The sequence below is a fragment of the Podarcis liolepis genome, assembly GCF_965112155.1.
Source record: "Podarcis liolepis genome assembly, chromosome: 4".
Taxonomy (NCBI): Eukaryota; Metazoa; Chordata; class Lepidosauria; order Squamata; family Lacertidae; genus Podarcis; species Podarcis liolepis.
The window spans coordinates 85392626-85453573 of record NC_139558.1 but is presented as its reverse complement, the minus strand read 5'-3'; the positions used below and the strand labels follow the sequence as shown (position 1 = coordinate 85453573).

Below are 60948 nucleotides of genomic sequence, written 5' to 3'. Positions count from 1 at the left end.
TTCTGCAACTTATAAAAACACACAGAGAGAGACTCAGTCTTAGGGGAAGGAAGATGGGTTGGTTGTCAGTCAATCAGCAATATGAGCAGCCAGATTTTGCTGGAAATTGAGAACTAGCTTCCCCAGTCCCCAATCCAGGAAGGGAAATTGCACATCTAAACAACATGCACTTATGCAATGGATTTACTACTCACTTTGTGTACATCTGCATGCACCGTTTTTGTGTTCTATTTGTAACAGTTTTCCCGTCTTCTCACCAGCAAATCCGTAGCTTAAGGAAAGGCTGTGCTATGTCTCTCAACACAAAATGTAGGTGCCACCTAATTCTCTTATTCGATTATTGGGGTAGTATGAATGCCCTCTGCCCTTCCAATCCCGGCCACCTGGTCTAGCAGAAAAAGAGCATGGGTTGAAGGGGATCCATGCCTTTCTTTCTTTTCCCTTTGTGCAACCCAAGGAAGAACTGTGCTGTTAATAAATCCTGCATTGGGCTAGTAATATCCCTGCAAGAATATTGGAGTATGAATAATGAACTCTGATGCCCAATTCAGGATCTCCCCACCCTTCCGTTTGAAGAATATAGAGCCAAGTTTCTTAGGAGACCCACATGGTTTTACATTCCCAATGCTAATTCTCCAAGACAACTAACAGCAAGTTCAGTCCTTACATCCAAGCCAAACCCCCAGCTATTTCTGCATGTTGTTGTTGGTACATCTCGTAATGTCCAAATGAAAAGACTTGTGCAGACTGTAGGTCTTCATGCTGTTTGTGAAACCTTCTGCAGGATGGAATGCTACGTTCCAGAATGCCGAAATGACAACACATTCAGCTAGCAGTACTTCTTAGAAGCACCCAAAATTACTCCAAATTCTGTCATCCCAAGACATAAAGAAACATGCAGCAGTTCTAACAAGGGACACTGAAAAACAAAACTTTGGGGCTGTGAAAAACTTTTAAAGGTGTAAGATTCCACCTCTCCAAGACCACCTCTCCCTTTGCTTGCATGGATAGTTGTCTGGAGGCAGAGCTACACCCTTACACCAAGCCAGGTTGGTCAGAGGGGTGGGCCTCATTGAAGAAAAAAGCAGTTTGGGAAACAGATATGGAGAGCAGCATGATAGGCGGCACTACACAGTACAGGAGTGGAAGAACTTGATACAGGCGTGCCATTTTCGGGCTCCACGTAATAACCAACTGTTTTGGTAGCATCATTAATATATTTTTATTCAGATCACAAGATTGCAATGTCACACGAGCAAAGTCCATAGCAAGCCATCTTACAGACACAAAACTTTAGAAATTATGGTTATGATGTATTTCCATAATGGCAGTCCATTCAGGTAATTAGTTTTATTTTTACTCAACAAAATGTGAGTTCTCTCTCTCTCTCTCTCTCCGCCGCCCGCCCCCCCCCTCCCCGTGGAAACCCATTCTGGAAAACATTTGTGGATGACAATAGTTCTTTCATGTTTTATTGTAAAGATGTATGAGAGTAACAAATGAGCCAGACCTTCTGCTGCTCTCAGCACAAACGCAGTGCCTCAAATGTTGTGGTATTAGCCCTCTAAGGCCACTGCTTGCAACATCTGAAAAAGCAAAACAGGACATGCTCTTATCAAAGTCTTTGGGTCAGAGAAACACTCCTCAAATCCATGCAGCTGCTGGTATGCACACATCAACAACTTTGGAATTAAAAACTGCTTCTGATGCTGCTATTTTGTGTTTCTGTACAGTGCTGCAAATTTATAACAAAAGTTGTTTCCATTTTGAGCTAAATCTTCCTCACCTTCTTTACACTGAAGGGTGAAAGGATATGCTATGAGATTCCTTGGAAAATGGGACTTTTCCATACTTTCTGCATTTGCATACTGCATTTGCAGTATAGGTCAAACATACAGTTGCTACCACTCTAGCTACTATTTGATTTTGATATAATATTAATAGTGTTCTAAAACCTCCCTGCAGAGCAGTCAAGTCCTTGTTTAGGAGACTTACAATCTGCATTAGACTGAAAAGAGATAGCAGTAGTTAGGGAATTACAAGTGCCAGGAAATATATTGCATGTACCACAGATATACTGTCCAAACTGGGGTAAAACTCTGTGGCAAATCCTTCTTTCCTGGTATAATAGTTGGGATCCTTTACCACTAGACGATCTGGGTCCATCAGTCGTTCCAGTTTGGTCCATGAGGCCTTTTTTTTTCCACCTGTCAATCAGCTGAGGTTACTACAATGAATGGGTGCTGTCAGCTGATGGGCTAAATTCAATTCTGTGTGGGCTGTGGATGCAGCCAAGGCAACAGGATTTAATCCCCCTCCACCCAGAAGGTTAAACCCTGCTCAGCTCAGCAAGAGTCAATACGAAACCTTTCCTAAATCAGAAAGCCCGTGACGCCAAAGGTTTCACCACCCGTGCCTTATTCCATAGAGCAATTTATGGGATGTGAAATCTGTGGTCCTCCAAATGTTGCTGCACTACAACTCCCATCAGCACCACCCAGCATGTCCTGTAGTCCGGAATGATGGGAATTATAGTCCAGAAGCATAATCCCTGTTTAAAACCAGCTGCACTGGTTGCCAGTTGGTTTCTGGTTTAATTCAAGGTCCTCACCTTACTGCTTATAGCCCTAAGCAGCAGAGGACACCCTCTTAGTAGTTCCACCTCCCTAAGAAGTTCAGGAGCAGCATCCCTCTGTTAGAAGATGCAATGCGTAGCCTGGGTCCTGGGCATGGTACAAAATAAGAGATATTATATAGTGGAGATGTGGGGAAGATGAAAGAGAGTGACTCAACACAAGTGGATGAGGAAAAGATTGGGGAGGACTTGGGGGTAGATCTGGAGACACGCAGAGAACATCATGTCAAACATCACAAGATGCTTGTAGTTTGTCCAGCTTGTTTTATTTTCATTTTTCATTTGCTTTATTTGTATATATAATTTTGTGTATCTGTGCATTATAATATTTGTAACATACGTGTTCTGTCAAGCAATATGTATATATGGGGGATGTGATTTTGGGGTGGGTGGGGAGGAGCAGGAACAAGGCAGTCATTTCATTTCACTGCAGCAACATCCCTCCCCACAAAAGAAATGTGCAGTTTAACATATTTCAGGTTCTTATGCCACTACCTAGTTAATGACACAGACAGTGGCATGAAGTGGAGAACGCTCCATGTCAGGATGTCAGGAACAACGCCAAACTGAACGACACATAATTTCCTCAAATTGCATGCTAGATTTAAACTTTTGGATAAATCCAAGCAGAGCCTGATAGGGAAAGGCTGCAAAGGCTGTTTCGAGCCACTCTGGACAAGAGCTCTGTTCAGCTCAAAAGCCTGCTAGTTTAACACTACCGAGACAAGTGCTTATAATAAATAAGGTAAAAAAAGTAAAGGTAAAGGACCCCTGGATGGTTAAGTCCAGTCAAAGGCAACTATGGGGTGTGGCACTCACCTCGCTTTTCAGGCCGAGGGAGCCGATGTTTGTCCACAGACAGCTTTCCAGGTCATGTGGCCAGCATGACTAAACCACTTCTGGTGCAATGGAACACCATGACGGAAACCAGAGCACACAGAAACACCATTTACCTTCCTGCCACAGCGGTACCTATTTATCTACTTGCACTGGTAGGCTTTGAACTGTTAGGTTGGCAGGAGTGGGACAGAGCAACGGGAGCTCACCTTGTCGGGGGGTTCTAATTGCCAACCTTACAATTGGCAAGCCCAACAGGCTGTAGTTTAGACCACAGTGCCACCCACATCCGCTAAATACAATAAATATAAAAAATACCACCATAGTGACATATTTGTATACAGACTTCTAGGGGGCCAGCAAGACAAGGACTGCTGTGTATGCTGCCCAGAGTTGAATGAATTTGGTTTTGGGGTTGAGGAAGTTTGCATTAGAGCAGAAGTGGACACATACCTGTTCATTGCCAATTGTCACGCTAAGGGGGAAACTGGTGAGAAGCAACATTTACCCAGGGAAAAACATTTCCTAAAACTGGGAACGGCTGTGAGGAGCTGGGATTTGCATCTGTTTAAAGTATGAACATTTTACATAGCAGTTCTTGCTTTAGAGAAATTCAGTTCCCCTAAAGGCTCTGGGATAAGTTAACCGATTATGAAGGTACTGCATCAATTGGGCCTACTTTGTACTCACACAACGTTCACATCACACACTGCACATATACTGTGGGGTTGCCGTGTGTGCTACTGTATTTTTGGTTCATAAATGCATGAACTCTTTCCATCCTACCCAGCGTGAGTGGGTGTGCTAAATCAATATGCTGGATTCATAACTCGCTCAGGTGTAAATATCGTATTACATAGTCCTGCTCCAGATTGACATGGGTGCTTGAGATGTGAGTTTCTCCCACATTTCCTTAGACTTGAAAGGAAGCAGGCTGTCAGAATGCTGCAGACAAAATGCCTCTGCTGTCAGCTATTCAAAGTCTGCTCTGTGAATAAATAGAGTAGTTCAGGCTCCAGGGCAATCTAAGACATCAGCATTCATTAGCAGCAAATATTAAAATGTAAAGACTTCTAAGATTGGCTCTCCAAGGTGATTTATTTTTCACCAAGATGAAAGGGCTTTGAAAGGGTTGATGTTTTCAGCAGGATTATAGACACCCGAGTTTTAAAACAAAAATATAGCATAGCGCATATCAGTTCAGCTCTTGGGCCCAATGTATGAAGCAAAATATTATCGGTGGTAAATTACCTCACTAAGGAGCTATTCTGACACACAGTAGTTCCATTATGTGGATGATCATCTGATGTGCTTCTAGCAGATAGTGTTTTGCAACAATAAATACTGGAGGTGATGTGCATGCATTGTTTATATTTTTGTCCAATCCACTGGGGTTCAGGGGCTCGGGGTAGTGCAGATTTGCCACCCACCACCATTTTCTCTTCACATCCAAGAGATGAGGTCAAGAGATAGCGACTAGTCCAAGTTCACAAATAGAGATTTATGTTTCATGTTTCTGTTAGTAATAGGTGGGCTCCCATGTTGCAGAATGGCTCAGAGTAAACCAAGCTATTCCCCACCTCAAAAAATGGGGAAACAGCTCAACATAAGCCTATACAATCTAAATCAATTTGGACCCTGCCAAGCCAACAGACCCCACAGTCTGATGGACTTCAACTTCTTCTGACTCGTTCTTTTTCCCTCCCACCCTCTTGCTTTGCTATTGTTCTGGTAGCAAACAGGAGAAAGGAAAGAAGGAAAGTTGTTTCTCAGTTGGGCACCTGCAAGGTACAGAGAACTCCCTCCTTTCACATACTATGTCGGAGCATCAATCTTGGGATATGGGTGTCTGGATGGTGGATGTCAGGAATTGTGTGATGAGTATATTAGAGAGAGAAAGAACTGCATTTTTCTCCAGCTTGGAGTCAGAGAATAATCAATGTTCACCTGTTTAAATGGTAAAAGTCCCTGAAATCAAAATTTCTGAGCCGCAAAACACAAGTCTCAGTGGCATCTCTGCCTTCACTCTACCCATTACACCACACTGGCTTCCATTGATAACTGGTGGCATATAATTGCCAGTGTCTATATATGAAAATATTTGGGCATCACTGAATATCCCATCCACCATGGTAGTTATAACTACTATTAGCAAATTATTACTCATATAAGGCCTTAGTTCTTCATGGGCTTGAACCCTGTTTGCCTTTAAGTCATTGCTGGGTTTATCATGCCCTGGGAAATCCACCGCTTAATAATTTGCCTAGGGTAATAAGAGAAAACAAGTTGCAGAGATCCATCCATCCATGCCTAGAGACAGATGTTTCCATCATTCTACTGGTAAGGATATATCCCGTTAACATAGAAATTATGATGTAAACTCACCCCGTACCACTCATTTGAAAACCAAGTACAGTGGTACCTCGGGTTACATACGCTTCAGGTTACAGACTCCGCTAACTCAAAAATATTACCTTGGGTTAAGAACTTTGCTTCAGGATGAGAACAGAAATCGTGCTCCGGCGACATGGCGGCAGCAGGAGGCCCCATTAGCTAAAGTGGTGCTTCAGTTTAAGAACAGTTTCAGGTTAAGAACGGACCGCCGGAACGAATTAAGTACTTAACCCGAGGTACCACTGTAATGGCAATCAGCAGGCTCCAATGTAAACATCAGTGGAAATGCCCAAACTACTACAAAGGACCAGAAGCCTATGCACAAGCCTCACTGAATGGCCACTTCATGGCCAGATTATTTATCTGAACCACCACTCCAAATGGGAGACTGTTGCAATCAGGTTGAAAGTGTATGATGATCCCCAGCTAGGATTATATGGCTTTTTTGTGACAGAATGAATTGTGTTTCTATTAAATATGGATTTTCATTTGTGAAAATGATCACCTAACAGCACTCTTAACTAGAACTTTAAAACAGCTAAATTAACTTTTAGAGTGTGAAACTCTGGTAGTTCTTATTCCCTTAATCTTATTATCCAGCAGATAACTATCCCACTGAAAAGCAGTGTTCAAACTCCTAAACAGAAGAGTCAAATTAAAATTGTACTCTTTCCCCATCTCATTCTAGCTCTTCTGCTTTCCTTGATGGTGCTATCCATCAAGAGCAAGCTATCTCAGGATGGATCATAAGCCTTGTGTAATGTAATTACAGACTTTAAAGCATTGCATTACACAGCATGAAATGAATTGGCAACTCTACGCCTTATGATCCAACTGACTAATGATTGAGTAGTACAATTATAGGGTGGGGTGGGGAATGGAAACCAGGCACAGTATACCCCAGCCCAGTTACTCAAGGAATTAAAGAGAGTTCAATGAGTAGCAAAGGCACTCAAGACAACAGTGGTAGTTCATGGAGGAGTGGTGTAATACGCTGTCACACCAAGTAACAACCGAGGGGCAGAGGAACCCTTTCACTATACCCCTATTCCAGCATGCATTGCTGGAAGGCAGGGTAGCACCATCTCAGTGCACAAGTGGTGAAATGTTGCCTGTGTGTGCAGCTTGTCATTCACCAATTGTGCGCCATGCCAGCAATCTTCATCTTGTAAGGGTATGGGCACATCTTTCTCGTTGCTCAGTGACAGCAGCGAAGTACTACATTCCTTTAACACCACCCTGTTACCAGTGAGCAGTCATGGTTTTTTTGTTTGGATATAAACTTACCCAAAATAAACTAATGTTGGTTGCACCTACCAGAGCTCCCACCAACACAGATCTAAGCTGCCTCAGAAAAAAAAGAGCCCATCATCTTAAGGTTTTGAAGAGGATTGCTAAACCAACGGAATTTGTAGCCACTTGGAAAACTTCAGTTACATATGGGAACACTAGGATAAGTGGCTTCATATACTGAAGTATGACTTTATTTGGTAATACCTATGACATACAACTTTGACTGATTAGTCCAATTCTTGTTGCCTTCACCTGGGACCCACTTTTAACCCAAATGTCTATTTGAAGACCCATTTCTGAATCTCTTGACATGATGACAGTGCACCTGCTGTGACCCACCTTGAATCAGTGGTTTCTGACTCATCAGCTGAAGGCCAGGAATACAGATGGCAGAAGCAACAGTGAAAAGCACACTGCCTCTGTGCCACTCCTCATCCAGCTGTCACACCAACTACGCAGGTTTGCTTGTGTTTTGGTACTGGCCAAGCACCAGCCAGATGAAGTGGATGAACTTACCAATATTACCAAGACTCAAAGCCTTGGTTCTTTAAAATGATTTGATTAACAGGGAATAGATTAATCTGCAACACACCCAATTGTCTTCCCACTGTAGAGTCACACGCTTATTTCAGTAAGAAAAAATAACACTTTATTTGCAAAATAAAAGTAATTACATAGTGATATAAATAAACTGACATGTACAAATAACCTATGTAAATCCCACAAGATATATTTCTGCTCAAACACTTCAATGTCAAAGTGGGCCACCAAAGCTATCTACAGAAGCCAGAGGTTCTAAAGTCTGGCTTGGAAATAAATGGTGAAATCTGTGTTTTCATACATGAAGCTTCATTTATTCTTTTTTCTACTAACAAACATAGTTGAGTAGGAAAACTACTGAGAGCCTCAAAGTCTGACCTTTCAACATTTCTCTAGAGAAGAGCACACCTCATTTTAAAGGCATTACTTTCATGGTTAACACTATGTAAAGCATAAGGCCTACTTTTAATCTCATTCCTTTAGATCAAATGCAAATTTGTGTTGAAAGCTCCTATGGATTTAGAATAACACTCTTAAGAAGGACAGGATACAGCTAAGCCTTGATGCTTAATGTGGAGGCAAATCTATACAACAGAGAATGCAAGAGGACATTTAACACTTCTCTTACACTGAAATGCAATTTCACACATAAGCTCCATTTACACAGGCACACTGACTTACTGAGCACTATTCCTTAGCTTCTTTTAAACTTGAACACATTAATGTTCAACTCTGGCAACAGAAAAAGAAGTACTGTCAAGATGTAAGCATCACAGTATCAAAGCAATGGAAAGCAGGATTCTCTTGGATGGTGAAATGCTTTGACAACCAGACTATCCAACACTTTTACTGAAACCAAGCTACCCTTTCAAAAAGAAAAAAGGGGGTAAGAACAAACAAAGCACAGCATTGTTAATCATGGTTTCTCCAAGTTCATTGCAGGTGCCCTTCCCTCTGAATTCGAAGGCGCTCCTTCTCCACTTGCAAACGTTCTTTTTCGATTTGCAATTTCTCTGATTCAAACTTCAAGAACTGCAGCCTCTCCTTCTCGAGCTGTAAGCGCTCCTTTTCAATTTTTAGTTTTTCAGTTTCTAGATCCAGAGGTTGCAAGGCAGGTTTTTCTGACTGGATGGGGTCATTTTCCAGCACAGGTTTCTCAGCATGCAAAGCCTCAAGCCTCAGTTTCTCTCGCTCTATTTGTAATCTCTCCTTTTCCAGTTGAAGCCTCTCATGCTCCAGGTCAATGTGTCGTAACCGCTCTTTTTCGATCTGCAGGCGCTCCTTCTCCACTTGCAGGCGTTCTGCTTCGATATCCAGTCGCTGTTTCTCTAACTCCAGCTTCTGTTTTTCAAGGCTAATCAGCAGATGAGAATCTTCATAGGCCAGCCTAGCTTGAGCAGAGCTTAGATTGCCAAACTCTTCGATGTGAGTGAAATCAGGAAGGTCACTTTCCTTTTTAGAATCTGGCAACACTGAGGACAGAATCTCCTCTTCTTCCTCAATAGGAAACTAAGAAAATCAATTAGAAATTAATGATATTCTGCACTAGGTAAAGATACACCTATCAGCTGTAGGAAAGGCAAGACAGAAACTTTATATAGCTTCTGAGAGAGGCCCTCAGACTAAGCTTTTTGTGAGCCTTTGGAAGAGCACATTAAGATCTCACTTACATGTTTGTTATCCAAACTTTGTGCAGACTGAGCAATGGACAGAGCAATTCTATCTTGGGGTGGGTCGTTGTGGTGTTCTACTACTTCCTAAACTTGCTGGCCCTTTTTAGGGACAGGTCTAAGGGACAAGAGGTCTGAAGATATTGCAGCTCTTTAGCTACCCTGGCTTGCCCTCTTGTGGTCTCACCACTGGCATAAGACTGTTGGCATAACGTCTATGCCTGCAGAGCTTTCCTCATGGGGGCTCCAACGCCATAAATGCCATCCTGCCAGCAGGCCTTTGAGTGACACACTGCTTGCAATGACCCATCAGTGGGCCTTCAGTCAGCTTTTAGTATAAGATTACCAGATTTTTTTCAATGAATCCAGGGACACTTTTCAACTTCAATGGATTTTGTATGGGGACTGATTTGTAAATCCAGGGACTGTCCCTGGGAACAGGGACGTCTGGTAACCTTATTTTAGTATTGCTCTGTAAAGGTGATTTCGCTTCAAATCTAGGAGACAACAGAGTGAGTTGTCACTAAGGATTGGAAATTATACAGTAGCTGAGCTAGGAAATTTTACAGAAGGAAAGCATACAAATAAAATATACTTACCATGCAGGAACTACTTACTTCAAAACTCTGTGGATCCTCCTCCTCTTCTTCTTTTATTTCTGTTAATGATCCACCTGCTTCTCTGAAATCTGTAATATTCTGCCATTCAAAACCAGCTTCAATTGGAAACCCAATTTTCTCATCAATATCTTCGTTGAGAGAATCATCCAAATCAGATGATGGAAGGTGAAAGCCAGCACCCACAAGCTTTATGTTGGTATTAAGTCGCTTCCGTTTCATAAGGGCCCTCCAATCGAGGTATCGCCTTTTGACTTCTGTCCCTGTCCTTTGCTCTCCTTCACCAACAGCATTAACACATTCTGCTATTTCCTCCCAAGCCTTCCGCTTCATCTCATTAATGGTTGTATTTAATTGTTTAGAAAAAAGCACTTCTCTCCTTATTCGGATTTCTTTAAGTAGCGTTTGAGTTTCCTGAACACTAAAATTGCTTTTCCTTTTCCTTTTTAGCTGTTTCATCTTCTTCAGCTTTCAATGTACTTCTTCCTGTAGCAGACAAGAGATTAGTGATTTGCTATGTTCCTTAACAATCACCCCGCAATTCAGCTTGTTCCTGCAGTGAGATCTTGTTTCAGTAGTTCAGCTTTTCCTCTTATCTTTCATAAATGCAAAGAGCCAAGAAAGAAAATGCCATCAAGAAATATGCAAAGACTGAATTTTAACCAATGAACTAAAATCAGCTCAATTAAATAAAAATAAAAGCATCCAATAAAGGAACAAAAGGGGCGGAAACCTCAGAGGTTTAGACAAGACAACCAATTGCTTAATAATATTTATTGAGATAGCATGGAAGATACTATTGGTTGCTCTTCGAAATAAGTGTTAGTGGGTGCTATTCATAAAGAAGAGATAGTACTTGAAAGACATCAGGCAATCAATTGTCTAATATGAATCTTTGAGGTATCCAGTTTTTATTTATAGAACGCAAAAGCCACCAGGTTTCACAAGATGTGGCAATGCACACTGGCCTAGATGCCTTTAAAGGGGGATTAGTTAATATCAATGATAGGTTTATCAATGGCTTATTTACCACAACAGCTAAGGGAAACTTCCAGGTAGCTTACTTCTAAATACCATTTGCTGTGGTATATAAACACCTGGTTTTGGGACAGTAGGGAAAGTCCATTGCCTTCATTACCTAGTTTTGGGCTTCCCAAAAGCACTTGGTGAAACACTGTAGAAAACAGGATGCTGGACTACATAGTTCTTTGGCTTTACCCTGAAAGGTTCTTCTGCTGTTCTTAACTTCCATATGCCAGTTGCAAACGTGGCAATAGCCTGCTCTGAAATGTGTACATTTGTGTGACTGTACAATTCAAGTTTGCTTCTCAAAAGCTCTTTCCCATTTTAACAATCACTGAGGAGAAAAATCTGTTTAAAAGCTAAGGACCAAATGATCTATGGGAAAAGCTTTTATTTTTAAATTTATAAAACCTTTCTCCTGGTATTGTTATGCTTTCTCTCCCCCCCCCCCCCAAAAAATACCCATGCTTTTGATTTTTAGAAATTAAGAGAGGTTATTTCAGAAGCAGAGACAGATGCTGCATATATAGAGATGAGCTATTTCCACATCCTGTTGAAGCTTCTTAGAATTCCACACACACACACACACACACACCCCGCCCAAATGCAGCTCCTTGTATTCCATTTTCTATCATGAATTTTCTATCACAAGACCTTGGTGTCATAGTGGATAGTTCGAAGATGTTGACCAATTGTGCAGCCGCTGTGAAAAAGACAAATTCCATGCTAGGGATCATTAGGAAAGGAACTGAAAATAAAACTGCCAATGTAATGCTGTTATACAAATCTCTTGCACAAATGCATTTAGAATACTGTGCAGAGTTTTGGCTGCCTCAATCTTTTTTCTATCCATTCATGTTCTTCAGTCTATCCTCTCTTTAATTGCAAAACTAAAGACTGACTTCACAGCCTTTCCTCAAAACCAAAAAGTACCTTTTCTAGATCTACAACAGCCCATGAAAACTGAAAACTCTGTACACACATTATGTAAAAGCTTTACATCTTTCCAAGGAGCTGTCCACAGCAATTCCAGCACCTCTCTCTTGGGTAGCAACAGCTAATACAGAACACAATGTTCTGTAAATATATCTGGTGTTCCTTTTCTAGTATATTCCACCTGTCAATATTGAATGTCATCAACAAATTTTATTTCCAACTTGTTTATGCTGCAAGATCCAACCATAATCTTCACAGTTTACCTTTTTCCCACTACCAATAGTCTATTGATCAGTGTGCAAATACCAATAATTTATCCTGTGCCCTCTGAACACTTACAGAGGGATGCATCACAGAAACCTGAGAATAAACTGATGATGTCAATGAAGTCTGGCAATCCCAGATTTTAACCTTGGGTTTAGGGAGAGTGTAATTCATGGATCCATTTTGGATTGCATCTGAGATTGCCCTGGTCAAATCGTAAATTGAACTGGAGGATGATTTATTATTTTTTCCAGAGGGATCAGCAGCCTGTACCTCTTAGCCTCATTTAATATAGCTGTCAAGAAAGTGGTAAATGGGGCTAACAATGAAAGAGAAGTGTGGTACCTTGCCTACTTTGGGCTCCAGCTCTATCCTCTACCCACATATAAACCACTCAGCAAATTACCCCAAAGGAATGTAGCCCTGAAGGTCATCAGCTGCAGGAGATTGCCTGACTGAGCAGGAGAATCTAGTGGTTCCATATGATTTCAGGAGTGTATTGTGGCAAAGGACTACACCTTGTCCATGCACCTTCAGTGTTAACTACATCACACAGACTTCTTTGTAAACAGAACCAGGCAGGCTTTTCTTCTCTATGAGTTAATTTACTCTCCAAATGATTGAAGAGGCAGTAAGGGCTGCAGCTGATACTGTTGTGAAGAACACTGACTAACAACTGACCAGCAATACTATCCTGTGTTGTGAATATGATCAGACAAATGGGGAAAGCACATGATATATATTTAATGTGTCTGAGGGGGAAGAGAAAGCACAACAACCATCCTGTACGAACTACCCTTCTTCACCATACAACGCCTGGGCTTTGATCAGCATATGTTCATATCATGTCCAGCACAATCCTAACTCCACTCAAGAAGTCCCACTGAGATCAACACTGCCTGTTTCCTATGTTAGCTGACTGCATCACACTTATAAAGTGGCTTTTTTTCTATATAAAAAAAGAGATGTTGGAACTTGACCACCTTTTTTTAGGGGAAGCACCCAGCCAAAGTTGTTGAGCGACAGAGAGAATTTGTATGATTGGAACAGGGTGCCCAGAGGAGGATGTTTTGAAAATAACTCTGGGTGCCGTTGATCAGGAAGTTGCCACCTCAGCATAGCCCTAATGGCCAACTTTCTCCATAAACTTGTGATGTAACCACTAAGTTTCAATCTACTTTTAAAGGACACCCTTTTAAAAAAACCCACCTCATTGTAAGGAGAAAACAAGCACTGTGGGTGAGAGTTTGGCCCAGAACCTATTGTGCAATTTCCCATCTTGCAGCAGTTTACAAACAGGTATGTGGGAATAATTCGAAAAAAGGAATATGGGGGAGGAACAGGAAGATGAAAGAAGCAGATAAGGTATCAGAGGGCAACCCTCCCCAGTTGCCCTAGGAAATGAACTCTTGCTCTCCAGCGGGGCTGTTGCTTTGGCTTTCGAGTAGGCAGTCCTTGGTGCAGCCACTGTGTTTTATACACGTCGCACACCACTCCAACGGCTCTGGTAGGAAGAATGGGGATTTAAATCCAACAAAACAGCAAAATCACAACGACAATAGCGACGGCAGCATCCCTCACCAGGAGCGGCGCGGCCCATTCTACCACCTCGGGGCTCCTTCGGGGGGCGAGGGAAATGAGGGGCCGCCGCGGTTCACCTTCACACAAGACACACACACCCCGCTTTGAATTTGAACGTGTGGAGATGTTACGAAGCGTCGTCGTCGGTGAATATTCTCCTCGGTAAAGCGGGTGGGGCGCGGGGAGGCTGCGCCCCTGGCGCCCCCCGGCCACGCCACGCGATGGCGGAAGAGGGGAAGGAAGCCCGTGAGGGAAACAGCGGCGGCGCGTGAACGGAGGCAGGGGTGGGAGAAGGCGGAGGAAAAGGGCTGAGCTTCCCCCCCACATACACACACACCATAGGCAGGGAACTGGGATCTACCCCGGCGCTCCCTCACAGGCCGACGCGGCTCCTCCCCTTCCTTCCTCTCTCCCTCCTTCCCTCAGCAGCGCAAGATCGACTCACCTGCGCGCACGGCTCCCCCTTCCGAACAGCCGGCCTTTTGACCCACCCCCACCCGCCTGCCGCGGCCGCCGGCGAGGCCGCCTGTCACTCACCCATCCACGCGGCGCTCCGATTGGACGGCGCCGCGCGCTCGCCACCCGCTCGCGCTCCCCAACGGTTCCAACCGCCTCCTTTCCCCAACTCGCGCAACTTTGCCCGCCACGCCCCTAGCGCCACGCCCCCACCCGCTCGCTCGCTCGCTCTCGCGTTCTGACCCGTCTCCCGCCTATTGGTCGCGGCGGCAGCTTGTCAACGAGCATGGCTTCCGTCATTGGTGGAGGAGACGAAAAGAGGCGGTTCTTTTCGCGGCGCCTTCCGAAGAGAGGGAGAAAGGGCGGGTGAGGGGTTGCAGGCGAGGCGGCGGGTTGAGGAGGAGGGAGGGAAGTCGGCGGGCCTTTCCTAGGTACGGGCGCAGAGGTTGGTTCCAGATTATGAAGGGTCGGAGAGAAGGAATCGGTCTTCGCCCGTGTCACTCCTCACCGAGACGGAAAGGGGCGGGCAAAGGGCGGTGGATCCCGTTTGCGATTTTTGGGATACCGCTGTGGACAGGATTGGATCACCTCAGAGCGCGCGCAAGTTGCGCACCCCTGCCCGCTGCGTTGCCGCCTACCTGAGCGGCGCAGCCGGGAGGGTTGGGTGCGATCCCCAATTCTGCAGCTCCAAAGAGCTTTATAAATTATAAACATGCTTTATAAATTAACAGCATTTAAAAAATAAAAAAGCTTCAGGATGACTTATTGGGTGCAAATATTTGTGTACACTACATTCGTAGTTTGCAAAGTAACCAGTTGTTGCTGGTGTTTGCATTTCCTTGCGCACATCTGCTTCCATTGCAGCATGCACACCCCATCCCGTACTGGCTGATTGCATTTGCCTCCTACGATCCTCGGCAATGGAGAAGTCCCAAACCTTTGCAGCATGCGCCGTGTTTGGATGTTCAGTTTGCTCGTGTGTAAACGATCACTCAGTTCGGGAGAGTAGTGGCAGGGGCATGGAGGAGACAGGAAAGAGCATCTGTCTTGCAATGCAGGAGGTCCCAAGTTCAATCCCAGGTAGAATCTGGAGGGCTTTCTTCTTGAAACTCTGGAGAGCTGTTGACCGTGGGCCAAAGGTGTGACTTGGCAGCTTTCCGATGTGGTGGCTACGAGCTGGGAAGACAACATCATCTTGCAGTCCCCCACCCTTACTGTGGGCAAAGTAGTAGCAGCAGGCCCAGGGTTCTGCAAGTCACATCCTCCAGAAAAAACACCAGAAAGAGGGAGGATGAACAAGTGCAGAATTCTCTGTAAAGAGCAGCCACAATTCCCTCTATTTCATCCTGCCCCAGCCCTCCTTACCCTGACAGCAACCTTGTGCAAAGAGAAGGCAAGCAAGGGGTTGGTAGACCCACCCCCTCAGAGGGAGGAGGCAGGAAAGTCTGATTTTAACAGTATACCAAGGATTGAAAATGGGATGCGGGTGGCGCTGTGGTCTAAACCACAGAGCCTTGGGCTTACCGATCAGAAGGTTGGTAGTTCGAATCCCCGCAACGGGGTGAGCTCCCATTGCTTGGTCCTTGCTCCTGCCAGCCTAGCAGTTTGAAAGCACGTCAAAGTGCAAGTAGATAAATAGGTACCGCTCCAGGCGGGAAGGTAAATGGCGTTTCCGTGCACTGCTCTGGTTCGCCAGAAGTGGCTTAGTTTGCGGACAAATGCCGGCTCCCTTGGCCAGTAAAGCGAGATGAGTGCCGCAACCCCAGTCGTCCGCGACTGGACTTAACTGTCAGCTGTCCCTTTACCTTTACCTAAGGGTTGAAAAGCATTTTATAAGTGATCAACACTATCACTTACTTCACTCAGTGCAGGCCAGAGATAGAGGGTGAGCAAACAGAGGGAGTGGCAGTGGCTGTTTCCTTATACTGGTCCTGGGCGTTAAATAGGAAGTTTCTAGAGTTCATACTTGTTTTGATGGTTCTATAGCTTTCCTAGGGTTTTAATGTAGATCTTTCACACTCCATTTGGGGCTAAGAAGTGGGAATGCCATCAGGCAACATTTCTATGACATCCAGAGCTTATATTATTCTTTTGAACATTGATCATAACTATTTCTCACCTTAGATTTTTACACCCCAATCCCAAATACATTTTCTTGAAAGTTTTGATTACAACTGAACTTACTTTCAGGTAAGTGTTAAAACAAGAGCTTAATCATTTATTCAGAAGGAAATCTCTGAAGCATTCATTCTTCAATGTAAGGAAAATGCTAAATTTAGGTATTTGGAGGTGGTTCTTCATTGTGAGATGAAGCAGAAGCTTAACATGCTAGTTCAACTGCTCATTGTTTTTATTATGCAGATTAATGAACATTCCAGCACTCACACAGGTACAGACATATTTCTGTCACTTCTGGTGGCTTGTAGCACAGTTACAAATACTTTAAAGATCCTTCTGCATATCAGTGGCTAACCAGGGACGCCACTTCCTTCAGGGATTTTGGGGATAATTACAAATGACCAAGAACACTCCTGTGTCAAAATAAAGCCTTCCCCCATACCTTCCTGCCTCAAAATGGCAGGTGCCCAGGATCCCCCAGAAAGTAATGAAGCTAAAGTGAACCCCAGTGAAACCTGTGGGGCCATTTCCTCTGGCAAAATGTGAAGGCAACTGTGATTCACATGATCCAGTAGGAAGCTCCAAGAGGAGGAGCAGAATCCAATGTGGCAGCAGGAAATTGCAGAAAGTTCAACAATTTTGCTCTGGACCCTAGAAACACTCTCACCCAACCTCAAAAACTGGGTGGAGTAAAAGTATCTCAGATGTAGAAGACTCAGAGCAGCAGCAGAAAGAGGTAGCAGCTAGTACTCTGGGAGCAGGGAGGAGTGCTTAGCAACATGTAGTGCTCAACTCTCAGGTGTGGTGGCCATTCTCTACCACTGATCAGTAGTGTTCAAGGAGGAGCAACAGGCACCGTTGCAGCAGGTGAGCTAGCTGGAAGGGACTGATCCTTAGCCTTCGTCTTCAGCGTGATAATACATGTCCCAAATTGAGGGGGTGGGCTGATGGGGACCCCTCACTTCAGGTGTCACGAGGGAGAAGGATAACAGTCCCACCTCCTCCAAGGACTGTAGATGGGGAGCTGGAATGTGCCCGAGTGCAATAATTTTGTGTGTGACAGCTCTCCAAATCACTGAGCCCTGGGTCTGCGAAGGGACTATTTTTTTTTTTTCCCGGGTGTGGGGAATAGATTACAATTGCTAGGGTGCTTTGAGGAAAGCTATAATAGAACATGATTCAAACCACTTTGTGTAGATGTGCCCTTTCCCGTACTATGTGCTACAGCAAAATCTCTTACCTTGAATGTCAGTTATTTAGCAATCATCATTTTTTCTGCCTTATCTAACCCTTTCCCTCAGGGTAATACTAAAGTTTCCGTTAACATTTTTACAACAAGGAGAACTAGATTGGCTGTTCTGATTCCAATACCTTTATAGGTAGCAGACTTGGTCATAGGTGCCGTCTCGCACTGAAGATTGCTCCAGTGGACTTGGCAGAGGAGTGTAAAAGTGAAAATAAAAAACACAATGTATAAAAACAATGCATTACATTTTGACACTGACATTTGTGATACAGTAAATGCAAAATAATATCTATTGAACTAGTGACCAGTTAGCAATAGTTCAATCAATTAACTGACCACAGGAAGAAATTACATATATTAAATGTTCATTAGGCCATGCCATATTTTACCTTTACTGATAATACAATACCAGAATAATAGAACTGTTTTGGTGTGGTTACATTTTTAGTGCAAATAAATTCATATACGTTGGCATGCAACTTCTTTCTACATTATAATGTAGGCTGGGATCCGAAGAACTGCAACACTAGTTTCTCATGTCCAGCATACCCTAGTGACTGTGTTTCTTGAACAATACATCTCCCCATGGCGTACAGCAAATTACTTTTGAAACTTGAGTGGAGAGGACTTTCTAAAGCAGTTTGATATGTCATGAAGATCTTGATCTTCAAAGGTTGGAGGGAAGTAAAAATTCCACTAGACTTGCCCAAGTTCTTGGGCATGTCTAAAATACCTCTTTGGATCCCAGCCACTATCAGGTAAGACTACAAGATAATATGTACTCCTTAAAAGTGCATTTGTACAATTAATATTTTGGCCTCCAGTTTGTGTTTTGTGGTCTAGTTTTTGCAAGATGTTAAGCAAACACATCTTACAAAATGTTTACTCAGGAGTTAAGCCCCACTGAGCATGCATAGAAATGCAGCCTTAGAAAACTAGCTATATCCTTCTCTTATATCTAATGTATTCTAAGTACATGAGATGGATGACAGAAGTAGGTATGTGCAACTGGCATGCCCTTAATCAGCTTTATACAGATCATCAATCCAGTTACAATTTAAGGAAGAATGAGGAAATGCAAAATTAGGATCCAGTCATGAAAGATACTGCCTCAAAAATACAAGCTGTGCAGTATAATCCTTAACAGGTTCACTCTGGAGTAAATCTCACTGAATTCAAATGCACCTACTCCCAAGTAAATTTACACAGGAAATGAAACTTATTTTTAAATAAATATAAACTTTGGCCACCTTCCCCAATCTGGTGTCCTCCAGAGATTTTGGGATCCAAACTCCCATCATCCCTAGTCAGCATGGGCAATGATCAGGGATGATGTGAGCTGTAGTCTAAAAAGATATGGAGTTGGGGACATACAATTACACGGATCTAATATAACCCCTCTATGATTTTACATCAGACTGACGAGATATAACCTGATGCAATAAGCACAAGTAAAACATTCCTATATTGTTTTGGACAAAGGAAATAAAAACTTTGCTGCACACTTGCTACCATAAGCATAAAGGTACTTTCTTGTGCTGTGTCTGTTACCTATGGCTATCATAAAGAGAAAAGCACAGCCAACAGCATTGAAATGACAGACCAACTTAGGACCTATTAGTAACATCAACAAGCTACACTACTTGAGATACTGCATACTCAACTGAATCCACTACTATCTTTACTTAAGCCATTTTAGTCTATCAGTGAGTGCAGTTCTTTGCCTACTCAAGTCCTATGAGTTCAATGAACATACTCCCAGGTGAACAGTATTGCAGCCCAAGTTAATAAAAGTTGTTTGTGAAAATGATTATGTGCAATGTTCCTATCAAAATAGTTGACATTTTATTTAATATCTAATAAAGAAAAATAGCTTTAAAAATCCAGAATTGAGTAACGTACAGCAAGCCTACACATTTTTACTTAGAAGCCCACCCCACTGAGTTCAATGGGGTGTGCTCCCTGGTAAACAGTTAAGCTAACATCCAGAAATCAACTAAATTAAGCCTATTTTTACTTTACTACATATTATGGAAAACTTCAACTTTTAGCTCCATTTTTTTCTACAGGCAAAACTATTATTGATCCTGGTTACTCTTACTTTGGCCCTAAAAGTGCATTAATCTGAAAACTTGGGCCAGGATGTAAACTGCTACTTAGGCTCAACATAATTTTTGACATTTTTTTTTCTTTGACCAGTTGACCCCAAATCATACCATAAATTGCTTTTCAACATATTGTAGGGTTGACTGGGGGAAAGGGGAAAAAAACCTTCACATCATCTACATTACTTTTGAGTTCACAAAGCTTCTGATTCTAGCTGTGGTCAACCCCTTGGGGGGGGGGGACTGCTACTGAAATTTAAAAAGAGGTGTTTGAATATATCCAAACATTCAATCAAGCCCTGCTCCTTATTAAAATAAAAAGTGGCTGCAAACCATGTTAGCAGATTGGGCCTCTAATATATGGGGCTTTTTGGCAAATGAAAAGCAAACAAAACCATAAAACTTGTGCAGTTTCTTAGAACTGATATATTGGACTACACTTCTATTGCAAACAACCATGGGTCCCTATATTTATTAAACTTAATCACCTGACAATAGAACTCAGTTAGGGCTCTTGGCATGGGTGAAACCTCCTCCCATTCAGACCTACTGCTATGGTAGACTTGTACTTCATCAGTGATTTCATCAGGAGCATAATCTCCACCGAGGATGTAAATTTTATCTTCTATTCCAACTGCTCCTGCATTAAAACCAGCACATTCAAAAGACCCTTCCCCTTTCCAGACATATGTCTCTGGGCAAAAACTATAAACCTTGTAGGTGGAAAGGTCACAGATGTACAATGTGCAGTTCACTGGAACAGCTTTGATTAAGGTGGCGTGAAAGAACTGCCCAAATTCTGCTACCAGCTCAGACCACTGATCAGTTGCGGCATTATATTTAAAGAAACAATCAAGAGATGGGTTAAAGGCATCAGTAATTTCTACTTCAGAACCAAGCACATAAATTATATTCTGACATGCACTTGCTTCTGGATAATAGATACCTCTTGGTAAGGGACTCACAGATTTCCATTCCCCAGAGAGAGGACTGTATGCCTCCACATCCAAAAGACTTTTGATATCCTTAGATGCCCTCGTCTTCCCCCCTATTACAAACAGTTGATTTAGGGTCACAACAGATGCATGCATTGTCCTTGGCTTCTTCATGGCTGATACAGACGAGAAGCTGTCCTTCACCGGACAATAACACCAAGTTTGGTCAGTAGCATCATGATACGTTTCAGCAATATGAAGTCTAATTGTCCGGAAACAGTTCCCTACACATCCGCCAGTTATAAATAGCTTTTCACCATAACTAGATAAACTTGATCCTGGCAGATCTGTTATGTGCGTGTGCATCAATTCTTTCCATTGATCGGTTTTAATATTGTAACAAAACGTATGTCGATGTACTCCGTCTTCCTCAGTTTTGTGAACAAGTATGTACTGTTCTGTTGTTGAAGGGCGAGCGTCTGGAAACAAACCGCTAAAAGTTTGCACACTTTTAATTGCCTCATTGATTATTACCAAGCAACCAGCGCTTTCAAGTAGTTGTTCTTCGGAGTGCAATACTTCCTGCAGCGTCTCCTCAGATAACTGATGTAACCGTATTTTTTTCATCAAGTGGGGAAGATGCTTCTGTCTTGTTTCTAAGTTATGTTTTGTCCACCAAAGGGCAGCTTTCAACACAGATTCCTCATCTGGGACGTTGAGCTCATCTGCTTCTATACATTTTAGCAGTATCTCGAAATTCATTTCCAGAAAATCATTTGACTGGAGCAGCAAGGAAAAATGGCGCTGGGCATATTTGAGGGTATGGTCAAACAACTGAGTTGACCCATAACTTTCGGAAATGGATAATAGCTGCAAACAGTTGACAAGATCAATGTTCTTAATTAGAAAGTCACTGCAAGCTTTCGAAAGAGTGGAAACTTGAAGAAAGGATGAAAGCTGAAATAACATTTCTACGTTATCGTTTGTTATCTCTGTTCTTCCAGTGTAGGCATAATCAAGAAATGCCTTCACTGCCTTGGGTGATAAATTACTAATAGTAACACTCCCATCATCTCTTTCTTTCATGTTAACTTCAAACATGGCCCTGCAGTTAAAATACAGAAGATGAACACACAATAAATCATCACTGATATCTGTTCCATCTGAATATAATGTAGAACCAAAACCACACAGCTTGAGGTGAAGGGAACTATTCTCAATAAACGTATTTTGGACATTTTAGGTAAATTATTTGTAAAGTGAATAAATGCAAAACTAATGCAGTATAAAGCACATTTAAGAAGAAGCAGGGTTTTTCTATGAGGTTTCCATTACTTTTAAATAGTTCGGCACGATAAATTCAGGCATCATTCCAATCAAGGTATGATGAGTGTATATCTTAAAACACAAATTAGATCAGTTCCTAGAATAGGATCCAAACTACAGGCTTACCTAAGGCAAGTCCACTGGAATTTTTGGATTTGGGTTTTTTCTGTTAACAGCTACATCCACTCTCAGATTCAGATTGCTTAAACTCTTTAATTTCTTAAAAGCTCAGAGTGAGTAAAAGAGCATGATGTATTGCCACAGGATTTCTGTTTCTGTACATCCAATTAGCCAATGTGGATCCCACCTGATGCTGTTGGGCTATAACTTCCATCACCCTTGACCAAGAAGCCAATGAGAGTTGCAGTTCCAACAACATAAGGTGGGCACAAACCAAGGTTCAATGGAAATGCAGCTCACCCTCCTGGAAGATAAGGGATACCCAGGTTAACGGTGTTCTTGTTTTCATAAATATGTTGTAATTTCTATTATACCCAAAGTCTGGAATGTATTCCGGATGTATCAAGACCCGTTTTTGTTTCTGCTTCAGTATCTTGTACCTGTTTTCTGTGATTGTTCTGTTTTATGCTTGATTTTGTATTTTAATAAAATTAAAATTATTTGTATGTCTTCTCTGAGATCTTCAATACTAGACACTGTCAAACAGAGGATATGAGCCAAGCGATTTGATTTGAAATGCTATACTGAGTTGCATCATAGAGTAGCCAAACAACAACAAAAATACTCATAGAGAAACAGTTATTAAATATTCCTACAGATAAATTATTTTATTATTGATTAATGTAATCAATACATCCAGCAAAGGTGGTTTGCATACAGAAGTGGTATCTGTAGGTGCATGCCCTTCTGCATTGTGTTGAATTGGCTGCATATAGCTTTTAAGGCAGATGGTAATGCACATCTCCACCTGAAACCTACATAAAAGTTGTACACAGTGAATGGGTTGAAGTCATGCTATCTAACAAAAACAAATAATTTTAAAATGATTTCATAGCCATTTCATAGCTGACTGGATCTACTAATCTACTTTTGAAGTTCAACATAGGATGAGAATTACTTCTATGTTTTGAGTAGGGGGGTTGTGAATTGAATAGAAGAATTGAATAGATGAATGTAACAGTGATTTATATATATCTCCATGTTTATATCCATATATATCCATATCTATATCTATGCACACAAGAACTACATCAAAAATAGGCTTACCTGAAAAAGTCACTACATGCTGCCAATACGCAACGGTGACATGGGATCACTTCATCTTTCACAAGTATTTTGAAGTCAAAAAAGTTGTTTTGATCTCTGAAGCTTTGCAGTACATTTAAGATTTGTTGGCCATGGCCTTCAGCCACCAAGGAGCTGGCTTTCTGCTCACAAGATGAAATTCCATTGCAAGTTGGGGTGCTAATGAAATCATATTGGTTGTCCATGGTTTCTGCACTCTATTCTTATTGCTGAAGGAGATAATATAAAAGTTAGACACACACAACAAAATTACTGACCACAAATGACTTCATAGGTATGGTATGCTAGATGTGGTGATGCAAGGAATCTTTATCCACATTGGGAAAGGTGTATAAATATTTTAAATAATAAAAATAGCTAGAAATGCCATCCAAATAATACATCACAGGTCGGAATCTCATTGGTAACTTGCCTCCGGGTACACTTTCAAAGCAAGTGATGAAGAAATCCATGCACAGAATGATAATTGTATGCTGGTTTGCAGTGAATATATTTCACTGTAACCACCATAAGTTCCTAAGGCTTAAATGTTTTAAGTGACTTTGTTACTAAAAAAATAAAAATAATCTGTGGTATGAACTGTAACTATTACTGCATTGCTTTATTTGTTTTTTTGAGGGAAAAGAAGGTCCCAAAGAATTATACCCAAACCTTGCTACATAATCAACTGATTCTAACAGTGGTACCCCGCAAGACGAACGCCTCGGAAGACGAAAAACCCGCTAGACGAAGGAGTATTTCGTTTTCTTAGCCGCTTCGCAAGACGCATTTCCCTATGGGCTTGCTTCGCAAAACGAAGCTTGCCCCGCAAGCTCCGGGGATAGCGGGGAAGCGCAGCCCCGCAATCTCCGGGGACCCCTTTTGAACCAAGGGGCGGCAACGGGGAGAAGCAATCTTCTCCCCTCCGCCCCTTGCTTCAAAAGAGGGGACAGAGGGGAAGGCGCGCGCACCTTCCCCTCTCTCCCCGGACCCCTTTTGAACCAAGGGGCGGCAACGGGGAGAAGCGATTCTCCCCGCTGCCCCTTCCCTTGCTTTTAAAACAGGTCCGGAGATTGCGGGGCAGGCAACGGGGAGAAGCAATCTTCTCCCCGCCGCCCCTTGCTTTAAACAGGTCCGGGGACAGAGGGGAAGGCGCGCGGCCCTTCCCCTCTGTCCCTGGACGGTCTCCATAGGAACGCATTGATTGATTTTCAATGCATTCCTATGGGAAACCGTGCTTCGCAAGACGAAAAACTCACAAGAAGAAAAAACTTGCGGAACGAATTAATTTCGTCTTGCGAGGCACCACTGTATATCCGAACAGCTAGAGTTTGCCTACTTTCTTACTTGTTTGTGTTTTGCTGGTCAATGGTAGCCATTTTGGGCAGAAACCATGGGGGTAAGGAGAGAGATCGGACAAATCAGTTTTTCCTCTTTGGCTTTTGCTGATTGGCTGCAGCCGTTTCAGGCAAAAAGCATGGAAAGAGAAAACCTGGATTAGAAATGTTCCCACAGGAAATGATGGAAATAATCGATTCGCTATGCAAACTTGTTACTCTGAGTAAAGGTTGAATGCCATCCTAACAAATGTATTATGATACAAGCTTTCATGGAACATACAGTATGATCACATCTTAAACGGGGTTGCATTCTGGGGATAGCATGTAAAGCCGGAATACCATATGGTCAACACAACCCTTTAAATACCAGGTAAATGGCCCATAAAAAGCACACCAGCATTTACCTGTGCACAATGACCGTGTTGCTTAGTCTTCCTCATCCTCTTCAGGGCTTGAGGTTGCTCCAGGAGATGATGGACCAGGCCTGAGCAACAGATTGCGAGTTACAGGCAAAGTGGTTGGCTCTGTTTCAGCTTCAGAAGTTGATTGTGTGGGCTCACTTGCTACCACTGCATTTTTTGTGGTGCTTGGCAACTGTCGCTGTTGTCTCTTGAGCTGTTCAAACATTTCTCGATACAGTCTCAAACTGTCTGTGATACCCTGTGTGATTTTGAGGCTTCGTTCCATAGAGGGGTCAAACTCAGCGATCAAATCATTCAGGTGTTTTGCTGTTTGGAAGACTTGAGCAAACTTATGCAGATTCCAACTTGCTGGCTCATCCTGTTCATCCTCCTCCTCCTCATCTTCTGTACTTGATCTTAGCAGTTCCTCCAGCTCTTCATCAGTCAACGTTCCTCCATGGCCATCAATTAACTCTTCAACTTCTTCCTCAGTGAGGTCAACAAAGCCATCACCACCCACTTGTCTGGCCATCTGGACACTATGTTCCACTTCATTGTCAATGGTTGGGAAACCCTTAAAATCACCCACACATTCTTTCCACAACTTGCGCCAGCATGCATTCACCGATTCAGGCTTGATTGCATCTACTGCTTGCTTAATGTAAGTGATGCAACTGGCCATGTTAAAGGACTTCCAGCACTCAATGGCATCAAGGTTGGGATCAGTATCCATAGCGTTACGTATCCATGAGAAGGTTAGCTTTGTGTAAGTTGCCTTGAAGCACCGAATCACACCTTGGTCAAGAGGTTGGATGATGGAGGCCGTGTTGGGCGGGAGAAAGACAACTTCAACATCATTATGTGCAAAGCAGAGTGCCTCAGGGTGACCAGGAGCATTGTCCACAATCAGCAACACCTTAAAGTCCAGTTGTTTCTCTTCAAGGTACCGCTTAACTTCCGGAACAAAGCAATTGTGGAACCAATCTAGAAACGTTGCTGCAGTTACCCAAGCCTTTTTATTGGGTTGCCAAAACACAGGCAGGAGATTTTTGTTCTTGCCTTTCAGGGCACGGGGGACTGCAGACCTGTACTGCAAGCCTGGCTTTATTAAGTGCCCAGCTGCACTACCACAGAGCAACACAGTCACACGGTCGTTAGCTGCTTTGAAGCCAGGGGCTTGTTTTTCTGATTTGGAGATGTGCGTCCGCTCAGGCATTTTTTTCCAGAACAGCCCCGTCTCAACAGCATTAAAAACTTGCTCAGGAAGGTATCCCTTTTCATCTAACAGTTCTTTTAATTGCTTGGGGTAGGCTTTTGCTGCCTCTTTGTCTGCAGATGCCGACACTTCACCAGTTGCGTGCACATTTTTCAGTTTGAAGCGCTTCCTAAAACTAGTAAGCCAACCGTGGCTGGCTTTGAATTCCTTCACAGGCTGCCCATCCTCGGCAAAAGGCTTGAAGAGTGCATAGAGGCTGAGAGCCTTTTGCCGTAACATCACACCATCAGTAGGCACGCGTTTGCGGCTCATGTCTTCAAGCCACAGGTTTAATGCCTTCTCAGTCTTTGCTAAAGCCTTGTCGTGCACCTGGCTTGTCACCTGAGCAGGTATTGGAGCACTTGCTGCCACAATGTCACAGATTTCTCTCTCTCGAACCTTGATAGCATGGACGCTCGATTCACTGTAGCCATATTTGCGTGCCACACTAGAGACCGACATGCCATCTCTCAAGCAGTCCAGCACCGCTACTTTTTCTTGCCGTGTTGGAACCAATCGTTGTTTCTTGTGTTGCACGCCAGCAGAGGGCGCTGGCTTGCGTTTCTTAATCACCAAGGCTACTCTCAATCGCCAACTGCACCTCCACACGTTCTCCAACGCTGCTCGCACTGACTCCACCTCAGCACCCTTTCCTAAGCTGTACAATGATGGGTGGGATGTCGATGAGGTTTTTTTCCCTCTCCCCACCCACGCCACACACACAGATTTGGAAATTGCCTATGTTAAATGTGAATAAGCCATGATCGTACTGCAACTCACTTCATCAGATATATAAAGTACTGTCCTCATTTACAGATGCATGTGTATGTACTGGATCGGTCGTGGGTGGGTGTGATTGTAAAAGTTGAGGAGAACATGCAGAGTCACTTAGGCCAAAAGGAAGTGCAGCAAATTAATTAACAGCGGTAATGCAGAGCATGCTTGACGACACAAACACCTTGGCATCGGTAAGCCACTTAGGAGCAAAGGAAGCTGCAGGCCACGGTTACATCTAGCTTGCTAGAACGAGCAACAGCTCTCCAGGGTTTCAGCCAGAGGACATTCCAAGCCCTACCTGGAGATGCTGGGGACTGAACCCACAACCTTCCGAATGCAAAGCAGAAAATCTATCACTGAGCTACAGCCTTTCCTCTTCCACGTATAAGGGGGGGGGGGGAATCCACTATCATTGAAACTCTCTGCTGCTTTTCCTGCAAAAGGCCAACAAAACTACCCTTCGGGAAACAGCAGCACTTATTCCTAGCATCATTCAGCTTGAATATCATCCCCTTACTGTCTATAGAAGCCCCGCCTTCGCAGCTGGGAGGAACGTCTGGAAACAACTAAGGGCACACGCTACGTAACAGCTTCAGTGGCTGTTCTGCGCATGCCCCGCACGCATGCTCATCACCAGAGATGCCAATCTAAAACACGGCCTGTTCTATAGTGCTTTCCCTTTTACCTCAGACAACCCTCAGACAACTGCCAGGCTGGCGAGTTTAACACCCCTAGTTAGGAACGCGCCGCCTATAACCCAGCGGAGGCCTTCCATTCCGTGGTTTCCCCCTCGGTGCGTGCCGCTAACTACCCACCTGCATCCAGCGCAGCCACTCCGAGACCATCCGCGACGCCCGACATCTGCAAAAGCCGACGCTGTCCTCCCATTGGCTCTTCCTGCTGCCCATCGATCGCGTCCTGTGTTGTGAGTGGCGCAAGTCTGTGTCGCTAAAAAAGCGCCAAAGCCCGCCTCCTCGTAACAGCCGGTGCCGCCGGCGTTGTCAAGAGCGGGGACCGCCCCCCGCTCCCAAGAGTCCTGAGCTCGATGAAAACAAAAAGACACTTCAGGTTATCAATTGAAAGTGAGCGTCGGGGAGTGGGGAAGCAATGTAAATAATATAGGACAGGGCTCTATAAGGTATATGGAAATACAGATTCTCCCCCCGCTTCGCCCCGTATTCTATGCAATGCTGTTGCCTCGCATGTGGCTGCTGTAAAGCAGAACTCAGAATGAGCACCGCGCGCAACCTTCTTTTTTTTCTTGTTATACCTCTATGTACTCTCCGGAGGGAGATGGTGATTGGTCTGCCGTGTTTTGCATTTGGCTCCCGATTGGCTGCTGCGTTTCCTCTCCCTCTCTAACTTCCGCGAGTCCCTCCCTCCCTCCTCTTTTTCGAACCTTCAGCAAAGCAGAGGAGAGAGTGAGCCACGGGCACTGCGGAGCTTGCACTTTATTGCTCCTTTTCCCCTCAACTTTTGCTTCTGCAGTTCTGCAGCGCGGAGTGCTTCGCCTGATTACTCGGAAGCAAGCCCTGTTGAGTCCAGCGGGGCTTCCTGCAGCCTTGGAGTCTTCTGGCTTAAAAAGTTTTGGGTGCAATCCTAAACTGCGCCTATACTCTGAAGGAAGCCCCGTTGAATTCAGTGAGGCTTACTCCCAGGTAAGTGGGGTTAAGAATTGCAGCCATAGGCATCTCTACGCCCAGTGCCCAGCACTTCGGATGTTCGAGTTCAGCAGCAGCGCTATTTCTCCCCAGGAGAGCAACGCATTCTCCCCTCTCCTTAAAAAAACAACAACCTGCCTCGATTGCCAGCAAAAGAAGGGAAACAAGTTGTCTATTCGTGTACATTTTGGCACATTGTCACCTGCAATCTCTTTAAGTAATGCCAATAGGAGCAGGTTATGAAAACTGCAAGGGGTCCACTTGAAATCCAGTCCTTGAGAGAAGGCTTTTGGGATGCATTTGCATTTAAATCCTTTATTCCCTTTCCTCAGTATAGTAGTTCCTAATCCTAAACACACCTGATTGGAGGTAAGCCCCACTAAATTGAATGGGGCTTACAGAATTGAGTCTGGGCAGAGGAGGTGTTTGTTTACGCTGGAGTAAAGACAGAGCATCATTCTATTTATATGATTCTGATCCTGCGCCTTCCTTCAATGACCTCACATGGAGAGGGGCTTAATCCATTTTGCACTCACAACTGCCCTGCGAGAGACTGAAAGATGGTCATTCACGCAACTTGAGTGGGGATTTGAACCAAGAACTCGCTGGCCCAAGAGTTCTGTCAGCCTCCCATTTCTCTCCCCTCTCTGCTACGTGCTGACGTTTTAAAACATATGTTCCGGTGTGCTGTGGCTTCCTTGGACCGTCTTGCTATGGAGAGAGTACGTTGGGCCTTTTCCTATGGCACCTGGGTCCCTCGCCGTGAGGATTGGTTGCTGTCCATGTGCCTCATACAGCCTGAAGAGAGGGAGCGCATCGAACAGTTTGTCTTCCGTCGTGATGCCAAGGCTGCAGTGGTATATACATATATTTATGCTCTTATTTTAAGATATACTTCGCTGAGATGAATATCTCTTATCTCTTAGTTGTTATTTTAGCATAAAGGTGGTGCTTCTAGACAAAGACTTTTGCAAGTGAGAGATGCATTGAACCAACAGAGTGCCCAGTCTCCTATGTTGATAACTGCTGTAATAATAATAATAATAATAATAATAATAATAATAATAATAATAATAGTTTATTATTTATACCCCACCCATCTGGCTCAGTTTCCCCAGCCACTCTGGGCAGCTTCCAATTGAGTGTTAAAACAATACAGCATTAAATAGTAAAAACTTCCCTAAACAGGGCTGCCTTCAGATGTCTTTTAAAGATAAGATAGCTGCTTATTTCCTTCACATCTGAAGGGAGGGTGTTCCACAGGGCGGGCGCCACTACCAAGAAGGCCCTGTCTGGTTCCCTGTGACCTCACTTCTCGCAACGAGGGAACCGCCAGAAGGCCCTCAGCGCTGGATCTCAGTGCCAAACTGCCCCATCAGCATAGCGTTGGCTCCAGGGTATTGGGCGTTTGGGCCTTCATTGAGTTTCCTTAAATGGAGGGTTCTTTTAGCCTGCTTTTGATCTTGAATACTTGCAAAATGAAAATGACAGGGTGGTGGGTCCTCTGTTGTCTATTGCCACTCTCTAGAGCAGGGGTTGGGAACTGTTTTCAGCCCCAAGGCCCACATTCCCTTATAGGCAGCTTTCAGTTGTGGTCAGGGCCAGAAGCAGATGCTGGCAGAGCAAAGAATGCTTAATTTTGCTTTCGCACATAAAAGAGATCATAGAGTTGGAAGGGACCATCTAGTCCAAGCCTTTGCAATGCAGGAATTTTTTGCCCCACGTGGGGCTGGAACCCACAACCCTGAGATGGAGTCTCATGCTCTACTGACTGAGCTATCCAGTTTGCTAGTTTCTACAAAAACTGAAACACTCCTCTCTGTATCCTCCATCCAGACAAGCAGGAGCGAATATCAGAGTTCAAGGATGCATTCCAGCCTGGCAAAAATACTCAAGGAGGGTACGAAGCAAGCCCAGTGAGGGCTTTGGCCTGTGGTGTGGCCTGGAGAGCATTCTGAGGGCCAGATAGATCTCTGGAGGGCCACATTCAGCCCTTAAACTTAAGTTTCTCTAGCCCTGTCCCAGTGGCCAACCCCCACTTGGCTATATCAAAAGGATGCAAAAGAGACTAACCATCTCTTTCCATTGTCATTTTTATTTTTAAAATTAAATTTGATGGCCGATTTATCTTGCCCAGGGGCAGCACAAAGCGACTTACAACCCACCGACCAAACAGACGGGCAAACCCTCCCACAAAGGTATATTAAAATCAAGTGGAAATAGAAATACATTAAAAACACCCCACCCACTTCTGAAAGGCCACACCAATCCTTTTTTTCTTTTTCCTTTCTCCTGTGATGAGGCTGCATTTTAATATTTTATTTTTTCAATATTTTAATGTTGTATTTTAATCTTGTTTTTAAGTTGTATTCATTCAGCTCATTTTTATTATTGCTTGTTAGCCGCCCTGAGCCCAGCCTTGGCTGTAGAGGGCAGGGTATAAATAAAAATAATTATTATTATTATTATTATTATTATTATTATTATTATTATTATTTAAAGGCCAAAGGCCTGGTTATAAGGGTAATTTTTTGCGTAGAGATATATAATATATCATCTTGGCTGGGACCAGCTGTCATTTAGCTCCTCCTCCCAGAACTTCCCCTACAATGGTAATGTCTCCTGGTCATTTTATAACTTTATTATGTAACAGAATAAAAGAGTTGAAAGGAGGAGGAGGAGACGTAGATGCCAGGGCTTTTCGGTGGCATCCATGCATGCTCTGCAATGTCTAGTTCCAGCCGAGGTTTTAAAATAAATGAAATGTAAATCGGCTTGAGTCACTGCAGAACTGTGTGGTATGACCCATTCTAATCAGCTCTGTAGGCAGATGTGAAAATGGGATTTCTGTTTGCTGCTTATATTATCTCCTGTGCTATAGGTGGTGCTGGTGCTCAGCGGATAATATATGAGTGCAATCTTTCTAATACTTTTTTTAAATCATAAAAATAAGCTCTGGGAGGGGTGTGTGGAGTGCAAACTCACTGCTAAATCATAGAGAGCAATGCCTATGAGTTCCTCATTAAATGCATCATTCGAAAATGTAATAAAAGTGAACCGTTTCCTGACAAACTAAGGACCAGCCATTGGTTTCTCCTGTTCATGTGTATAGGCAGTAAGTTCCATCATTGCTACCGTTCTATTTCAGTGTATTAATTAGAGTAGCTTCCCCAACCTGGTTCCCTCCAGATATTTTCATCATTCCCTGTCAGCATGGCTGTGGGAGTTGCAGTCCAAAGCATATGGGGGCTGGGTTGGAAGGTATAGGACGGATGAGAGGGACATGGGTTTAAGCTAAGCCTACCTCTCAGGGTTGCTGTGAGTATAAAGTAGGACAGCCCCTGTTTCCGTCTTTCTTGCAGGAAGAGTGGAATACACACACACACACACACACACACACACACACACACACACACAGTGGTACCTCGGGTTACATACGCTTCAGGTTACAGATGCTTCAGGTTACAGACTCCGCTAACCCAGAAATATTACCTTGGGTTAAGAACTTTGCTTCAGGATGAGAACAGAAATCGTGCTCCGGCGGCTCAGCAGCAGCAGGAGGCCCCATCAGCTAAAGTGGTGCTTCAGGTTAAGAACAGTTTCAGGTTAAGAACGGACCTCCGGGGTTTCTGTTCTTCTCCTGAAGTAAAGTTCTTAACCTGAGGTAATATTTCTGGGTTAGCGGAGTCCGTAACCTGAAGCGTCTGTAACCCGAGGTACCACTGTGTGTGTGGGATGGGTGTGGGTGTGTGTATATATATATATATAAAAGTAGCTGTAATATTTGACCCAACTTGTAGTAGTAGTAGTAGTAGTAGTAGTAATAAAATTTTATTTATATCCCGCCCTCCCCAGCCGAAGCTGGGCTCAGAGCGGCTAACAACAGTAAAAATAACACAGTTTGCATAAAATCACAATCAATTAATTGAAATACATTCTAAAATCAATTCATTCTAAAATCAATTCAGAATCAAATTAATGGCAACCATTGGGCTACAGTTCTATGAGGATTACCAAAGGTGTGTTTTAATTCTGTTTTTAAAAGAATATAAAGCATAGCTGTGCTCTGTAATGAACTGTCAAATCATTTTTGAAGGCAAATTGTATCTTAATATATTCCCCCCTTTCCCCTCCCCCCTTTACATAGAACAGTTACTTTCTGTGCATTATTTGTTCATTTTGCCTCATAGGCTGGCCGGCTGCTGATAAGAAAATTAATTGCAGAGAAGCTGAAGATTCCTTGGAATGAAATAAAGTTACAAAGGACTTCAAAAGGCAAACCTGTCCTTGCAAATGACTTAAGCAGTGCCCATTCCAGCTTCAGCTTTAATGTCTCCCATCAAGGGAATTATGCTGTTCTTGCTGCCGAGCCTGACTGTCAAGCTGGCATTGATGTTACGAAGACGAGCATGCCAGGTAAGTGTACTATAGTCACTCTTTAAAAAAATAATTAATAATCTACAGTGTCCTAGGACAGGAAAGAGAAGCCACTTTGCTCATTTATTGCAATATACGCTGTAGAGGGATTTTTGAGGTGCCAGCAATTGGCTGAGCTTTCCTTCGTTCACAGTCTCTGACTGCCATTGGCTGAATTGTTCCAATCTTAGAAATTCAGGAATAATAATAATTTATATTTGCACCCCGCCCATCTGGCTGCATTTCCCCAGCTACTCTGGGCGGCTTCCACAAAGACCAAAAATACACTAAGATGTCACACATTAAGAACTTCCCTGAACAGGGCTGCCTTCAGATGTCTTCTGAATGTCAGGTAACTGTTTATCTCTTTGACATCCGATGGGAGGGCGTTCCACAGGGCGGGGGCCACTACCGAGAAGGCCCTCTGCCTAGTTCCCTGTAGCTTTGCTTCTCGCAGTGAGGGAACCACCAGAAGGCGCTTGGCGCTGGACCTCAGCGTCCGGGCAGAATGATGGGGGTGGAGACGCTCCTTCAGGTATACTGGGCCAAGGCCATTTAGGGCTTTAAAGGTCAACACCAGCACTTTGAATTGTGCTTGGAAACATACTGGGAGCCAATGTAGGTCTTTCAAGACTGTTATGTGGTCTTGACGGCCGCCCCCAGTCACCAGTCTAGCTGCCACATTCTGGATTAATTATAATTTCTGGGTCTCCTTCAAATGTAGCCCCACATAGAGTGCATTGCAGTAGTCCAAGCGGGAGATAACCAGAGCATGCACCACTCTGGTGAGACAGTCGGAGGGCAGGTAGGGTCTCAGCCTGCATACTAGGTGGAGCTGGTAGACAGCTGCCCCGGATACAGAATTGACCTGTGCCTCCATGGACAGCTGTGAGTCCAAAATGACTCCCAGGCTGCGCACCTGGTCCTTCAGGGGCACAGTTACCCCATTCAGATCCAGGGAGTCCTCCACACCCGCCCGCTTCCTATCCTCCCAAAACAGTACTTCTGTTCAACCTCAATCCATTAGCCTTGGTATAAGGAAGCTGCCTTATACTAAGCCAGACCATCAATTCATCTGGCTCAACATTGCCCACAACACTGTGTGGCAATTGCTGTCCAAGGTTTCAGGAGGGAATCTTACCCAAGGAGATGCCAATGAGACCTTTGGCATGTTTCTAATTTTGTTTGACATGTTTTTATTGAATGTATGCGTGTACGTATTGTTACAGAAGTTGGGCGCCACCCTCAGTGGGTTCCAGGCGCTCACCCAGGTTTTGTGCTGCTTTGGAGAATTGAAGACGTGGTGGGCATTGTCATAGCTTTAAGAAATATTATTTATTCACATATTCACACCTTCAGTCTGTGTGGAGAGAGTCCAGATCTTACAGCAGGCATCCCCAAACTCCACCCTCCAGCTGTTTTGGGACTACAATTCCCATCATCCCTGACCACTGATCCTGTTAGCTAGGGATGTTGGGAGTTGTAGTCCCAAAACAGCTGGAGGGCTGAGTTTGGGGATGCCTGTCTTACAGCATGGTCATTTCAAGAGGGGCTGGTCCCCCACAGCCATGGAGTCAAAGGCATCTCTCCCAGCCAGCCTGCAGCCAACCTGCCCAAGATGGATCCCAGTCTTTGTTCTCCCCCTTCCTCTTCCCAGCACACCTTGCTCTAAAAACTCTATTTTCTTGTCACCCCAAACACACCCCCCATCACCATGGCAACCTCTTTCTGCCTAGGCCCAGTATTCCTCTCAGATGGGTCATCAACACTTTTTGTCACGTTAATACCTCTAACCTAGGTGAGGCCCTGGCTTGGAACAGAAGCTTAGCTTGGGTTTTTCCACTTGCCTGCAGTTTTCCCTTCAGTACTCCAAATATTCAAAATCCTGCCATTTATAATTTCTAGGGTTTAGTCCCTAACAGTATTTATTTGCCCATTTAAGGTATTTCTACCTCACCTTTGAGCTGAAAAAGCTGGGGTGTGGCAAATACCAGTACTAAGATGGTCCCTGGCAACAGGCTTATAATCTAAAAAGACATGACAGATGAGGAAAAAAAAAAAAAGAAATGGAAGTAATCTCAAGCACCAAGTTCTTAAAGTTCTTATAATACAGTTGTATGTACTCTGCCTTGGGCCAAGCAATTCATGTAAACAAACAACTAAACTCTACCAATATGATTCTTTGGAAAATGAAAGGCTGGGCTGAATCCCCCCCCCTCCCCAATTCTGTGGAAGAGCGTGGGTATGTTTTTTTCCTTCCAGAAAGGAAAGAGGCTTTATGTTCCAAAAACTAGAGTTACAAGGGATTCATATTTTTCTTTATCTTAAGAGCAGCCACAGGGTGGCACTATTGATCTGTGGAAAATCTTTCCATCTGTTCCGATATTCAGATTCCAAAAGATTAAGCACTTGCGGATGAAACCATCTGCAACATTTAAACCGCCACATTGAAAAAGGGAGGCTCGTATGTGAAAACCATTTTGGCCTCCAAATAACGCTATAATAACCAATCCATTTTCTCTTCTATAAGAGCTGTATCTCTGTCAGGGAACGAACAGACATCTCTAACAGGAAATTCTCAGCACCTTTGCTACACTACAGTTCCCAGGATTCTTTGGGGCAAACCATGATAATCTAACTGGTATAGAGCAGGTTTTTTTGTAGTGTAGATTTGTTCTTCAGACGAGGCTGCTTAATTACTTTGTTTTGTCTTTATCTCTTTTTGGTGGGGGGTGGAGAAGTATACGACATTCTAGTTTTCCAGTGATTCTATACTGTTCTCGATGCCTCGCCAACACTCAATAACTGCTTTTATTTACAGAATGCTGGGAAGATCTTGTGGAGACTGGTGATAATCTAGTGCCTAGCCATAAGAAATCGAATCAGGAATCTAAAAATGCATTAAAAGTAAACTTTTTGGGTGAAACCGTCTAAAGCAGTACAGTGGTACCTCGGGTTACATACGCTTCAGGTTACAGACTTCGCTAACCCAGAAATAGTGCTTCAGGTTAAGAACTTTGCTTCAGGATGAGAACAGAAATCGTGGTCTGGCAGCGCGGCGGCAGCAGGAGGCCCCATTAGCTAAAGTGGTGCTTCAGGTTAAGAACAGTTTCAGGTTAAGTACGGACCTCCGGAACGAATTAAGTACTTAACCCGAGGTACCACTGTATTTCCCAAACTTGGGTCTCCATTTGTTTTTGAACTACAATTCCCATCATCCATGACCACTGGTCCTGCTAGCTAGGGATGATGGGAGTTGTAGTACCAAAACAGCCAGGGACCCAAGTTTGGGAAACACAGGTCTAAAGTAAGAGCTGCTTCATAATGTTTAAAAAACAGCAGGTACGGAAGACCACCAGGAATGATAAGCTTTAACTGCATTCTGCAGGCTAAGATGGTGCAGAGATTTTTCCTGAATGGTCTGCGGCCATCAACTTCCAGTGTCACCTTGAATGTCCCGGCTCCAGATGCAACACTATATCTCCCCTTCTGCAAAACTTTGGATTGCAGTCTAAAGCAGTGTTTCCCAACCTTTGGCCTCCAGCTGTTTTTGGACTACAATTCCCATCATCCCTAGCTAGCAAGACCAGTGGTCAGGGATGATGGGAATTGTAGTCCAAAAACAGCTGGAGACCAAAGGTTGGGAAACACTGGTCTAAAGGGATGAATGACCAAGGCCAGCTCTGATCATTAATGTCCTAGTCCCTGCCATATTACTGTTACGTGCTGTCGGAGGGGCTGCCTTTGGTAACCTCAAAATCTGCTCTGCAAGGTTAGGTGAGCTGGAGGCCCTGTGGATTTCTGTTGCACAAGCAACTGCATGTCCCAAGTTAAGCACTATTGAGTCCTCTAAATTGCGGCGAGAGATGAGCACGGGGGCTGCTTGCTCCCATTGAGACCAACACAACTTAAAAGTAACTAACATGTAGAAAATAATGTAAATGGCTTTCTGGTGCTTAAATGCTGAGAAGAGTTATCTGCATCTGTATAATATGCATGCTGCCATTTCCATTCACTTTTTGATTAACGGGCTTTTCAAGGTTCTGCTGTGAAAAAGCTGATAATGGAAGCAGAAAGTATTTTCCTAGGGGAGAGAGAGTGAAAGAAATTTCGACTCAGCTCTAAACTGCTTGCTTATCTAGCATGCTGCTGTTGTAATAGCCTTGCCTAAGGAGCACGGGAAGCTGGCGTCATGCAAGCCAGTGTAAATTACGCCGGAGTAAAGATAAACCAGAGCCAAATTCCGATCAGCAGTGAGGCTACAGCTGGATGAGCCAGCCTAAGCGTGGCAGAGAGAAAGCAAGCCTTCAATATTGTGTTTGAGTTACACTACCCTTTTTGCCGGCTTAATTTATACCAGGTTGCCAGGTCATGTGACTCAGCTGAACCAGGCTTAGGATCCAGCCTGTCTCTCCCCCCCCCCCCGCCATGGTCCCATCCCACTGTACCCCCCCTCCTTTAAGTGCTTACACTGGGCTGAAGATTGAAGATCTTCTGGGCTCAGCGCAGCCAGCTAGGTCCTGGCTGAGCCAGGATGAGAGAGATATACTGGCCAAGGATGAGGAAGTTTCATCAGTATAACCCAGCTGGATCCTAACCCATCCATCTTGCCAGATAGGATTGTTCCGTACAGTGGTGCCCCACAAGCCGAATGCCTCGCAAGACGGAAAACTCACTAGACGAAAGAGTTTTCCGTTTTGGAGGTGCTTCGCAAAACGAATTTCCTATGGGCTTGCTTCGCAAGACGACAATGCCTTGCGAGTTCCTGCTGGTTTTTTTTCCCCTCCCCCCCTCTTTCTAAGCCGCTAAGCCGCTTATCAGCTGATCCGATCAGCAGATAAGCCGCTAATAGCGCCAATAGCGCTAAGCCGCTTATCAGCTGATCCGATCAGCAGATAAGCCGCTAAAAGCCTCTAAAAGCCGCTTAGAGCGCTAAGCCGCTAATCCTTCAATGCGCTTGCTTTGCAAGACGAAAAAAACCGCTAGACGAAGAGAATCACAGAACGGATTCTTTTCGTCTTGCGAGGCACCACTGTAAGTCCCTCTTCGGTGCAATTAAAGCATTTTACTTCCTATTGCTTTTCCTTTTTTTCATTTTCTTTTGCATCATGATCCCACTGGCATATTCCATCAGAGGTCTAACTGGAGTCTAGTGAACTCTTCAGTCACAGCATGAGAACATTTCCACGTTGTTGGTTTTTTGCATTCATTTATGGGAATAATTGCATTAAGATTATTTTCTGTGAGTGGCAGGGCATACAGAATATTATTTTTAGCTGTGAAGTGCGGCATGATGGAAAGTTTCGGGCTAGTGCTTATTATCCTGATAATATTCAGCTGAACTTAGGAGGTTTTTTGTTCATCAGTGGAGCATAAAGTACTTTACTGTATAGATTTCAAAGGAGGCCTCCACTGGTTCCATGCAGAGATGTGGTTATATATATATATATATATATATATATATATATATATAGATAGATAGATAGATATATATATGGGAGTAGAGTAGAGAAAGAGTTAAACTCAGACTCATGCTTCCCCATGGCTGCCGTTGGGAAGATGGGAGTGCAGTAGTGAAAATCTGTTCCTGTTGAATTTCTGCCTGCTGTGCACTTGGAAATACTGCACAGGACACCTGTCAAAAGGGAGGGGGGAAATAGCAGTGTCATGCCCTATTTCTTCTCAAAACTGCTCATGAATACCACCCTACCTATAAGAATAATGTGCTGACAGGTTTTGCAGTGATTTATAGAATTCATGGCTGCACACTAAGGACTGATACTTGGAATGCTCTGGGTGGTATTTCCTTTTCTAAGTACCTGAGACATAGATACCTTTTGTGGTGTGTGTCTTTTTAAGATGTACTTCTGAAATGTGGGCCTAGAGCAAACCAAAAACTGCACACACCCCTCTTTTGGGTCCTTCAAAATACTCTTCACTTTCCCCCTAACATTTTTAGCCGTCATTAACATTAATGTTATCATCCGTCCTCAGGGCTTATCCTACCCCGTCAGTTAACAGTTATCATCTATCCCTTGCCAGGGGAAATCAATTAAAAATAAGTTAAAACTAATTTTACAACTGCTGACGCAAAGCTGGATTGTCTGCTCCCTGAAATGAACACTCTAGAGAGGCAGCGAAGTTCAGATACGATTCATTCAGAAGGAAATTAGACATGAAGATTCTAGCAGCCAATTATTCTCTTCCCAGACAAATCCCGGACATGAATACTTGAAAGTTAAGTTCTGCTGTTTCACTGGGTCTGGCTCCCAGGTACATGTGCCTAGGATTCCTCCATTTCACAGATCTAAAGCCTTGATTTAGTGCCCTGGGTGGTGATAATATTTGACTTATTCCCCCACCCCACATAAGAAAAAAAGCGTTTGTTGCTTTTCTGTTTGAGGGGAGATAAGAAATTGTTGCTTTCAATTATGAACATAAGGAGTATGAGCTGCACAACAGCTTTTTTAATCTATTCATAACAGATAAAACATTAATTACGTTTATGTTGCTAATGAGATATTTAGCAGCACAGTTGCTGAAAAGAATTTTTTTCTGTCACTTCATCCCGTTTTATAAATAGGTACCTCATGCCTAGGTTTTCGTGACCCAGAAGTCTGCACCTAACCTGCAGGATAACAGATAAATATGTTCGTGTTTTTTTTTAAAAAAACACTCCAAAGATAAATGTGTTAGCTTTTTATAAGTTTTATTTGAAATTAAAATAAAGCATTTATTATTCCTGGGAAGTTGCCCTCCCTCCCCCCACTCTGTTGCCTCTATAAAAGAATGCAATTCAGAATATTGGCACTAGGGGGCAGGGCAGAGGGGCAGGCTGTGGTGCTGAGTCCCACTGGTGGGTCTCAGGCCGCTCTTTGAGAAATACTGAAATAGCCCCTAATGGACATTCCTCGCTTTGAGGAAGCACATTTTCAGGATACAGTGGTGCCCCGCAAGAAGAATGCCTCGCAAGACAAAAAACTCGCTAGACGAAAGGTTTTTCCGTTCGCGATTTGCCTCGCAAGACGAATTTCCCCTATGGGCTTGCTTCGCAAGACGAAAACGTCTCGCGACTTTTTTTCTTTGACTAAAAACAAAGACATGTTTTGTTTATAAAGTTAATTTATTTTCCCTTAAATTTTCGAACTGCTCTTTACAGTATGTGTGACTTTAAAGAGCAGTTAATAAACTGTTGTTGTACCAAATTTGGCTTTGTTTGGACTTTTTTTGACCATAGGAACGCATTAATTGATTTTCAATGCATTCCTATGGGATTTCGTGCTTCGCAAGACGAAAAATTCGTTAGACAACAAAAATTGCGGAACGAATTAATTTCGTCTTGCGGGGCACCACTGTATCTTCCTTTGTTCAAACACTGCTTTCTCTGGAAATAAATATGGCAGAGAAATTTAGTCTTGTTCTCTGTGAAGTATAATTGTTTAAGTGCACACTGAAAAGGAGAATGGTTGTTTATTGCTGAAAGGGTTTAACATTGGAAAATTCCATTTTAGTATATACTAAGCTAGAAGACAGCTTTCTCTGAGCTTTAGTTGGATTGACTAGTAACTGTTGCTGTTCTCTGCTGGTTTACACGTGAGTGTTTAACCTTAGATCATGTGATTAAGGTATTCAATTGCAAATCTCCATTGTGAAGGAAGTTGCCTGTTAGTCTCTCTCTGGACGCCACAGAGAACAAAAGAATGTGATAATGAAGCCTCTCAAGGAGCTGCATAAACTTAGATTGGATGCAGGCTAATGCAAGCTATGGAAGAAACAGAGATTTAATTTTTACTCTGATCATAATTACATTATATATATATTTAAGAAGAACCTATGCTTGGATATGCATATGCCGTATGGAATTATCCGGCTGTATCATTGATTGTTTTGTACTTGTTTTTGAAGAAGTTCTAGTTAGTAAAGCTTTGAATGACCATTTTGCTTCCAAAAGGAGTCAGCTTTAGTTAATCAGATTCATTAACAAGGCAAGATGGTAGGAACTTGGCCTTCCAAAGGAAAAGTTTGCTTCTGAAGTTAGCTTTTTAAATTCTCATCTCTTTAAATGCAGTTGGTAGGATTGTAATTGCTGTTATTTTTTAAAAAGGGAGAGATGTCTTTTTTCCAGATAATGAGCTTGCTAATAATTTCCCGGTATGCTCAGCCTTGTAAGCTAAAACCAGAAATCTACAAGGCCTTGCTTAATAATATGTCTTTTGGTGATTTCTCTAGTAAACTGATATTATGCCTCCATCTTCATTTCTCTTATTTAGTTTTATTTAGTTTTGCCAGCTACCCCAATGCATTGGGAAGCATGAATTCATTTTAATCTAGTGTACTATTGCCTTGAGAATTCTCTGGCGTATTTCTAAAGATTCTGGCTTTCCTGTTTGCTTCTCTGTCCGCCTCATTCCACACATTTTACTTCAAACACTTTACCTAGACAACAAGAGAGCACAAAAGTTCTGTTGTAGAAGTACTGGACCCAAAATAAATTCTTTCTGAATACTTGCTAAAATTAGATTTTCACAGCAACTGCTTCCAACATTTTTCTTTTACATTTATGAAATGAAATAACTGATTTTTACAGTAATTTTGTTTTACTTTACTTTGCTGCTCTGCAAAACATCTCTTGCTATATACTGCCATTATCATCTGTCAGGGACTGTGCTGAGGAGGGCTGCACTGAGGAGGAATGGTGGAAACCTCCCCCTGCTCCTGATCAGGAACCTGAATCTTCCCAGGAGCAGGAGGACAGTATAGATTTGGAACAGTGGTTTGCAGAGAGACATAGTTCAGAAGGCAGAAGCTGGGAAGTACTGGATGGGGAACAGCTAGGAGGAGAAGAACTGGGAGAGAGTTAACAGACACACTGTCACTTGAAAGCGTTCATCCGCTCAGCCCAAGGTCAAGAAGAGCAGATAAGGTGGCAGCACAGAAAGCACAGTGGGTGTGAGATCAGGTCACAAGACTATGGAGGAAGTGGGTGGAACCCTTAATTCATTCCTAGGAATGGATTCTTTGTTCTCTTGCTGTGATCATTAAAATTTCTAACTGGTAAGAGACTCCTTTCTCTTTGTTCTGCTTATCTACTGCCAAAGGAAGGCGAGGAGCCGATTCCCTGAAGCCTGACGTCATCATATGATGATGACGATGCTAAATGGTGTAGCTAAATCCAGATTTTGAATGTTTTTATTACTGGCTGAACTTGTTTGTGCGGTTACGACCCAAGAGGAAGTGTGGTCTAGAAATGTGTTCCATCATAATCATGGTTTGCATATATTATCATAGAATCATGGAGGCTGTCTAGTCCAGGAGCTGCCATTGTGGTTCCCAAAGGTGTCTCTGTGTCCTCCTCTGGCACCTGTGAAGGTTCTCCAGTGGATTGAGCAGACAAGACCAATAGTGGGTCAATAAGATGGTTTCTGCATGTGCTATAGAAGAAAGCGAGGGGCAGATGGGGCTTGTCAACCTGGGAAGGTAGCCCATCTAGGAGGAGGAAAACTCTGATCCTAAACTTCTTTTGCCTTGTGGGATATCTTCAGGAGAAGAAAAGGCTAAACCCTACACAAATCCAGAGTGGAATCCCTAAGGCAGTTGGATGGCACCTTATACCTCCCCTCCCAGCAACTCCTGCAGCCAAGCTGGTGCCAAATGTATTGTTCTGATGTCCTTTGGACCACATCAGTGAGGCCAAGAGGGGGTCTTCTCGCCTGGGCAGCCCTGGACCTCCATACACACTGTCCAGGAGAGTGCATGTCTAATTTTGAAGAAACTGACATACTGAATCAGGGCCGGATTTAGGTTTGATGAGGCCCTAAGCCACTGAAGGTAACTGAGCCCTTTATATGTCCAGCTGTCCTTTGTCAACAAATTGCAGCTGTTTTTGTGTGTGCTGAATATACAGTGGTACCTCGGGTTACAGATGCTTCAGGTTGCAGACTCCGTTAACCCAGAAATAGTACCTCGGGTTAAGAACTTTACTTCAGGATGAGAACAGAAATTGTGCGGCAGCGGGAGGCCCCATTAGCTAAAGTGGTACCTCAGGTTAAGAGCAGTTTCAGGTTAAGAACGAACCTCCAGAACAAATTAAGTTCTTAACCCGAGGTACCATTGTATGCTATATGGGAATTTATGGACCTAAAGCCATTTGCACATAACAAATAGGAGCCTATACAACATAAAACATTGTTGCTGTATGTAGGTTTTATTTAATATGTTTTCAATCTTTTATTGGGAAATGTACATCGAGTGGGGGGGGGGGACAAGAGAGTGGGCCCTAAACTATAGCTTGTTTAGCTTATACATAAATCCGGCACTGTACTAAATAGAGCAGAAAGTATGCTGAGAGGAGGTTTGTTCCCTGTGGTATGTACACACCTGTGACTTTATTTTGTCCCACAACTGCTTATCAAAAGACTTTCCCCCTCAAGCCTTAAACTGAAAGTTGGAACATGTGAAACGTATTTTGCTGGTTGAAGTAGGATGGATTATCATCGGCAGCCATCCCTCTTCCAAATTGCTATTTTATTTTCTGAAGGGGGAAAAGAACTGCTGAAAGCCTTAGCCTTCTATGTGAAAGAGAAACACCTTATTGAAATCTTTTGGCTTTTAGGGATAAGAAAGGCGACAATGTCATCAGCAACAAATTCCCCTTTGAATATATGTCATCCTGTGATCTTGTGGGAAATCACTTGACCTTATGGCTATTGGCTTTTTTTATTTATCCTTGTACGGAAAGCGCTTTTTAGTTGAGATCAAGGCTTCTTAAATGCTTTTTGTAAAAGCCGCCGCTCATGCATTCACTGTAGCTCTTCCAAGAAGTTGCCTTTGTTGTCCTCCCTCCCCCCCCCCCCCGGTTTACAGCTCTCAGTTAAAAGTGTCTCAACTTGGATGAAAAAGCATTATATATCAATTTGTGCCTTTAAAATATGACCTTCTGTCTCTCTTCCCGTCCCACTTGAAACAGGCATATCCAAGTGTGTTTGAATGCAGTACTTAAGGTTAAAAAATGCTGCTGGAAATATAAATGAGGGTCAGTTGAAAATTTGTACATTGTATTATAGTGCAGCATTTCAGAGCTAAACATTTCAAAGCACCATTCACAGAATTAGACCACAACACCAGGCAAAGGATTAAAACCCCTCAGGGATCTAGATAAGGTGCACCAGCAATTCATTAATTTTTTAAAAAAACCATTCTCACAATCCCTTTTTAAAACAATAAGTTTTATTAGGCTTTCTAGAGAAAAATACAAAGGTTAATATCAAATCTCTTTTCCCATTTTTATCTGAACTAAGACTTTGATCTAAATTCCATTAAAAAAAAACATAAAAAGAGGGGACAAAGGAGTAGAAAAAGAAAAAAAGAGTAGAAAATAGGTTAAAAGAGAAAGATAGAAAAATAAAATTCTGAAAATAAAGAACTTAAAATCATTTGTCCTCTATATCTAAACGATAATTTGCTTTGTCCAATCCAATATAACACCCAACAAAGCCACTTTCTGCAAACAAACATCTTCAATCAACTAACCCAAATATCATTATTCCTTTTTTCTTTTTCATGCAAAAACTCCACGAGAGGTTTCCAATCTTTAACAAACGTTAACAATGACTTTTCTCTAATTGAACGTGTCAATTTTGCCGTCTCTGCTAAGTTCATTCGTTTTAACAGCCGTTCTTCCTTTGTTGCTAATAATGAACCCTTCCATCTTTGTGCATATAAAAGTCTCACAGCCGTAATCATATATTGTAACAAAGTTCCATAGTCCTTTTCTAACTGTATATCCATAATCCCCAGAAGGAAGAGAAAATTCCATCCTCACTGACCTTGGCTCTCCAGATTAACGTGCCATTCACCATACGTGTAATACTCTGAATTGCCCCATTCCTTCAATATGTTTGATGTTGCCATTGCCTGAATTTGCAATTCCTCACCTAAAACAAGGGTCGGAAACCTGTGAACTTTCAGATGTTATTGGATTACAACAAGGGGTCAGCAACCTTTTTCAGCTGTGGGCCGGTCCACCGTCCCTCAGACCATGTGGGGGTTCGGACTATATTTTTTTGGGGGGGGGGTGAACGAATTCCTATGCCCCAGAAATAACCCAGAGATGCATTTCAAATGAAAGCACACATTCTACTCATGTAAAAAAACCAGGCAGGCCGCACAAATAACCCAGAGATGCATTTTAAATGAAAGCACACATTCTACTCATGTAAAAACACGCTGATTCCTGGACCGTCCACGGGCCGGATTGAGAAGGCGATTGGGCCGCATCCGGCCCCTGGGCCTTAGTTTGCCTATCCCTGGATTACAACTCCTATCATCTTTGATGGTTGGCTTTGCTGGCTGGGGGGCTGATGGGATTTGAAATTTAGCAGCATTAGGGCAGCAACGGTTGACTTAAATTGTCTTTTTCTCCTCAATCTCCGTGGAGACATAACGAGCTGCCAGAGAGGGACAGAGCACAGAAGGTTCCATCTCCACCATCTCTATTTTTTATATATATATAAATGATTTTTATTGGTATTACATATAATCACATTATGTAACATTGTGCCCTCTTATTTTATCTCTTTGGCTCAACGACTTCATTCCCTCCTGTCTGATGGTTTACAAAATTAAACTTTACATCTTTGCATTTCATTTTGTTTTCTACCCTTGTTATATGATTACCTAAAATATTATATTAATTTTTTTATAATATTTTTTTATATTTTTTTATAATTTTTTTATAATATTAATTAATTTTTATAATGAATGATTTTAGAATGTTGTTTATGTTGTACTTTTGTACTGTTTTATTGCTGTTAGCCGCCCTGAGCCCGGCTTCGGCTGGGGAGGGCGGGATATAAATAAAATTTATTATTATTATTATTATTATTATTATTATTATTATTATTATTATTATTATATTACTCAGCCTGAATAGGTAGCAATTTCATCTTGCAAATCTTCAGATAAGCCTGCTAATGATGTTGCAGTTGTCTTTCAAATATCTCATAAATTTGTTCCAGAACTCCACCATCTCTAGACAGGGCTGGGACAGTTTATCTTTCGACAATCCTGGAGAGCTACTGCCACTCTGTGTAGACAGTACAGTGGTACCTCGTTTTACAGACGCTTCAGGTTACATACGCTTCAGGTTACAGACTCCGCTAAGCCAGAAATATTACCTCGGGTTAAGAACTTTGCTTCAGGATGAGAACAGAAATTGCACAGCGGCAGCGGGACGCCCCATTAGCTAAAGTGGTGCTTCAGATTAAGAACAGTTTCAAGTTAAGAACGGACCTCCAGAATGAATTAAGTTCTTAACCCGAGGTGCCACTGTACTGAGCTAAATGAACCAATGGTCTGGTTCAGAATAATCCCCACAGTCCCTAACAATCTTTCCCCCCCCCAGTCATTTTGCTTTCTAATTGCAGGGAGTGGTTCAATTCCAGAGTTCTTTCGAATTATGAAGCGACAGTTTACAGAGGAAGAGTGGAGAGCAATCAAGTCCATGAACAGCGAATGGCTTCAGTTGGATATGTTTCATAGGCACTGGGTAACTGGCCATTTTTATTTTTAACTGTTTATCCGTAATCCAGTCGACACAGCCCCTCTTCAAATATTTGAGTAGCTTTGTTTTGAATAACTTTTATTGAATCGTTTATATATTTGCTTTGAAAGCCTACAAAGAAGAATCGGAGGAGGGTTTTGTTTGGCCCTGCGTTTTGTAAAACAATTGTGTTTAAATGTATCAAATGTACAAAATGCCGTAATGTTAATATATAACATAGAATGCACAATACAAATCTTAAATACTATAATGCACTATAATCATATTTCATACATCATTTCAATATTTGCTGCTATCGTTAACAGTCTTTATGTACCATCTCCTAAAATATATTTAATTAGTGGGGTGACATATTTTTCACTACTTCCAACACATCTATGGATTACATTTATCTCTCAGATTTCACACACCTCCTAATTTTAAATTACAGATCTCAACTTAAAAAAATGTACCAAAGTGCATCGAAAGTAGTATTTTAGGATGAAATACATTTAGAAATGTGTTCACCAAGCTAAAGTACTATTTTGTGATAAAATGTGTTTCATATGTATTCCTTTTTTAATTTTTTTTAATTAACTTTATTAAATTTCTTCATCAACTACATTAGTTTCATACAATATTTTTCACAATAATGGGCATAACACATATATATCATATATGAAGACACAAACATTATTCATACAAATACCCACTTATTAAACTGTCAGTAAATATTAAATATTTTATAATTCATTAATCTGCTCTTTTGAAATTCTCATTATTACATTAAATATTAAATAAGAGAATATGAATTCCCTCCATCTTCTGTTATTCCTCCTTTCTTATATATTGCTCTGCTAATTTCCAGTCTTCCCATTTTCCTCTGTATCCCTCCACTTCTTTAACATGATTGTTAATGTAATAATTGACATTTCTTCCCCTATTTTTCTAATTACTTCTTTTCCAAACCCAGCTTACATTTTTCTTGAACATTTTAGCATTCACAATCCTTGTCCAAGTTAAATTATACAGTATTTTGAGTTCTAGATTTATTTGCAATTTCAGGGGGGGGGGCGGATTCACATAGTTTGGGAGACATAATAGAAAATATTCAGTTATTATCTCCATAATATACAGTGGTGCCTCGCAAGACGAAAATAATCCGTTCCGCGAGTCTCTTCGTCTAGCAGTTTTTTCGTCTTGCGAAGCAACCCTATTAGCAGCTTAGCGGATTAGCGCTATTAGCGGTTTAGCGGCTTAGAAAAAGGGGGGGGAGCGAAAAAAATCGCAAGACTTGCAAGACGTTTTCGTCTTGCGAAGCAAGCCCATAGGGAAATTCGTCTTGCGGAGCGCATCAAAAAACGGAAAACCCTTTCGTCTAGCGGGTTTTTCGTCTTGCGAGGCATTCGTCTTGCGGGGCACCACTGTATTAGCACCTTCCTCCAATATTGCTTCGCCCTTGCATACTCTCACCATGAATGGATACAGCCTCTCTTAATGTTATTACAGAACCACCATTTCTTCCTGTAGACAGGAATAATTCTTCAATTATTTGCTTTGTACAACACTGAAGCATTTCCTCTCTCATCTCTTCCCTGCCAAACAATTGATGGGCAGGTTGATTCCCCAACCCTGTTCCAAGTCACCTTGCAATTTCTTGTCCCAAAAAAGGCACACGTATTGAGCTTTCTGGCTGGGGTTCCATTCCGATGTCATATAACCCCTGTTTTATTTATTACTTATTATTATTTATTTATTGGGTTTATATGCCGCCGCCCATCATAAAATGTCAGGGCGGTTCACAGAATAAAATGCAGGATGAAAACAAGTAAAAAAGTAGAACAAGACAACAAAACAATAACACACACACACACACCCCTTCCCACTGACACATTTAAAAGGCAGTAAAATATTAATCTGGTTTGGTTGAAGAAGAACGTTTTCACCTGGTGACTAACACACACACATTATATATATATATATATATATATATATATATATATATATATATATATATATATATATATATATCTCAAGGCACCCAGCGAACCTCCCTGGGGAGACCATTCCACAAACGGGGGGGCACTGCAGAAAAGGCCCGTTCTCGTGTTGCCACCCTCCAGACCTCTCATGAAGGAGGCACACGAAGAAGGGCCTCAGACTTATGAATGTGAATGCAGAGTCTGGGACAGTTTATATGGGGAGAGGCAGTGCTTTTTTCCCCTTAAAAAACAATGTTATCTACGAAGGAGATATATGGAAACCATCTGGACTTAGTGGAGGAACGGGAAATCCACACAGGATTATTATACTTGCTATCGGCTTAAGGAGACCAACAGAAGAGATCGTAAAGGAAAAAGAGAAATTATATGAATAAGATATGATGTGGAAACACCAAGATAAGACTGGATAGAATTATGAACTTTGTTTGGACTGATTGGGACTGATTTGGACATTAACGCAGTAATAAGAAGATGATCTGAATCCCCCTTTGGATCTTGAAGTATGGGTTCCCCCAACAAAATTTAAAAATTTGGCTTTGTAATTTGGAATTTATATGATGTGATTTAATTTGATGTGATTGACCAGTTAATAAAAATTATTTAAAAAAATAAAATAAAAAATGCTTAGGGATCCTCTTATTTTGACTTGAGAAAATCAAAATTTTATAGTTCAAATCGGGAAAAGTAAATATAGTAAATGGACAAAAGGGGGTAGCAATGGAACTGACGGTTTCCTGTGCTAGAGAAGAAACTATTTTTTATTTTAAAAAATAGTTTATTCTCCAATTAGAGTCACAAAATGTTTAGGGGTATGCGTACCCCTGCACCCCCCCCCCCGAAAAAAATCACTGGGGAGAGGTATTGTGGTCCTGTGCTACACTGCTTGCCAGTTCATTTCCAGATTCAATTTGAGGTTTAAATTGGTGTTTAAAGCCCTAAACAACTCTGGCTCGAAATATGTGAACAATCGCCTCCTTTGCTACAAACCCTCTTGAATGCTGATATCGGCAGAGGTGACACTCTTGGTAGCTTTTCTGCACTCAGAGGTGTGGCCCAGGAGAGGGCCTTCTCTGTGGTGGCCCCTAAGCTGTGGAACTTCTTCCCTACAGAAGTGTGATTGGCACCTTCGTTATACAGCTTCTGGCTATTGCTGAATCCTCACTTCTACCTTTCCTTTTGACAGTAGAAGTGAATATTTTTAGAACCCACTTTATTTTCACGATTGCAAATTGTTTTAAACAGTTCTTAATGTTATGCTTTAACGTTGCAACACATGCCCTTGCACCCTTATAGTGATGGCAGTTAATAAATAAATAAGAATAACAGTTGATCAGTTAAATCATTAATTAAGCATAGAGAATGGCTTGATGGCACAATTCCACTAAAGCTAAACAAGGAAGATGCTTCGCAAGGTGCTATGGTGGGAGACTGCCTAAGAGCCATATGTAAGCCACTTTTGAGTTACTTGTAGGAAGAATAAATAGATAATCAATTAATTGAATGATAAGCTAAAACCTTCAGGTTTCGTGACCAGTTCTTATTAATGCAGTGGGCATTTTTGTAACTCGGGTATCTGCAAGGCGGTTTCTGTGTTGTCCCATGCTTACTCCTGCCAATTGTACTCGCAAGATATAACCATGGAAATTCTCTATACATAACAGGCAGAAGAAAAAGACCCGGGATTTGGCTCTGGTTTAATCATGTATAGGTGTGGAAGAATTTTAAATGTGGGACACACAGTATTGAGTCTTGTGGTTGCTATTAGATGGAGTTTCAGAAAGCCACTCTACATATAGTGAATGGGATACTGCTCTTAACCATACACGGGTTGACCACCTGCATTTTGATTTTTTTTTTACTTTTAGGCGCTAAAAGAGAGCTTTATAAAAGCCATTGGTGTCGGGATAGGTTTTGACCTTCAGAGGATTGAGTTTAATGTATCCCCACTGCAACTGGAAGTGGGGAAAACGTATAAGGAGACAGTTATGCTCTTGGATGGCGAAGAAGAGAAGGAATGGAGTTTTGAGGTGAGGCTGCAACCTACAAACTTCTCCCTAAAGTTATACAATATACTGTCTTGAAATACCATAAGATGTTGGTGTAACACTTAAATTGCCTACTCGTGAGCCCCTGCTTTCTTGGGATCCCAACTTGTGAGGGTGCAGGGGTAGGAGAAGAAAAGGAGTTTGCCTAGTTGGTGTTGGAATTCCTGATCTATAACTGCAGTCATGGGACTGTTGTCTTTCACATGACGGTATATGTTTTGACTCCACAGAATGGGAAGTGACGGAGACAGGATGTTTGTGTTACTGTGAAGTGCGACTGTTGTCCTTTGTTCTTTCTCTTTGCTGTCTGATGCTAGAGAGAGAGGGAGCCATGTTGCAGTGCTCCGTGTGTGTTTATATGTAAATAAAGTAGATTAGCCAAAATGCTGAGTTACTGAGGTCTGTCATGTGAACTGCGCAGACTCTGCAGATCCCTAAGTGTGCCAATGTCGGTTGGCATCGGTCGCTATGATGTATGGGCTAAAGAAAGCTTATGAAGCTCCCGAACGATCGACCAGGAGGGTGGGAACATGCCAGCCTACTCGAGTGTAGGCTGAACTCCTGACAGTCAGTTGTGTGGACAGTGTTTCTGGGTCCCCTCGAAAATCCATTGGCCTGGGGGAGACCATTGTTTGTGCTTGATTGATTTTAAGGGCATCGAGGCAGAAATTCCTCCCTCAGGGAGATTTTTTGGTGCCACCCTCTCCGCCCACCAAAGCCACTCCTCTCCCCCCCCGCTTGGTATTTGTGCTGTGTCTCTAGGAGCAATCAAAACTACATTCACGTTTTCCCTGTAATGGCCAAATTTGCCCATGGCTTTCAGGAGCGATTGTGCTGTTGCTTTGTGAAACTCTCATAAAGAAATTTGCTGGTGTTTGCAGAGAAGAAGGAAAAAAAGCCTGCTTTGTCCTCTAGCAGTGCCACACAACCTTATAATGCACCCAGTTGGAGCACCTGTAAAGCTTTTAACGTCTGCAGTCTGGGGAGACCTCATGCCAGTAGTGGCAGTAACTAACATTTAGACTCCTGTGTTTGCTTTTCGAAATGGGAAATGATGTTAATATTAAGTCACTGAGAAATAACCTCTTAACTTCACTTAGGGAACTCAGTTTCTGCTTTGATAATGTATGAAATTGGGGGTGGGGGTGGGATCAAGTATAGTAGGTAAAAAAAGAGACTTCTTTTTTTACCACCCACAGCGAACAGAGTAGAAATTGTCAAAGCACTGGTCTTCAGCTGATGAGTTAGGACCCCCCAGTAGGTCATGCACTGACAACTAATGGCTCCATTGCTGTTTTCTTTGTTTTCTGTTTCCTTTAAAATAGGGAAAAAGACAATCCAAATGTTGGGGTGGAAGAGGGTTAAAGGGTAACCAAAGGGTAGGCTACTCTTCTGTGGTTGCGTAGAAGACAATGCATTAACAGCTGCGACTTTTTTCAGCACAGCTTGACAAATTTGCAGCTACCAAAATCCTCATTTCTGTGGACAGAGGGGCCTGGTGGAGTGGATTTTGCCCCTAGACAGGAGGTTCTGCACCCCTTCCTTAATATTACTTGCTGCAGATATGCTCTAGAGCAGATCCACCTTTGCAATATTGCACACGTGGAACAAGAAGTGTTACATAAGAGGCTTGACAGGCCAACAGATTAATTTACCTAGGCTGTCACTTCACCGGACTTCCTGAAACATGGAGCAACAATGGGGAAATGTAGGCAGTTTTTCCTGCCCGTACTATCTAATCTTTTAGTCTCCTACATTTGCTTACTATTGGTGTTGGCAGTTATTCAGTAGACTTTTTCCCTTTTTGCCATCTAGGAAACACGGCTAGATGATTGTCACCATGTTGCAGTTGCTCTGGGGAAACCAGGAGAGTTTGGAGAGAAGCCTTCTGCGGTAAGATGTTCGGGTAATTTTCAATATCAAGCAGAATTGTTAGTAGTTTTGTGATACACAATAGCACTCCTGACTGGAATACAATTCCAAGCAGCTGTTAATAAAAACCTAGAGTAGAAAATACCGTCCACCTGTATTCAGATCCTAGAATAAAATAGAATACTTGGGATATGATATTGGAGATCATCTAGCCCAATCTGCTGCTCAGTCCAACATTTTCTGGACCTGCTCCGCTCTGCCACCAGAAAACTCCATGGTGGGGCTCTCTGCTGGCTGCTGCTAGTAAAGAACTTGCTGGCAACATTTCCGCCCCCCCCCTTCATTTTGGTGTGGGGGAGGGGGAGCTTCACAATAATATGAGAGCCTGATGGACCAGGCCAGTGGCCTGTAAGGAGTCCAGACCCCAGCTTGATCACACAGTAAGCGTAGTTGATTAAAAAGGATGATTTATTGTCAAAACAACAGATAACTCCGGGGAGCTTAACACAGCCTCTGCCATCATCAATCAAGATGACCCTTCTGAAGATTCCTTCCAGTTACAGAAGATATTGAACTTTCTCACTTTGCGCCTCTTGCTTTGTTTCCGGTCTAACAGCCCTCCCCTTAGCTGACTCTTAGTAGGGATTGGATAAGCTCCAATCTGTTCCCGTTCTGACAAACTGCTTCCTTCTCTGTTTGCCCTTCCCAAGAGTGTTGGCTGGCTTCCAGCCCGCTCTCAGCCATTCCCTTATCAACCGGCATTCCAAGGAGTGGGGGAGTTGGCACTGTTGTTGTTGTTTAATCGTTTAGTTGTGTCCAACTCTTCGTGACCCCATGGACCAGAGCATGCCAGGCACTCCTGTCTTCCACTGCCTCCTGCAGTTTGGTCAAACTCATGTTGGTAACACTGTCCAACCATCTCGTCCTCTGTCGTCCCCTTCTCCTTGTGCCCTCAATTTTTGGCAGCATCAGGTCTTTTCGAAGGAGTCTTCTCTTCTCATGAGGTGGCCAAAGTATTGGAGCCTCAGCTTCACGATCTATCCTTCCAGTGAGCACTCAGGGCTGATTTCCTTAAGAATGGATAGGTTTGATCTTCTTGCAGTCCATGGGACTCTCAAGAGTCTCCTCCAGCACCATAATTCAAAAGCATCAATTCTTTGGCGATCAGCCTTCTTTAGGGGCCAGCTCTCACTTCCATACATCACTACTGGGAAAACCATGGCTTTAACTATATGGATTTTTGGCACTTTGGAGTTGGCACTAGCCAATGCTCATTCTGCCTGGCAGTTAACCCTCTCTGTTCCCGGCTGCTTTCTTCAATTGTCTGCAAACCTTCCCTGAGAGCTGGATGCAAACCTTCACTGGGAGCTGGCTTATTCATGGCATGGCCCTTCTAACCCAGCATCCTGTGCTCCCCGAGGCTTGCCAGATCTTGCGGTGAAGTGATGTTGGTGTCACTCTACAGATGTCTATCAGGAGATGGCGGAACCCAGCAGGGCTGGGCAGAGGGACACCTCCTCCCAACCAACCCCACTTGCCCCAGCCTGATGTGAAGCGTGTTTTACATTGCGCGGTTAATAGCAAATTCATAAAAAACAGCAACAGAAAAGGGAGACTTAAAAATCGATATCCCACAGCTGACTTGCGTGGTTTTTAAAAAAAGCTAGCAATCTAATGCAAAGTTGCTAGAAAGGCTGTGGTGCAGTTTGGGAAAAATGCAAACTTTGATGAATAGTACCATGAAAATATTATATTAAGTTTCAGAAGAATTTGGTTAGAAACCTAGAAAAGGTGAGATCCAATGTGGCCCGAGTGGGCGTCTGCTTATGTAATGGGGTGCTTCTTTCCTCTTCTACCTCCGTGTGCCTCCAAAATATGCTCCAGAGGGCTGGGGAACCACCCAAAGCAGATTTTGGAGGTCCATGGGGGAATGGAACAAGGAGGAGAGAAACCAGCAGTCCTGTTATGTAAAACAGATTTCTGTTGCACAAGCAAGTGGGCATCATTGGATATCGGCCAATGTGAAAATCTTAAAGCGGTTAAAGAACCGGGGGGTAGCAAAAGCAGAATCAATCAGCAATTATTTCAAATCAACTGAAGCAATTAATGTATAAATATCTGCTTTTCACAAAATCTATTAAAGGGAGCCATGAATCACAAATGTTTCCATATGCTTTCTCCCTCACACAACTGAATGTTCTCAGTTATTTTGGGCATTTCTTGATGTGATCAGACAACAGCATGGATTCCGTTTTCTTCTCTCTCACTGAATCAGCACGCATATGCATTGGTGCATACATTATTATTATTATTATTATTATTATTATTATTATTATTATTAAAATAATTAATATACTGCCTTTCATCTGAAGAAGAAACACCAAGGCGGTTTACAATTGAATAAAAGCCAATAGCAAAATAACAAGAATAAACCCAGTTACAAAAATAAGACTACATTAAAACATCCATAATTAAAATATATAAAACTAAATCCATTAAAACAGACATAGTAAATGCTTGTCTAAACTGGTGTGTCTTCAAGAGCTGGCGGAATGCCAATATTGATGGAGCTTCCCATATTTCAGCATATAAGATGGAGTGATGGACAGTTGTGTACCGAAAAATACAGAAAACTGCACATGGCAGGGAAGAATGTGGGGCAAAGCAGACTGACGAAATGATAATGGACCAAAATGGGGAAAGTCTGATCCCCTTCACCCTGGTCCTTCAGATTCCAGAACCTTGGGGTCGTGCTCAAATGTGAACATACTGGGTTGCCTTTCAAAATTAGAATTAGATCTATCTTTCTCTGCCTCTCCCGTCTGTAAAACAGGTGTGTGTGTGTGTGTGTGTGTTTTTAATGTTACAAACAGGGAAAAATAATTACAGCCTTGTTCTTCGATCATGGAAATACTGATCTGCATTTCTGTGAATTGAATTCCCCTCCCTTCTTCTTCTCAGGTGCTTTCCTCTGCTGCGACCCAGACTACATTTGCAACACTGACTTTTGATGATTTAGTTGCCTCTGCTGTGCCTCTTGCACCTGAAGACCCTGCCTGCTGGGATAGCTTTTGTGCTAAGCAGGAATCGCCAACACGCCAGGGTTCCAATCCAAGATAAGAGAGGCTGCGTTTGCAAGGAGAGAAGCTGAAAGCACTCACAAAGGCCACACACTGTTCTCCTTTCCAGCAGTTAATTTGTATGTTTGGTGGTCTGGGTGGTGGGAATGCTAAAATTGCCTCTTGTGTTCTAGTTTTTTGGCTGTTCCGTATCAATTGATTACATTTTTCATTGACCTTTTCCAGGAAGACTGGATTCAGAAGAGAAAAAACTGTTGGGTTTTCTGCTCTCTGGCTGAGTTCTTATTATTATCAGCTGCTGAATCTTTGTATTTCATTTCTGCAAATACAATCGAGAGAGGGGAAGAAAGGAATGATGTTGGCCGACTTTAAAAATATTACATCAATCCTGATTTAAATGTAGTATTTTCCGATAGTGGAAGAGTTGGTGCATTTCTGTCTTTCCTCAAGTACATTGTGTAATGTTTATCAGGAGGACTTAACATGTGTGGCTCTTTATGCAATAACCTGATTAATGCAGTAGCTCCACTACACCACCATTTGAAGACACAAATCATACAAACAGAACAATTATCCATTCGGCAGTACCTAAGAAGCCCCTGTGTAGTCATGGTAAGGACAAGGGCACATGGACACCAACCCACCAAAGGGGAGGGCACACTTGTCCAGTAAAACATGAACCAGGTCTTTATTGTTTATTTTCCTGATGAGCCATTTGCCATTTCTGATTCCTAAAGTACTTGCAGTGAGTAAGTCTGCAAAGTTAAAATGTGCATATGTAGAGTATTTGGCAAGAGATGCCTTGGGTCAATGGAATAAAGCGGTGCTAGTGTGGAGAGAGCAGCCATGAAATTAAAAGATGCCTGCTTCTTGGGAGAAAAGCAATGACAAACCTAGACAGCATCTCAAAAAGCAGAGACATCACCTTGCCAACAAAGATCTGTATAGTAAAAGCTATGGTTTTCCCAGTAGTGATGTATGGAAGTGAGAGCTGGACCATAAAGAAGGCTGATCGCTGAAGAATTGATGCTTTTGAATTATGGTGCTGGAGGAGACTCTTGAGAGTCCCATGGACTGCAAGAAGATCAAACCTATCCATTCTTAAGGAAATCAGCCCTGAGTGCTCACTGGAAGGACAGATCCTGAAGCTGAGGCTCCAATACTTTGGCCACCTCATGAGAAGAGACCCTGATGTTGGGAAAGATGGAGGGCACAAGGAGAAGGGGACGACAGAGGATGAGATGGTTGGACAGTGTTCTTGAAGCTACCAGCATGAGTTTGACCAAACTGTGGGAGGCAGTGGAAGACAGGAGTGCCTGACGTGCTCTGGTCCATAGGGTCACGAAGAGTCAGACACGACTAAACGACTGAACAACCACAAAGTGTGGAGACCCTACAAATTTTAAAAGGAAAAGGGAACAACCACTTAAGTAATGGGTGGATGATCCAAAACTAACAGCAGGGTTTTATGTGGAACACTACTAAACCTTAGGTTACGTAACTACAATCCTGGTAACGACACACACAACGTAACAGCCAGTTTTTGACTATGTAACTTCTATTTCAAACACAATTCAACATAGAATATCACACAAAGTGTAATTCCATAGATCAACACATCATGCAAACAGAATATATCAAGAAAATTAAAGTCCAATGTATGGTCAGGAGATAAAGTCCATTCGGTTCCTAAACTGGCATATTGGCAATAACCACAATATGGTATTCTTATCTTATGATGTTCCACATATTGCTGCTTTGAGGATTCTAACGTTCATTGCATGTAAATATTGAATCAGATGGAAAACTTGAAGGTATGGCACAGCAAGGATTCCGGGATAATACCTTGTTTCTCCCAACCGGGCTTTGTCAACCGTGCATACTCTAAATTAAACAAACATGATATAGCATAATCCTTATGCAAACTAAGTAACATAACATACTAATTAAACAAGTTCACATAGCATATTCTTTTATGACGGAAAAATGGAACAGAATAAATTCAGTTAATCCAATCACTGGCCAAAGTTCCTTTTTAGACAGAGGTAGTATAGATTCTAACACAGGAGGCTACAATTTCTGTAAATGTTAATGAAAGAGACCATATTTTCATGTTTAAAGAAATTAATGATGTACCTTTAAGAATTAACACATAATGACTCATGGATATGAGATGCTGTAGAAGATTTTGTTGCACCTTCAGTTGCTGCATGGCCGCTACCACACCGACGATGAGAAAACAAGTGGGGAAAAGATAGTAAATCTCCATTCTTAGTGCATGGCGATGGTAAAAATATTACTGATCACCAAGAAAATAAGGGGTCTCTAGTGGCACTAAGAAGCTGAAATAAACACAGGGAGATAACAGTGGTGGTGATACATAAATCATGAATGGAATAGGCAGGTTCTGCTCAAAGTTCAGATATACGAATAGCAATTCATATCCAAAGTTTGGATACGTGAATAGCAAGAGTTTTCTGCACTGGAACCCCTGACAGAAGCTGGGTTTACAAAAAATAAAAAAGAGTTCTGCAATGCAGTACTTGAGCAGAAAGTGCAGCCTCACATGCTTATTTTGGCTTATAATGGACTGTATTTTTCCTGGTGCATTTTAACAATGATCAACATTTGTTCAAAGGTTTCGCCTCAGTGAACTGAAAATAGCACTCTCAAGGTAGCTATCCATATTGTATAAAATGCATTCTTTAATCATACAGTGTAAATATGAAAGCAAGGGGAGAAAATGTTCTCCAGTAACATTTGGTTCCCTGGAGTTGTTTTGTTTCGAGGTTGTAGGCAGTGCTGCTCTTGTCTGGGCTTGAAGTGGCACCCTGGAAAGTCTCCAGTTCTGGCAAGGCCAAGCCCGGATTGGGTGGAAGTGCATGCAGCAAGCAGCAGTAGCTGGTGCAGTAGAGCTGTCCTCCTAAACACTGGCATCAAAGTAGTTTATCTGGACAGTGGCAGCATGGTCGAGGCTGAGTGGACACACTGGCAGAGCCAGTCCAGCACTCCCACTGGTTCATCCACATAGCTGCATCGTTCTTGATCCAGGTAAGCTACAGTCAAACTAGCGACATTTCACTGCATCAGCTGCTACTGGCAGTTAGAGCAAATACTAAGCAGGAAGAGTCTGACCAGGTCCTGTACCTGACACCTCCAGTTAAAAGGATCAGATACATGATGTGGATGTTGGGATGCGTCCTGGGAGACGGGGGCAATTGGCAGGCTCCCAGCTGGCTCCAGCCCACTGGCCGGCAGCCGGGTGAACTCCGGTTCCCAGAACAGCATCAAAACTGTGACTCAAGCCTCAGAAACCTTTAGAGACTGAGCACGCAAGCCAGCAAAGATAAGAACTCTATGCAACAGAAGAGCGGACAGAGGCATATGTAAGCATATTTACAAGCATTTTATTCAGTATCGGGACAAAGGAAAAACATGTCTGCTCCCCTTCGTGTTTAAGCAAAAGCATAAGCAAAAGCTATACACAACGGAAGTTCCCAGCAGGCTGTGCTGGAAGTAAACACATGTGACATACAACAATCCACACATCTGTTTTAAGGTGGAACGGGACATCATAATTCTAACATCCTCCCCCTTTCCTTGTAACCTGTTTTACCTGTGGTTCAACCCAATTGCAACCGCTGTACATAAACCTTAAATTGTTCTCTGTTAACAACCTTAGACAACAGACCTGCAGGATTTTCATTTCCTGGCATGTAGGTCACCTGAAGTTCCCAGCAGGCTGTGCTGGAAGTAAACAGACATTTGACATACAGCAATCCACACATCTATTTTAAGGTGGAACGGAACATCACAATCCTAACAGTGGAAAGCCCCTTCAGAGCCACAAAGTAGACCAGCCTTCTCCAACCTGCTGCCCTTCATATGTTGTTGGACTCCCAAATCCCATCAGCCACAACCAGCATGGTTGATGGGGGTTGTGGTCCATCAACATCTGAAGAGGCATCATGTTTGGAAGGCTGGAGTCGACAGTACTGGGCTAAATGGGCAAATACCCTGAGCTTGAATGTGACAGCAACTGTCTGGTCTTTTTAGCTTCAGCACCCTGGACAGATCACAAACAGTGGATGATTTGTTCAGCAAGTCCAACTGAACTTGCCAGGTAGGTTAGGCTGAGAGGTGGTGGCTGGTCCATTGACACCTAGTGAACTACCTGGCTTGAGTGGGGATTTGAACACAGGCCTCTCAGGTCTTAGTCCAAAACTCTAACCATCACACCAAACTGGCTTTCATGAGAATGTCTTCCTTGCCAGGATTTCAAGTTAGCTATTTTTGTTTTCATTATTGCTGCCATGGTTCTTGGAAAATCCTTAAGAAGTCCCTCTCCTGGTGCACACAGTGAAGGTACTTGTTTAAAAGCACAAAGTGCTTGAGTTTTAAATCTTGCATTGTACTCTAGAGCAGCCAAGCTGGATGATTCAATAACTCTAAATTCAAGACTGCACAAAGGTACAACAGCCCTCATGAGATCTCTGTTTTACAATTCAGTGGAACCTCATTTATTCACAGTGAAGCATCACACTTCTCTGAGGAAGCGACTTTTAGCACATGCCGCTAATTGATCTCATACCCTTAATGGCACCACATTGATTACCCAATACTAAGGGATGAAAACATTGGCACTTCTATGGAAAGAGGTGGGAAATTTTCTTTATGGAATATTAGCTTTCCTCAACTTTTTAGTGGAACTGGTTTGAGCAGGGGAATCCTGGGGTTCTGTTGCAGCTGCTTTCTATCTTTGATAGAATATAATACCACTATGTGGATTCAGGACTTACTTGTGAGTAATAACTAGGTCTTTATTCAGGCCAGCAACGGTACAGGCTGGGCTGCAGACACAGTGCTCAGAAGTCATGATTCAGGATTTCAGATAAGGGTAAGAAGTTCAGATAAGACAGAAGCAACAAAGATGTCCCAACAAGTTTTCCCACCCCTCCCACCAGCTTTAAAGATGTGAGTTGTCACCCACCACAAAGTAATGTTGGAATTAGTCTTTAGGAAGTTTTGTTGCAATGTGAGCTGGGAGATGGGGTAGGGGATAGAATTTATCTGCAAACATTTGCCTCCTGGCTTTTAATGCAATATATGGTATTGAGAACCACAAATATAACTGCTAATATTCTCATTTGCATTTAGATAAACATTATAAATACTGTTTAGGTAATAAGGGTTCTCAGGCTTCCTAAATGGATGCTAATGGTAAAAACCAAATTTCAGCTTACCTGAAATTAGCTGTTTATTTCTATGCATGATTAACTCGCTGACAGACATTTTGTCATTTCAATTACCATACCAGCCACGCTTGGAAACGTAATA

General features: G+C 42.7%; 3 protein-coding genes across 12 annotated transcripts; 1 reads left to right on the top strand and 2 right to left on the bottom strand.

Moving 5' to 3' along the window:
* Nucleotides 1–7782: 7782 nt before the first annotated feature.
* MSANTD4 (Myb/SANT DNA binding domain containing 4 with coiled-coils) lies at nt 7783–14449 on the bottom strand. 7 transcript variants are annotated; one of them, XM_083499879.1, is made up of 3 exons: nt 14328–14449; nt 9969–10472; nt 7783–9208 (listed from the first exon to the last, which is right to left on the bottom strand). In XM_083499879.1, exons 2-3 carry the CDS (start codon nt 10443–10445, stop codon nt 8633–8635), a joined length of 1053 nt encoding a protein of 350 aa, XP_083356005.1. In that variant the 5' UTR covers nt 10446–10472; nt 14328–14449; the 3' UTR covers nt 7783–8632. The 7 variants fall into 7 exon arrangements, with proteins under 7 accessions (XP_083356005.1, XP_083356010.1, XP_083356006.1 ...); XM_083499884.1 differs by having other exon boundaries at nt 9987–10472; nt 14328–14442; XM_083499880.1 differs by having other exon boundaries at nt 14236–14335.
* Nucleotides 14450–16578: 2129 nt separating this feature from the next.
* KBTBD3 (kelch repeat and BTB domain containing 3) lies at nt 16579–27956 on the bottom strand. Of its 3 annotated transcripts, none has more exons than XM_083499654.1 (3): nt 27810–27956; nt 23204–23451; nt 16579–21755 (listed from the first exon to the last, which is right to left on the bottom strand). In XM_083499654.1, the coding sequence occupies exons 2-3, from the start codon at nt 23425–23427 to the stop codon at nt 20150–20152; spliced, it is 1830 nt and encodes a 609-aa protein (XP_083355780.1). In that variant the 5' UTR covers nt 23428–23451; nt 27810–27956; the 3' UTR covers nt 16579–20149. The 3 variants fall into 3 exon arrangements, with proteins under 3 accessions (XP_083355780.1, XP_083355781.1, XP_083355782.1); XM_083499655.1 differs by lacking the exon at nt 27810–27956 and adding an exon at nt 24966–25097; XM_083499656.1 differs by lacking the exon at nt 27810–27956 and adding an exon at nt 24569–24969.
* A 297-nt stretch (nt 27957–28253) lies between these two features.
* Nucleotides 28254–57626, top strand: AASDHPPT (aminoadipate-semialdehyde dehydrogenase-phosphopantetheinyl transferase). Of its 2 annotated transcripts, none has more exons than XM_083499852.1 (6): nt 28254–28652; nt 32846–33071; nt 46496–46617; nt 50480–50641; nt 52475–52552; nt 55493–57626. In XM_083499852.1, exons 1-6 carry the CDS (start codon nt 28269–28271, stop codon nt 55649–55651), a joined length of 1131 nt encoding a protein of 376 aa, XP_083355978.1. In that variant the 5' UTR covers nt 28254–28268; the 3' UTR covers nt 55652–57626. The 2 variants fall into 2 exon arrangements, with proteins under 2 accessions (XP_083355978.1, XP_083355979.1); XM_083499853.1 differs by lacking the exon at nt 28254–28652 and adding an exon at nt 28730–29512.
* Nucleotides 57627–60948: the final 3322 nt, after the last annotated feature.

Coding starts and splice junctions, on each gene's coding strand:
- MSANTD4 (XM_083499879.1), bottom strand. CDS start 10,445: ATGAAACAGCTAAAAAGGAAAAGGAAAAGCAATTTTAGTGTTCAGGAA. Junction 9,209..9,968: donor AAGTAAGTAGTTCCTGCATG/GTAAGTATATTT, acceptor TGATTTTCTTAG/TTTCCTATTGAGGAAGAAGA.
- KBTBD3 (XM_083499654.1), bottom strand. CDS start 23,427: ATGGACAACCAATATGATTTCATTAGCACCCCAACTTGCAATGGAATT. Junction 21,756..23,203: donor GCATGTAGTGACTTTTTCAG/GTAAGCCTATTT, acceptor TTTTAACTGCAG/GGCCATGTTTGAAGTTAACA.
- AASDHPPT (XM_083499852.1), top strand. CDS start 28,269: ATGTACTCTCCGGAGGGAGATGGTGATTGGTCTGCCGTGTTTTGCATT. Junction 28,653..32,845: donor TCAGTGAGGCTTACTCCCAG/GTAAGTGGGGTT, acceptor TTTGCCTCATAG/GCTGGCCGGCTGCTGATAAG. Junction 33,072..46,495: donor TACGAAGACGAGCATGCCAG/GTAAGTGTACTA, acceptor TTCTAATTGCAG/GGAGTGGTTCAATTCCAGAG.